The sequence below is a fragment of the Miscanthus floridulus genome, chromosome 2, assembly GCF_019320115.1.
Source record: "Miscanthus floridulus cultivar M001 chromosome 2, ASM1932011v1, whole genome shotgun sequence".
NCBI lineage: Eukaryota > Viridiplantae > Streptophyta > Magnoliopsida > Poales > Poaceae > Miscanthus > Miscanthus floridulus.
This window is the reverse complement of record NC_089581.1, coordinates 31,944,387-32,014,848: the sequence shown is the minus strand read 5'-3', so window position 1 is coordinate 32,014,848 and position 70,462 is coordinate 31,944,387. Positions and strand designations below refer to the sequence as shown.

General features: G+C 46.0%; 6 protein-coding genes and 1 pseudogene across 6 annotated transcripts; 1 reads left to right on the top strand and 6 right to left on the bottom strand.

The window, feature by feature from the left end:
* The first annotated feature begins 25,480 nt into the window (after window positions 1–25,480).
* LOC136538361 (zinc finger protein VAR3, chloroplastic-like) lies at window positions 25,481–29,365 on the top strand. Its single transcript, XM_066530335.1, has 6 exons — window positions 25,481–26,044; window positions 26,625–26,742; window positions 26,844–27,172; window positions 28,470–28,586; window positions 28,665–28,763; window positions 28,840–29,365. Exons 1-6 carry the CDS (start codon window positions 25,557–25,559, stop codon window positions 29,249–29,251), a joined length of 1,563 nt encoding a protein of 520 aa, XP_066386432.1. The 5' UTR covers window positions 25,481–25,556; the 3' UTR covers window positions 29,252–29,365.
* Window positions 29,366–29,648: 283 nt separating this feature from the next.
* On the bottom strand, window positions 29,649–30,686 carry LOC136538360 (uncharacterized). The gene is made up of 3 exons (XM_066530334.1): window positions 30,382–30,686; window positions 30,121–30,293; window positions 29,649–30,028 (listed from the first exon to the last, which is right to left on the bottom strand). The coding sequence occupies exons 1-3, from the start codon at window positions 30,568–30,570 to the stop codon at window positions 29,944–29,946; spliced, it is 447 nt and encodes a 148-aa protein (XP_066386431.1). The 5' UTR covers window positions 30,571–30,686; the 3' UTR covers window positions 29,649–29,943.
* Window positions 30,687–32,188: 1,502 nt separating this feature from the next.
* LOC136521103 (uncharacterized) lies at window positions 32,189–35,878 on the bottom strand. The gene is made up of 4 exons (XM_066514821.1): window positions 35,614–35,878; window positions 35,432–35,507; window positions 35,123–35,295; window positions 32,189–32,487 (listed from the first exon to the last, which is right to left on the bottom strand). The coding sequence occupies exons 1-4, from the start codon at window positions 35,724–35,726 to the stop codon at window positions 32,403–32,405; spliced, it is 447 nt and encodes a 148-aa protein (XP_066370918.1). The 5' UTR covers window positions 35,727–35,878; the 3' UTR covers window positions 32,189–32,402.
* Window positions 35,879–36,010: 132 nt separating this feature from the next.
* On the bottom strand, window positions 36,011–40,126 carry LOC136521097 (mRNA cap guanine-N7 methyltransferase 1-like; annotated as a pseudogene).
* A 2,106-nt stretch (window positions 40,127–42,232) lies between these two features.
* On the bottom strand, window positions 42,233–43,069 carry LOC136538359 (basic blue protein-like). Its single transcript, XM_066530333.1, has 2 exons — window positions 42,769–43,069; window positions 42,233–42,635 (listed from the first exon to the last, which is right to left on the bottom strand). Exons 1-2 carry the CDS (start codon window positions 42,956–42,958, stop codon window positions 42,436–42,438), a joined length of 390 nt encoding a protein of 129 aa, XP_066386430.1. The 5' UTR covers window positions 42,959–43,069; the 3' UTR covers window positions 42,233–42,435.
* Window positions 43,070–45,210: 2,141 nt separating this feature from the next.
* Window positions 45,211–46,011, bottom strand: LOC136538358 (basic blue protein-like). Its single transcript, XM_066530332.1, has 2 exons — window positions 45,763–46,011; window positions 45,211–45,662 (listed from the first exon to the last, which is right to left on the bottom strand). The coding sequence occupies exons 1-2, from the start codon at window positions 45,950–45,952 to the stop codon at window positions 45,463–45,465; spliced, it is 390 nt and encodes a 129-aa protein (XP_066386429.1). The 5' UTR covers window positions 45,953–46,011; the 3' UTR covers window positions 45,211–45,462.
* A 3,543-nt stretch (window positions 46,012–49,554) lies between these two features.
* Window positions 49,555–50,422, bottom strand: LOC136538357 (basic blue protein-like). The gene is made up of 2 exons (XM_066530330.1): window positions 50,153–50,422; window positions 49,555–50,062 (listed from the first exon to the last, which is right to left on the bottom strand). The coding sequence occupies exons 1-2, from the start codon at window positions 50,337–50,339 to the stop codon at window positions 49,863–49,865; spliced, it is 387 nt and encodes a 128-aa protein (XP_066386427.1). The 5' UTR covers window positions 50,340–50,422; the 3' UTR covers window positions 49,555–49,862.
* Window positions 50,423–70,462: the final 20,040 nt, after the last annotated feature.

Here is a 70,462-nt window from a genome sequence, read left to right as displayed (position 1 = left end):
TTGATGGTGCCCATAACACTGTAGGGCAAAATGTCGGCGCCCACAACACTGCTTGGGTTCTAACATGCCCTATCGGTACTGTCCAATAGGTGTATAGGGTATGGTCCTTGTTTTGCGGTCAACTTGAGCGCCCTGCCTTACTTGCTCCGTCCATTTCTTGGGTCCTCACCGAGCGGGCATCCTCAGTCGGTTGGTCCTAGACGGCTTCGACTATGCCAGTCGGAGAAGAGCGATAAGCAGAGGTTCGGTGCATCCCTGGTCGGAGACATGGGTCAATCAAAAGTGGCGTTGGTCAGGCCTTCCGGTCAGAGAGGCAGACCAGAGTCGGAAGCGAGCGTTGTTCCTCCTCGGCCAGGCCTTCTGGTCGGAGAGGCGGGTCAGAGTCAGAAGCGGGCGTCGTTCCTCCTTGTCTAGGCCTTTCGGTCGGAGATTGGATCACCCTTCTAGCCTATCGTTAGGTATTTGGGCTGGCCTAGGAGTTGCACATCATTCGCAACGTCGTCTGCTGGGCCGAGCTTTTGCTAGGAAGCCGGTCCATGAGGGTCCTCGGGTTTATGAACCCGACACTCACAAAATGAAGCCAATCTTGATCTAGTTTATACACATCTTGAAATATCACCAATGATTGTGTCCAATGGATGATCCCTTGTAATATTGGTTGGTTGGAGTATTGGAACTTGATTGCTTGCACTTGCTTGATCATTAGATTGAGATGATGCACTAGCCACTTGATCTTGTTCATTATCATGAGAGCCACTTGTACTAGCTTGATTTGTATCATCTTGCACATTTGAGTTAGAGAGTACTTGCTCTTGATCATCTTCATCATCATTCACTTGCCTAGGCCTCAATTTACCAACATCCATGTTCTTCATGGCATTTGAAAGTTGAATGCCTCTAACATCTTCCAAGTTCTCATTCTCTTCATGTGAATCATTGGTTTCATCAAATTCAACATCATGAATGTGGTAGAACCACCTAATCTAACGCCTCCCAGGAGTACTTGTCTTCCATTAGACACTAAGTACTCAAGGGAGGACACCAAATTACGCACTTCCATCGAGCACACCCCAAGGAAGAACCCAAAAATCCACATCTTTCCATTAGGATCACAAATGAGAATAAAGCTTACATGATTATTAACCATTTCTTACATCACTTTTAATACAACATCAGAGTTATGAACAATTTAATTTAACAGTAGAAAATAAACATGTGATCAGAGTTACAACAGAAATAAATATCTATTCATGACATGATGAAGCATTGATATATAAACTATGACAACAAATTATAAAACTTCTATTTATAAAACATTTAGTGAGAGTTATAAATAAAAACTATGATCGTAGCGTAAAGGAATATATCCCCTCTAAGCTCACCAGGAGGAAATCCACACACAAGAGTCAACTCTAGCATCCACCTGTCACCTGCAGTATGGGGAAATAAAACCCTGAGTACTCAATTGTACTCAGCAAGACTTATCCGACAGTAGAAAAGAAAAGACTCCAAGGATATGCAAGGCTATCTGGTTTGTGGGTTTATTGCATCTGCAGGAAGCATTACTAAGCGTGCGTCCTTATATTAAATTTTATTAGCAGTCATCATTAATTCATTAACTGACCATTCTATGTAAGCACATGTGCTACTTTCAAGCAGGGGGTAAGCAATTAGATTCATTTTACATATTTCATATTCCAGTTCTTACTACGATGCTAGACTGTAGACAAGCCGTACTGGATCACCGATGATTCGCAAATCAATGTGCCTAGCTGGGTATCCCGATACACATGCCCCGCTTGTACCCTAGGTACAAGCAGGACCAACCCACCACTCTCCTATCAAGGGGTCCAGGTCACGAAAAATGGCATCCTAACTATTACTCAACTTCTTGCCGATTCATGAAAAATCTAGTTTAAATTTTTGGATTCAATTTCTGAGCTATCAAATATACTATTGAACAACCTTTACTCACCAAAACAAAAATTGCATTCTCAACTACTAACTTGCACTTCAAATTTTATTTAAGTTCTAAATACAAGTTATATTTTATTTTGTTTATAAAAACTATTTTCATGCTCAATCCAATAGAACAAGCAATTCATCATTTACTTGCTAGAATCGTTATCGGACATTTTTAAATACTTTTACGCACTAAGTGAATTAACTCAGATATTTAGTTTAGTCCATCAAAGTGAACCACCTAAGACTCACTTGTCATTCCATGTGTGTTTTAAACCCCAAAAATTTATTGGTTGATTTCTCTTAGGTCTAACCTAGGTGCTAAGTGAGCTCGTAACACCAGAGGTGTTACAATGAACTTCCTCATGAGTACCACTATCCAAATTTCAAACTCTATATGCCTTGCTAGTAGTCGAGTATCCAAGTAGGAATCCTTCATCACATTTCTTGTCAAACTTGCCCAATCTAGTGCATTTCTTCAAGATATAGCATTTGCAACCAAAGACCCAAAAATATACAATGTTGGGCTTTCTACTATTCAAGAGCTCATATGGTGTCTTCTATTTCAATGGGTGATAATAGAGGCGGTTGCTACAATAGCAAGCCATGTTGATAGCTTTGGCCCAAAAAGATTGACTCACATTGTACTCACTAAGCATAGACCTTGCCATATCAATGAGTATTCTATTCTTCCTCTCAACAAGGCCATTTGATTGTGGAGTGTACTTGGCCGAGAATTGATGTCTAATTCCAAATTCATCACACAACTCATCAATTCTAGTGTTCTTGAACTCACTACTATTGTCACTTCTAACTCTCTTGATGGTTGTTTCAAACTCATTGTGAATGCCATTGACAAATGATTTGAATGTTGCAAACACATCACTTTTATCCAATAGAAAGAATACCCAAATGTATCTAGTATAATCATCCACTATCACAAAGCCATATTTGTTACCACCAATGCTAGTGTGTTGAGTTGGCCCAAACAAATCCATGTGCAATAACTGAAATGCTTTACTAGTGTTCATCATGCCTTTCTTAGGATAGGTGTTTCCAACTTGTTTGCCGGCTTGACAAGAGCTACAAAGCTTATCCTTCTCAAACACAACATCTTTCAAGCCTCTAACCAAGTCATGCTTAGCCAATCTATTCAATTGTTTCATTCCAATATGACCAAGCCTTCTATGCCATAACCAACCCATGCTAGACTTAGTGAACAAACATATAGATAATTTAGGTTCACTAGCATTGAAATCAACCAAGTATAGATTCTCGTATCTAAAGCCTTTGAAGATCAAGTTAGAGCCATCTACACTTATGATCTCTACATCATCTACCCTAAATATGCATTTGAATTCAAGATCACACAATTGAGCCATGGATAGCAAATTGAAGTTCAAGCTCTCTACTAGCAACACATTAGATATGCTCATGTTATTGGATATTGCAATCTTACCAAGCCCTTTGACCTTGCCTTTGCCATTGTCACCAAATGTGATACTTTTATAATCATCATTGCCATTGGTGTTGATTGAGTTGAACATTCTTGCATCACCGGTCATGTGTTGAGTGCACCCACTATCAAGAACCCAATGCCTTTCTCCGGCTTTATAATTGACCTACATAAGAAGATCAATTCTTTTTAGGTACCCAAACTTGCTTGGGCCCTTTAAGGTTAGTGACCAAGCCCTTTGGCACCCAAATGGCTTTCTTCTTTGAGCCTATCCATGGTTTACCAATGAACTTAGCCTTTACACCATTTGCACCCTTGGTAAGCATATAGAAAGAATCAAGATTAATGGAGGATACATTAGCATTTTTGCTCTTGTTCTTGCACTCATGCTCTTTATGACCAACTTGTTTGCAACTAGTGCAAAACCGACCATTGTTCTTCACAAAACTAGTCTTGTGAGGAGCAAAGGCCGCCTTGCCTTTCTTGAGGATATAGCCCAATCCCTCTTTGTAGAGAGACGCTCTTTGGCTACCCAAGCATATAAGCAAGCGGTCCTCACCACCATAGGCCTTAGCCAAGGTGTGAGTGAGCTCATTGACCTCCTTCTTGAGAGTCTCATTCTCAACCATTAGTGAGGCATCACAAGTGAAACCATCACTACTAGATGAGGTAGAAGTAGAAGTACTACAAGAAGGGTTAGCAGGAGCAACAATGATAGGCATAGATAATGATTCATCAATTATATCACAAGTTAAGCCTACATCACAAGTCTCAACATGCTTCTTTTTATTTTGATCAACAAGCAAAGAGGAATGAGCTTTTTCAAGCTTCTTGTGAGCCTTGCCAAGCTTCTCATGGGCTTCCTCTAGCCTCTTATGAGTTGCTTTGAGCTCATTAAGGGCTTGCTTAAGGGCTTTTACTTTCTTATTCAAGCTCTTACATTCCCTTCTCTTAATGTCAAAGTGTTCTTTAGCATTTTCTAGCATGTCAAATAATTCATCTTTAGTGGGTTCGTCATCATCACTATCACTATCATTTTCATTATCATGTTCCTCATCACTTCCATCATCATAATTTGTACCTTAGTGGCCTTAGACATGAAGCATGGAGTGTCGAAGAGAGAAGGCTTCTCATTGATAGTAATGCTTGCAAGTGCCTTCTTCTTGGTTGTATTGTCATTGTCACTATCATCATCATCACTTAAGGAAGCATCACTATCCCAAGTGACCACATATGAACCATCCTTCTTCTTCTTGAAGGTCATCTTGTAATTCTTCTTGTTCTTCTTATTGTCATCACTATTGTCACTATTGTATGGGCATTGAGCAACACGATGATCCTTGCTACCACACTTGAAGCACCTCATTGTTTCATCCTTGTTCTTTGATAATGACTTCTTCCTTCTTGCACGATAGCCCTTCTTCACCATGAATTTGTCAAATATCTTCACAAAGAGACCCATCTTCTCATCATCAAACTCATCAAAGCTTGAGTCTCCATCTTCACTTGATTATTCTTGCTTTGCCTTGCCCTTGGATGATGTGGCCTTGAATGCCACACTCTTCTTCTTCTCATCCTTCTTCTCATCTTTTTTCTCCTTCTTTTCTTCCTTCTCATCATCATCTCTATAAGCATCATCGGTCATAATATCTCTCAAGATTTGGTCACTAGCAAGGTGACCAACATGCCAAATCTTGAGGGTAAGCATCTCAAGAACTTATGAGAGAAGTCCTTGTCCTCCACCTTCTCACCAACTGCTTTGAGATCATTGACAAGCACTTTCATCTGATGGAACATGTCCGGCACACTCTCATTTTCCTTCATCTTGAAGCTAGCAAATTTCTCCTAGAGAATGTATGCCTTTGCACCCTTTATTGCCTTGGTGCCCTCGAATGATTCTTCCAACTTCTTCCAAGCCTTATGAGTCATCTCAATATTCTTGATTTGCTCAGATATTCTCTCATCAATTACATCATGAATGGCACTTAGAGCAATGTCATTGTTTTGGAGAAGCACTTCTTCGACTATGGTGGGATTCTCCAGATCATCAATCTCAATTTTGGTTTCTACCACCTTCCACACTCTTCTATTAATTGACTTGATATGTGTGGTCATCTTTGATTTCCAATATGGATAATTTGTGCCATCAAATTGGGGTGGCTTCTTGTTGTTGTTGATTTGAGCCAATTTTACACCAAAGGTTGTTAAGCCTCAAATCATGGTGACCTCGGCTCCGACACTACTTGAAAGGTCCTAATGGCTAGAGGGGGTGAATAACCTATTAAAAATTTCTACAACAACACTTAGCAAACCGGTTAGACAAATATAAGGCGAAGCGAGTGTTGCGCTAGCCTACTAAAAATGCAAGCCACCTACCACAATTCTAGTTTATATAGTCTCTATCCACACAATGGCTATGTCCCTACACTAAGTTAGTGTGCTCTCAAATGCTAACTAAAGAGCCACACTAACCAAACTACAAGCTCTCACGACAAGCTACACTAAAGAGCTTGACAACTAGTTTGCGGTAATGTAAAGAGAAAGTGAGCAAGAAGGTTATACCACCAAGTCGAGGAATGAACCAATCAATCACAAGAATGAATACCAATGAAGACCAATCACCTTGGAATCAAATGATGACACAATGATTTTTTACCAAGGTTCACTTGCTTGCCGGCAAGCTAGTCCTCATTGTGGCGATTCACTCAGAGGTTCATGAGCTGATTAGCATCACCCGCCAAACCCTCAATAGGGTGCCACACAACCAACACAAGATGAGGATCACACAAGCCATGAGCAATTTACTAGAGTACCTTTTGGCTCTCTGTCGGGGAAAGGCCAAGAACCCCTCACAATCACCACAATCGGAGCCGGAGACAATCACCAACCTCCGCTCGATGATCCTCGCTGCTCCAAGCCATCTAGGTGGTGGCAACCACCAAGAGTAACAAGCAAATCCCGCAGCGAAACACGAACACCAAGTGCCTCTAGATGCAAACACTCAAGCAATGCACTTGGATTCTCTCTCAATCTCACAAAGATGATGAATCAATGATGGAGATGAGTTAGAGGGCTTTGGCTAAGCTCATAAAATTGCTATGTCAATGCAAATGGCCAAGAGTGTGAGCTTGAACCATCCATGGGGCTTAAATAGAGAGCCCCCATGAATAGAGCCATTGGCTCAATTATTGGGCTGACTGTGGGATGACCGGCCGCACCGGTCGTGTGCACCGGACACATGTGGCCGGTGACCGAACGCGTCCGGTCACTGCCTGACTGCCACATGTCCCATTCAAACAAAGTAGCCATTGCTACCACGAGTACCACACTCAACTGCAACCGGACGCGTCCGGTGTGGACGACGGGACGTAGGAAACCCAGCATCTGGTCGAGTTTAGAGAGCTCCTAGAACTGCTCTGGGACGACCAGACGTGTCCGGTCACATCGGACCGAACAAAGGAGACTCAGCGTTCGGTCAAGTCCAGAGAGCTCCTAGAGCCACTCTGGGCTGATCGGACGTGTCTGGTCACATCGGACCGGACGCTCCTAGAGTCCGATCAATTATAGCACTAAAACCTGAGAGTTGCTAGTTCACACTAGACACGTCCGGTGTGGTAACTGGACGCGTCCGATCGCATCTCTACAAACCTGAATCGAGCTAACTCACATTGACCGAACGCTAAATAGTAACTCCTTAGCGTCCGGTCACTCCACTAAGCTAGAGTCTGGTCATTAATACCAGACGCGTTCGGTCACCATACCGGACGCGTCCGGTCACTCTATGACCAGCGCGACTAACTCCTTTTCAACTCTATCTTCTTTACCCTTGCTCAAATGTGCCAACCACCAAGTGTATCACCTTGTGCACACGTGTTAGCATATTTTCACAAACATTTTCAAGGGTGTTTGCAGTCCACTAGATCCTAAATGCAAATGCAATGAGTTAGAGCATTTAGTGGCACTTTGATAACTGCATTTTGATACGAGTTTCACCCCTCTTAATAGTATGGCTATCAAACCTAAATGTGATCACACTCGCTAAGTCTCTTGATCACCGAAACGAAAAGGCTCCTACCACTTATACATTTGCCTTGAGCCTTTTGTTTTTTTTTACTTCTTTTCCAAGTCTAAGCACTTGATCATCACCATGGCAACACCATCATCATGTCATGATCTTCATTTGCTTCACCACTTAGAGTAGTGCTAGTTATCTCATAATCACTTTGATAAACTAGGTTAGCACTTAGGGTTTCATCAATTCACCAAAACCAAACTAGAGCTTTCAATCTCCCCCTTTTTTGTAATTGATGACAACCCTTACACAAAGATATGAATTGAAATTTAATTGAATCCATGTTGCTTGCCCAAGCATATTTACCATGTGTAAAAGGATATGGACAAGTTTCATGAACCCCGTATGATAGCAATTTCTCCCCCTACATATGTGCTAAGAGTTTGGATTGTAGCTTGCACATATGTTTAGATAGGAAATATAGGAGACAATGTCTACCAAATGATGCTAAGGTATAAAAGATGGACCTTTAAAGCGTGATACCAATCGGAGTGCACCAATATACTATCCTTAGCACCATTAGTAACTAGACATACACAAAAACTAGAATACCCCATGAGATCAACATTAAAAGTAAGGGTCTAGTTTTCATAATATGAGCATGAGTCTAGTTACTTAACCTATGCATGCTAGTTTTTCATTTCATCATTTAAACCTACAACTAGCATACACCACACAGGCATGGATATTTAAAAACATGTGCCATGCAAGCAAATATATGAAATGCACATTCAAATGCATCATACAAGTTTATAAGCTTGCTCCCCCTACTTGTGTGCTCAAAATTTTAATTGATCCCTTTCCTTTGCTAATATCTCTCCCCCTATGCTAAATTTTCCCCCTTGTTGTCTTTTTACTATCTTAGTACACTATTTCTCCCCTTAACACTTATATCTTTGTTTTCCCCCTTTGTCATCAATGACCACAAAGGTTAAAAATGTAGATATGTTGAGATTATCAATGTCATTCAATGAGGTGAGGATCATTTTCCCAAATTTGATCTAATCTAGATTATTTACCAAAGATATTTAACTCGGTTTGATCCAAGGACAAGCTTCTTCACACCTCCAAATAAGGGTTATCTTGTACCATATTGAGTTAAACACTTAGAGCTCATTTTCTAGATCAAACACTAGGTTTACTGGGATTGTTGGGTTTCCTTTTTGTTTGCAAAAAGCATTACTAGTAGTGAATCCTTATGTATGTGTTTTATTAGCGGTCATGATTAGTTCATTAGCTAACCATTCTATGTAAGCACATGTTCTACTTTTAAGCAAGAGTTTAGCAATCAGATCCATTCACTCCATTTTATCTTCTAGTTTTTACTATGGCACTAGATAATAGCCAAGCCGTACCGTATCACACAACAATTCGCGAACCAATGTATCCCAGCTGGGTACCCCAAAACACACGCCTCGCTTGTACCCCAAGCACAAGCAAGACCAACCCACCACTCTCCTGTCAAGGGGTCTAGGTCCCCGTCCAAACTTGGACTCCAAGCCCCCACTCCTGAGTCTCAGACTCAGTGTGGTGCTTAGACCTCCACCATCCCCACCTCCAATCAGTTGGTCCAGAAAGAGCCAGAACCCACGACAAGAGAGCAATGAGCCTTCACACTCCCATAAGCAAGTATGTGCTTAGGATATTAAGTTTGTGACCTGACTAGAATCCACAGCAATGGGCGGTCCTTAACCATCTCGGACAGGGAAAACAGTGTAACTAAGCTATGCCCCGTTGGACACAGGACACAACCTATTACATCCACCAATACCCGTACCATATTCCTATCCAGTCTCCATTTCCTTTCACCATTTTATCATGATAGTAGTAATAATAATTACCTATTGTGAGTAATGACAGGTTACTCCCGCTACCAATAGCCAAGCATAGCACTATTTGACCTATGCTAGTAGGACTCATAGGTAGGTTATCTATGCATGTAGTTTCAATATAAATCCTATAACATAAATACACATCACATATATATATCCAGTGATTATTCAAAATAAGGGTTATGCACTGTGGGGGTATTAACCCCTATACCCTTACGGCTAAGCTTGGGCCGGCCCGGATCAGTGGGTCTGGTCTACCAAAAGACGACGCGCAGCCCGACCAACCTGTTCGGAGTCCCACGCAAGGAGTCAAGATAGATTTGGCGATCAAGCAAGATCTTGGTCGGTTAGAATAGGAATCCTTATCCGGCCACCTATGGCAATTGTAACTGACTAGGATTAGTTTCCAGATCTATAATCCTGCCCTCCGAACTATATAAGGTGGGCAGGGGACCCCTCTAAAAAACATCTCTCATTGACATACAATAATACAATCAGACGCAGGACATAGGTATTACGCCTTCTTGGCGGCCGAACCTGGATAAAACCTCATGTCTGTCTTGCGTCACCGTCTTGTTTGTGGCTTGCGCATCTATCTGCCGACAATCTACTACCTTGGGCATACCCCTAGGTAGACTACCGACCATATTTCATCGACAGTGGCACGCCAGGTAGGGGGTGTGCGTACTGCTCTCCAAGTGAACAAGATGGTCATCACCTCCGGCTCCATGGCTACGCCGAACGGCCTCACGTTCACTATCGGCCAGATCACCTAGACCACCGGCTCTGATGACTTCATCGCCATGACCACAGAGGAGGCGCGGATTCAATCTACGTCGACCACCACTTCACTTGCATCGGCTATGGCTCCGACCACGGTGCGTCTGGCTCTGACCACGGTACATCTAGCTCCGACCATGGTACATCTGGCTCTGACCACGGTACATCTGGCTTCGACCATGCCCGCATCATCTTCAGCCATGCCAACAACCCATCGTCCGCTTCCTCACTACAAAGGGAAGCAGATCGACAACACCGACCTGCTCAACTCCATCGATCGGGTCAGCACCAAACTTGCTGAAACCCTAGCTCTGGTAAGTTCAATTCAAAGTCAACCTAATGAGCAGGTAACCGCTACCCACAATAGATCTACCTGACCAGCTCGGGCCAGTCATCCTGCATGACTTGGTATAGATCTCGTGGTCACATCTACTCCTGAAGGGCGTTCCGCTCGTCGCCGGCCAGCCCCCGCGATAGGCCTCCGGCTTTCCAAGTACAAAGCCTTGACAGAGAACTACCAGGCCCAGCCCTACGGCCTGTGAAACGCTGCCTCCAACTACGCGTATAATGTACAACACTGCTCGGATCTATGTTTTATACATCAACCTCGGCCAAATCCACGCAACTTCGTCAACATGGTCCGGATTGAAGACTATCAAGAAGGATCCGTCCACACAGTCCAAGAGGGCGACTCCACCTCCTCATCTGACATCGCATCTAATGCCTCTGTCCACACCGAGCTCTAGCATCACAAGGATGAAGGCATCAAATACGATCTGGATATCCCAGACCACGCCCCGGGGTTCCCACAATTCCCGCCTTTCCCACCAACGCAAGGGGATTTGATCAATGTTGTCAGCAATGACGAACCGCCAGCAGTTGGCGAAACAGAACAAGAAAGGATTGCACGTGAGGCACGCAATATTGACCGGTTTAATCGTCGGCAAATCGAAGCTGAAGCAGAAGAGGAGGCACGACGCATAAGGGTCCAGCCACGCGACCTCAACAATGCTTTCGACAGGGTGGGGGACAAACAGGTCTTTCGGACTCCAAGCGCCAACGTAGCCGTCGCCATGGCGACAATGCAATGGCTACCCAACACCCCGGAAACCCAGGCAGTTCGCGATGATATACAAGCTTATCTAATGGCCGCTATGGCTTAAACTGTAGAGATGGTGAATTAAGCCCGGGCTCCATCCGTTTCAGTCGAATCAAGCCACAGCCGCCAATACTCAAGTCGCTCACAGCCACCCAACCAATGTGGCTCGTGCAACAACAACCCATCAGACAACCGTCACGGCAGAGACAGTGGTCATGATGGTGGTCGGGATGACAACCGCCGTCGGGAGGACAATCGCCGCGACGTTCGGGATGACAACCGCCGAGATAACCGCGATAATCGCCGCAGTAACCACGGTCGCAGGGCCAATCAAGACGGCAACCAGGATTGCCATGATGGCAATAACGATCTCCGCCGCTACCTTGGGGAACGCGATCTGCGCGATCGCATCAACCAGAGAGCCAACGATCGAGCATCCCATGAAAGTTATCGCCGTATGGAATATGACACAGCCCATGGCCCGCCAGGTTTGAAGCAGTTTACTCCGCACCTTCGCCAAGTCATATGGCCCAAGAACTTCAAGCTTGAGAAACTTCAGAAGTACGACAGCAAGGAGAACCCTGAATTATGGGTCATGCTCTATGAAACTGCGTGCAGATCAGCCATGGCTGACAAGCACGTCATGTCTAACTACTTCCCAGTCGCTGTTGGCCATGCAGGTCACCAATGGCTGGTCAGCTTGCCGGTGAACTACTTTGATTCTTAGCAAGAGCTCAAGCAGGCTTTCATTGACAACTTCATTGCAACTTGCGAGCAACCGGGAAACAAATACAATCTACAACAGATTCGAGATCGAAAAGATGAGCCACTGCGCGAGTACGTCCGGCGTTTCTCGGAGATGCACATCAAGGTCCCGTCAATCTCCAACAATGAGGCAATCGAGGCTTTCATCACTGGCCTCCGCTTCCACGACGCCCTGAGGGACAAGCTCCTCTGTAAGAGACCTGAATCGGTCACAGCGCTCCTGGCCACTGCTAAGAAATAGGCGGACGCCGACGACACTAAAAAGATAATTATCGAAGAAGCAGCAAGGGTTCCATGCTCCGACCACCCCCCACACCACGACGACTACCACGGCAACCGTGGTCGGAACAACAATTTTGACCGCCGCAACCAACGCAACGATTCCCGCGACCACCGCGACTAACGTAATCAGCGGCGTAACCACCGCAACGATTACAGGGGCAAGCGTGCTCGGGAAGATGATGGCGAGGTCAACACCATTAAAAAAGGTGGTGGACATCGTAACTACGAAGACGACTACGCCAAAGCATTGAAAGGGCCCTGCCAGCTCCATCCTTAGTCAAACTATACCATGGAGAATTGTCGCGTTCTCAAGTCTATCTACACACGTCAACAGGCTCCGGATACGTCTGACAAGCCTAACGACGTAGGGGAACAGTGCAACGAGGACAACGACGACGAAGATGTAGATCCTCATCACAAGTACGTCAAGCCAACCGATCGCGTGCACACCATCATCGGAGGCAAAGTGTCCATCGAGACCAAACAAGAACGCAAGTTGCTCACCTGCGCTTGCTTGAACGTGGCCAACACCGACAACCTCCTCACCGATCCGCGGCTCCCTCCGTGGTCTCACCGCGAAATCTCCTTCAACAGAAAGGACCAATAGGCCGCAATACCTGAGCCAAGACGTTTTCCCCTGGTCCTCGATCCTTATATCAATAAGGTTCAGTTCGACAGAGTACTGATCGACGGCGGTAGCTCCATCGATATACTGTTCAAGAACAGTCTGCCCGCCCTGAAAATAGCCCAGGCGGACCTCAAGCCATATGAGGCACAGTTCTGGGGTGTTCTCCTCGGACAGAGCTCTACACCTCTCAGGTAGATCACGTTACCTATGCAATTTGGGACTCCGGACCACTTCCGCACTGACTACGTCAACTTTGTGGTCGCTGACTTCGACGGCACCTACCATGCTATTCTTGGTTGATCGTCGCTCACCAAGTTCATGGCTATACCTCATTACAGGTATCTGGTGCTCAAGATGCCTACCGAGAAAGGAGTTCTAACCCTCTAAGGCAACGTGTACACAGCTTATACCTGCGAGGACGATAGTTTCAAAATAGCAGAGGCTCACGACCTCTCTATTCGCATGGCCGAGACCATGCTCGATGCCAAGAAGACCTCGGCCGACCACCTGGAGATCCTAGAGCTCGAGGCTCCACGCAAGAACATCAAGTCCAAGGAGCACAAGGTGATCCAACTGGTCGACGGTGATCCCAGCAAAACGGCCCTTATCGAGGCCAACCTGGATCCCAAATAGGAAGACGCGCTCGTCAGGTTCCTGAGGAGCAACGTGGATGTGTTCGCATGGAAACCTGCTGACATGCCCGGTGTACCTCAGAACTTGATCGAGCACTCCTTGAATGTCAACGTCAAGGCCAAACCTATCAAGCAGAAGCTACGATGGTTCGCTTGTGATAAAAAGGAGGCGATTAGGGTAGAAGTTATGTAGCTTTTGGCAGCCGGATTTATCAAAGAAGTGTATCATCCGGAGTGGTTAGCTAACCCAGTTCTTATACGCAAAAAGAATAATGAATGGAGAATGTGCGTTGATTACACTGATCTCAACAAACACTGCCCTAAGGACCCCTTCGGCTTACCTCGCATAGACGAGGTCATAGATTCAACTGCCAGTTGCGAGCTGCTTTCCTTTCTCGATTGCTACTCTGGTTATCACTAGATCGCTCTCAAAAAGGATGACCAGATCAAGACATCTTTTATCATGCCTTTTGGCGCCTACTGCTACACTACCATGTTGTTCGGGCTTAAGAACGCCGGGGCTACCTACCAACGTGCTATATAGGCCTGCCTCAACGACGAGATAAAAGACGGCCTCGTCGAGGCTTATGTTGATGATATAGTTGTCAAAACCAAGGAAGCACATACCCTTGTTGACAACCTAGAACGCACCTTTGCAGCCCTTAACACATTCCAGTGGAAATTAAACCCAAAAAAGTGCATCTTTGGTGTTCCTTCTGGCATACTACTTGGCAACGTCGTTAGTCACGACGGCATACGCCCTAACTCGGAGAAAGTCAAAGTTGTCTTAGACATGAAGCCGCCCAAAAAGGTGAAGGATGTTCAGAAGCTTACCGGATGCATGGCCGCCCTCAGCCGTTTCATATCAAGATTAGGCAAAAAAGGATTATCGTTCTTTAAACTGCTCAAAGCATCCGAAAAGTTTGAGTGGTTGGAGGAAGTAGACGCTGCCTTCACATAGCTAAAATAATACCTTATGTCACCTCCGGTCCTCACTGCTCCCAGAGAAGACGAAACACTCCTGCTTTACATTGCGGCTACTAACCGAGTGGTCTCTATGGCCATGGTGGTCGAGCGCGATGAGCCCGGCCATGTCTACAAGGTACAGCGACCAATCTATTTCATCAGTGAGGTACTCAATGAGTCCAAGACCAGGTACCCATAGATTCAGAAGTTGATCTACGCCATACTAATAACATCCCGAAAGTTGAAACACTACTTTGACGGATATCGTGTGGTGGTCATGACTGAGTACCCTCTGCGAGACATCATTAGCAACAAGGATGCGAACGGGCGCATCGTCAAATGGGCAATGGAGCTATGCCCCTTCTCCTTGGAATTTGCAAGCCGTACTACAATCAAGTCTCAGGCACTCGTCAATTTCATCGTCGAGTGGATAGACTTAAGCACGCCTGCCTCTCCGGGATCCGATGAGTATTGGACAATGTACTTCAACAGCTCTCTCAACATTGATAGTGTGGGAGTAGGAGTCCTTTTCGTGTCACCATCCAAGGAGCAGCTCCGGTACGTCCTCAGGATTTATTTCCCAGTATCTAATAATGCCGCCGAGTACGAAGCATGCCTACATGATTTGCACATTGCGGTTGAGCTTGGCGTTAAACGTCTCTATGTCTACGGAGACTCGGCTCTGCTCATCAACCAACTCAACAAGGACTGGGACACGACCAGCGAAAAGATGGATGCATACTGCAAATCGATCAGAAAGCTGGAACGCAGGTTCTATGGCATCGAGTACATACACATGGTCCGGGACAAGAATCAAGCAGCAGATGCACTATCAAAGTTAGGATCATCCCGAGCCAAAGTCCCACATGGCGTATTTGTCCAAGACCTGCTCACGCCTTCCATCGAAGAGGAAGATTCCACGGTCGGCAAGCCTCCAGACCAGCAATTGGTGGCTACGGTTCCGGCGTCGAGCACCACCAAGCCGCCTCCGACCACTCGTGAGCCTGACTGGAGAATACCTTTCATCAAGTACCTAACAGATGGCAGTGGTTACACTGATCGGACAGAAAACGAGCGCCTGATGCGTCGCAGTAAGTAGTATCTGCTCGTCGATGGCAAGTTATGGCGCAAAAACACAAAGGAGGAAATCTTGATGAAGTGTATAACCCAGGAGGATGGCGAACATCTCCTGGACCAAATCCACTCTGGCTCCTACGGCAACCATGCAGCCTCAAGAACGCTGGTCGGTAAGGCTTTCCGAGCAGGGTTCTATTGGCCGTCAGCAGTAGCCGATGCAGAGAAGCTAGTCCGTCACTATGAGGGTTGTCAGTTCTTCGCCAAGAGAATCCACGTACCAGCGCATGAGATCTAGACAATACCAGCCTCTTGGCCCTTCGCATGCTGGGGACTAGATATGATCGGGCCCTTCAAACCGGCTCCTGGGAAATTTACATGCGTCTTCGTGCTGATCGACAAATTTTCTAAGTGGATAGAATACATGCCTCTGGTACAGGCATCCTCAAAAAAGGCTGTCACATTCCTTGACCAGGTCATCCACCATTTCAGCATACCCAACAGCATCATCACTGATCTGGGTACTCAGTTCACCGGGAATGCTTTTTGGGACTTCTGCAATGAAAGGAGCATAGTAGTAAAATACATCTCGGTGGCGCACCCTAGAGCTAATGGACAAGTCGAGCGGGCAAATGGCATGATCTTGGACGCATTGAAAAAGAGGATGTATAGAGAAAATGACAAAACTCCTGAAAGATGGCTCAAAGAGTTACCAGCCATAGTCTGGGGCCTCAGAACTTAGCCCAGTCGTAACACCAGTGTCTCACCATACTTTATGGTTTATGGTGCTGAGGCAGTCCTCCCAGCAGATATAGCTTTCAGATCAGCATGGGTAGAGAACTTCGATGAAGGCAAGGTCAATGAAGTACGGGAGCTAGAAGTGAATAGTGTAGAAGAGAAGTGGCTCGATTCTTATGTACGTATAGCCAAATACCTTGCTGTTTTGCGCAAGTACTACAACAAGAACGTTAAAGAGCAGTTCTTCGTGGTCGGGGACCTGGTCCTGAAGTGGAAGACGAACTAGGCTGGTGTCCATAAACTCGCAACCCCATGGGAGGGGCCCTTCATGATCAAGGAAGTCACATGACCAACATCTTACAGGTTAGCTCACCTGGACGGTACGGACATACCAAATTCATGGCATATCGACAAGCTTAGATGTTTCTATGCTTAACTACTGAGATATGTACTCCTCTTGTACTTTCGATTTACTTCAATAAAGCTATTATGATTTGTTCGACCACTCTGATGTGTCACTTCGAATTTTATGGTTATTTTAACTTAGCCAGACAAAGCCGACCACCATTCCTTCTCGGGTTTTCGGAGCAGGCCCTGTCTCCGGTTCCTCCCAACGCGTGCACAAGATCTGCTCTCTACACTACGAGTGATCGGTAGGTCCCCCCTGGTTTGACTTGTCTACGTCTACGTGTGCACAGGTCACGCACCTCACACTCCGACCACATGGCAAATCGGGGCCGTACAAACTTTTCAGGATGATGTGTCAAGTAAACTGGTACAACTAAACAGAATGCTAACATGTTCTCACTTAGTTACACAAAAAAGAGTCTCAAGCTTAAATACGTTTTATACAAAACAAACAAGCTTATGATGATATACAGTTACATTATTACAAGCTTGCCTGAAGAGGCCCAAGTTTACAATAACACAACTACGTCCTTCTTCTACCGCTCTAGCCTATTCTATTGGCTGGTCAGGACACGCGGCACTCACTGCTCGCTGCTTCCAATATCCTGCTCGAGTCTTGGGGACTCTTGTACTAGTTGAGCTAAAGGGGATGGCCCCACCGATGCCTGGTTGGTCGAGACCATAGGTTTCGTCGGTTGGCTCGCAACTGATGGCGTTTCCAGCTAACTTGTCGATGGCGTACCCTGTATAGGTGTTGTCCCACCTCCACACAGGTTAATGTCGCCAATTATCTTTGACGATAGGTCCAGCTGGGTCATCCGAAGCTCCTTAGCCTTGTCTGGGTCTACCTCCTTCGGGTACCTAGCCTCCAAGCGCTTGAGGTCGATCAGGGGGTAGTGGGCATGCACCATGCTTAGCACATGTGCACCCGTGTACTCACCCGCCTCCTTCACGAACTCTTGGAACCAACCCCATGCCTTTCAGCATCTCTCGACCAGTCCGAGCTGCAGCGTCCTTGGCGCTTCCTCTGTAAGCGCTGGGTTGATAAGGTCGAGGATGGGCAGAATGCCAGTTGCCACCTCCTAGCACCGGTTCTTCCATGTGTCTCGGTCCTCGGTGGTCTCTAGGCATCGCGCCTTCCAGCCATCACGATCTTTCATCATGGCCTCCAGATGTTTCTTGGCATTTACTTTTAAAACTGCAAACCGTACAAGACATCAAAATGTAACGGCACGACAAGATAAGGCAAGCAACAGAATGAGCAAGGTGGTCTGGAACACTTACTTTTCAGTTCCTCCTTCATCTTGGTTGTGCGGTCTCGGAGTTGAGACTGGTTGCGCGCTAGTTTCTTGTTGTCCTCCTTCAGGCGACCACACTCTGTGGTCACACGGCTATTCTCCTCTTGGAGGCGGGTTACTTCGGCTTCTAAGCCTACACTACAACTGTCACTACCAACAATGCAACAACACGTGTCATGCACTTGCTGTGATAAAATGACAACTTACTTGTTTTTTCCTGCTCTTTGTTACTGAGCTGGACAACCAGGTTCTGGTTTTGTGCCTCTTGCTCCATCCTCTCCTGGTCAGCGGCTTCAAGTTGGCGGCGAAAGCGTTCCACCTCGGTTGCCAGTTCTCTATTGTTTGCCGTGATTCCCTCAATCTGGTCGAAGCACCTTTTTCGGTACTTTGCGGTCTTCATCAAGTCCTGCATATAAACAAGCTAAGTCAGACAGTTCGACTAAATAGCAGGATCAAGTGGTCAAGCCAAACATACCTGGACTTCTATCACCAGACGTTTTACCGCTCGTTCAACTTTTAGGGTCTCTTCGACCTCTAGGATTTCCTCATGCATAACCCACTCGTTGTTCCGCCAGCGCGACACATATACATGTTGTCGTTTGTCTTGGGGATGGCCCAGGACCTCTTCTACTTTGTCCTCTTCGGCCTCTTGTTTAGGAGGCGGCGCTGGTCTGGAGTTTGTAGTCTCTGCGACCACTATGGCTTTCCCACGAGCCATGGCAACGGCAGGCGTGCTCTGTGCCACCTCCGGCTGCTGCTCCTTGGCTTGGTCTGGTCCCCTTGGCGCCATAGTATCCCCCTCAGTAGGGTTAGTGCTCGGAGCACTTGTACTTGGCTCGGCTCTCTTCTCGACTAGCTGCTCGGGGACTATTGTCTGGCCGCTCGTCTGCTAAGGTTCTGGTGGAATTTCTTCTACATGTTCCTCCATAGCCGGCTGTTGGGTAGTTCTTTCTGCCATTGCTGGCGAAGCCATGCCACACCCGGCTAGCTAGTTGGGATTTTCGGTGGACGCCGACCTAATATATTAGAGATAAGTTCAGAAGACAATAGTATTCAATACAAATTATAAGCTTACATCAAGGTTACAAATACTTATAGCTTGGAAGCACGGAATGACGTGGTGAAGGAGCGTCTCTTCGACCGTGCTTGCTCCACATGCTCGGCGGGTTCCACCGGGTCTTTTTCCACAACTAGTACCGGCGCCGGGGCTTGGTGCTTGACCCCTTTACCGCTTGTCCTCTGTGTTGTAGTGGTCGGTGATGCGATCCCTACTGGCACAGAGGAGCCACCCTGCTCCGCTGACTCCAGTTGTCTCCTCTTTCAAGGGATGAGTCAGAAGATGTCTGCATCCTCTGTTTCATCATTTGACAGTGGAAAGATGGCCTAACGATGTTTGTTGGCCGCCGGCCGCTTGCCAGCAGCCCTAGCCGTTGCCTCCTCCCCAACCCCGAGTACCGCCCAGTCGACGTCTTCGGCCCTGGCACTGGTCTGGGCGGTTGGGACGGCAACTTGAGGCTAATCCACACTAGGGGGTGGAGACACGAACACTGCTGCCCTATCATGACCATTACTCTAGGAAATATAAAGGTGACAACACAATCAATTTTTGTTACAACATAACTCTACAGGTACAAGGAAGCATAATTTACCTTTGGGGGAGGTCGGGCTAGCTTGAAGGCGTGCTTGATGTCGCTTAACCTAACATAATTGGGATCAGCTAGGTTGAATAGCTCCCCAATCCTGGCCTTGACTTTGATCTTGTCAAGCGCCTCTTTTTTGGTCCTCATTGGATCTACGCTCCTCTGGTATTCGTAGCCAGGATGTACCCTCCTCTGGCAGGGCTAGATCCTTCGGCTGATGAAGTTTCCAACCATGCTTGGACCGTCTAGCTTCCCCCATAGGATCACCTCAAGCAGTTCTGTGATCTATTCCAAGTGCTCGAGCTTCTCCGACCAGTTGTTCTTCTTCTCTGGAATCAACCCCACATCGCACAGGGTGATCGTGTTCGGCTCTTCGCGGATGTAGAACCACTTCTTGTACCATTCGTCCAACGATGTATTCCAAGGGCAGTGCAAGTACTAGGCCTTCATCCCGTCACGCAGGTTGAGGTATACGCCTCCGGCTATCTTTGAGCCGCCACTTCCTTTCTTCCATAGACAGAACAGATGGCGAAAGAGGTCAAAATGGGGCTAGAAGCCACCATATGCTTCGCAAAGATGGATGAAGGTGGAGACAAGAAGAATCGAGTTGGGATGCAGATTGCAAATCCCAATCTCGTAATATAAACAGAGCCCCTGAAGGAAAGGGTGCACTGGAACCCCAAAACCCCACTTGAAGAAATCCTTGAAAACCACAATCTCACCTGGTTGTGGATCAGGGTAGCTTTCTCCTTCTGGCGCGCGCCATCCCGCGAGTGCCTTATTGTGGAGCACTCCCATGGTGATGAGGTCTTCGATGGTCTGCTCGTTGCTCCTTGACTTCCACCACTCCTTCGCCATGACTCCAGTTTTCTTCTTGGCGTCTCTCTTCGCCATTAATCCGTCCTTGCTAAAGGGGTGGATGCGGTGGAGGGGGGATTGGTGATGATTTCGGAGGTATAGGGTTCGGCAAGAGGAAGAAGAAGGCTGCGGCGGCGAATGATAATGGGGATCGGTAAAAAGTAACTTACCAGTTCTATATTATAAATAACCAAGAGCTCCATCGTTTCGTCCGCCTAAGATTCTTGGGAGACGTGTGCACGCACCGCAGATGGTTGTTTTCACAACCTCGAGATCTACGCCAATAAACGCGCCCCTTCGTTACCAGTGTACGCGCCTCTTCGTTGCTAGTGTGAGAGGGCCCACACTGACGCACCTCCTTACAGGTGTCAAGCGACTATTTGCCAGAAAGGGCAAGAAGACAGTGTGACGTGCTATACCCATCTGCTTTTTTGACCAGACGTGTTAGATTGGACTTGACAGAGTAAGGAGATAAATAAATATACCAAATAATAGTACAAGTGGCGTTCGTTTCTTCGCTGCATGTCTTGTGCTCAAGGATGGACCAGACCATTGCTGTGCTCGGGGACTGCTCCGACCACTACAATGCTTGGGGATTGCCCAGACCACTGTCGTGCTCGGGGACTGCCCAGACCACTGCCGTGCTCGGAGACTGCTCCGACCACTGCCATGCTCGGGGGCTGCTCCGACCACTGCCGTGCTTAGAGACTACTTCGACCACTACCATGCTCGGGGACTGTTACGACCACTACTGTGCTCGGGGACTGTCCTGACCACTGCTCGGAGATCGTTCTCCTCGGCTACATGTGATTTGTACTCACATATAGTTGAGAGACATTTATTTAGACCTTGCTACAAGGCTCATACTTTGCCTTCCAGCAAGCTCGGGGACTATATCGGTATGATGCACCTACCCGTGCATCTCGTATCGCCTGTACGACGATTGGATTCTCAATTTAACTCGGATTTCTTTTTAGACCCTAGCACCACGTGCCTACGTCACCTACTACCAGGCTCGGGGACTAAGTGGGCATACTTCACCTTACGGTGAATGTGTTTGTTTTTTGACCCCTACGCCTCTGACGATCAAGGACGCTACGTTTTAAGATTCACTTACATTTCTTTTCAGAAATACAAGTGGGCACACTTCACAGGACGGAAATCTTTTCTTTTTTCTTAAGAGCACCATACATTATTCGAACAACCTACTTCTCTGGCGACAACGGTGGTCAGAGATGTCAAGACTCAAGCCTCACTATTCGGAGAAGGTTAAAATAGCGTGTTCCAGCATAATACATAGTGCTAGGGGACTAGCTGTGGGGGTATTAACCCCTATACCCTTACGGCTAAGCTTGGGCTAGCCCGGATTAGTGGGTCCGGTCCACCAAAAGACGACGCGCGGCTCGACCAACCTGTTCGGAGTCCCGCGCAAAGAATCAAGACAGATTTGGCGATCAAGCAAGATCTTGGTCGGTTAGAATAGGAATCCTTATCCGGCCACCTATGGCAATTATAACTGACTAGGATTAGTTTTCAGATCTGTAACCCTGCCCCCTGGACTATATAAGGCAGGCAGAGGACCCCTCTAAAAAACATCTCTCATTGACATACAACAATACAATCAGACGCAGGACGTAGGTATTACGCCTTCTTGGCGGCCGAACCTGGATAAAACCTCGTGTCTATCTTACGTCACCGTCTTGTTTGTGGCTTGCGCATCTGTCTGCCGATAATCTACTACCTTGGGCATACTCCTAGGTAGACTGCCGACCATATTTCGTCGACATGCACCGAGACTTGCCTTAGGTAGGTGGGGTGTCAGCAAAGTCAGTCACTGATGGCTTCGGGGCTCCCTCCTGTATGAGAACCTCCTCCTCTTACTCCTCAATCACCCCCTTGTACTCCTGCTCGCCCGTGGTCATGAACTCCACCAACTCGTTCTCTACATGCATGCAATGATGATGCAACACTTAGTATTACGACAATAGCAACTCTTAAAATAATAATACATCTACCAAGCTACTAAGCTAACTCAAATGACTAACATGCAAAGCTACCCATCCTTTCCACTAAATAGGTATGAAACATTCAAGTATTATCTTAGCAACTAAAATGCATTTCTTCTTTTATTAACGATTTAATGTATATTAAAACAAGGAGCACCTAACTACTTTATTTCTCGGTCTATTCTAGGGCCACAAAAATTATAGTGAGCACATAATAATACAATGAACCTACTGTAAAAATTTCATGAACAAAACTATTACCAATTTGCCACAAAAATTACTACAAATATTAACCTAAATAATGTTAAACACTCTCAAACGATATAATAAGCCTTAGCATCAACTCAGACCTGCATAATCTAGTCATACCATCAGATAGACAATGTTTTTAGGAACTCAACAAAATTTATTTCACAATTTTTTGACACCTATGCGAATTGGTATTAATTTTCAAAGTTCAGCTCAGAAATTAAAACATAAAGCTATTTCTAATTCCTTAAGAAAAGGAAAAATGAATTCACCAGCGCGGCCCACAACCACACGGACTCGGCCCACTTGCGCACAGCGTGCGGCCCACGCAAATAGGCCGGTCCACGGCGGGAGACAGCCCGCGCGCTGGCGCTATTGCAGAGACGCCCTTGCGCTACCTAGTATTCGCATGGTGTTGTTTGCACTATTCCTATAGACATCAACTTTGCAAGAACACCCTCGTAATCTCACTCCTTTACAACGATATGGTCCTCGACCATCCCCGCGTGCGCCAGCCACATGGGACCCATGCTGACCTATCTACGAGGCCGACGCTCACCTAGGGTTTGACGTGAAGCGATGGGTGGCGGCTGCACGAACTGAGACGCAGTAGAAGGGCCTCTCCACGACGGCGGGCACCCTACGCCAATAGTGACGGCGTTTTGGTGAGCCACAATATTAACAAGGCAGTAGGGATAGCGGGTGAGCAACAGGGACTCACCACTGACCTAGCAGAGGTGATGGTTCAGCCAGAGATGCCCCGAGCGAGCCTGACCGCGTGCACGCGGCGAGCTCGACGGTGAACCGCAGTGACAAGGCCGTGCCAACGGCAAGGAGGCAATGATAGAGGTACGACTTAGGTGCGCACGACAAGGAGGGGTTCTAGGCGAGGCTAGTGGTGCAACTAATTTGGCTCGAGATGTTGAGGAGGGGGCTGGCCACGGTGAGGGCGGTGACGGGTCTTAACAGCGCGGTGGTAGGGCAAAGCTCCAAATTGGAGCTTGGCCTTGCACGGTTCAAGTCTAGGTGGGGGCGGGCAGCGAGAGGACATGAGAGTGCAGGCGCAGGCACATGGAATTGATAGGGGATGGCTTCTCGCATGTAGGTGGGCTGGCATGGCTCGGCGACGGTAGCAAAGAAGAGGACAGGGGTGGGGCGGGCAATGGTGGGGACGTAGTCAAGGCTCGGCCTGTGCTTGCTTGGCGGGACGCGGTTGACGCGACCGGAGCGACCATGGCCGGCACTAGCCGACGACATGCGCTCGAGGTCGACGTGGCCCACGCGCCGTAGTGCCATAAATGGCATAGCGACGGCGGTTTGGCCTCATGCGTGCAGCGTCCAGGCGGGCCAGTGGCGCAGCGTAGCGATGCGACGGCGGCGGCGTTGTCGTGGCACGGCACGGAGGGCAGCAGCAACGCGCGGCAACGGCAGCGTGACGTGGCGAGTCGGGCAGCCATGGCTCCGCGCGGCGGCCGCCCGAGGCGGCCAGTGATGCGGCCAGAGCGCGGCCACACGCGCGCTTGCGCGCACCGAGCGCCGCGGCGTCGAGGCCGCTCGGCATGGTGATCGCGTCCAGCCGAGAAAAATAGCCCGAGAACACGCTATGCACGGATTTTAAAGTGTTCGAAACAACTACATAGTTGATCCAATCCCCAGACCACCTTCGCTACTCGAAAGAGTGCACCTTAGGCTATCAACAAGAGCTAAAGAACGACACCACTCCTAAACTCATTTTTATAGAATAAATTACCAAACATAGTTTTGTAAATCTGTTTTCAGACTTAAGAAATTGACTAAGTCTTGAGTTGGATTTGCTTCAAATTCGATTTCTAAGCTATTAGAAATGTTAGCTAGCGTTATTATCTTTTTAAAACAAAAGTTGCACTATCTTCTACAAAATGTGTACTTCAAACTTTATTAAGGTGCCATATATATGTTTTATAGCGTTTTTGTTCAATAAAAATTAGTTAGCATCTGTACTTGCTAACTTTATAAATCGTGAATTACTTTTTGGTTTTACGTTTTTACGACTCATTTAAGTTACAATGCTTTACCTATCCATCGCACCATATGCAATATCACTTAAGTATGATACTCATGACATGTTTTAGCAAGTGATTCACTGTGTAACACCGAGGGTGTTACAATTATAATATTATGGTCCCGTTCGCTGGTCTGAAACTTGACTGAAACTGGCTGAAAAACACTGTTCTGGCTGAATTGTTGTGAGAGAAAAACACTGTTTCAGATAAAAAAACAAACCGAACAAGCTGAATATAGGGTAAGCCGAACATGGCGATAGTGTTTTGATTATATTGATATACTTATAATCTAATCTATTTGGATAATAATTAGATTATTTTAGTTGATTATTATAATCAACTAGATAGGTTCTTCATTTACCTTATAGATCCAATACTAGAATTGTACTCCCTCCGTTTTTATATTATAAGATGTTTTGATTTTTATGCATACATTATATTTAATATATGTACCGTGATATACACTATATAGACATACACTATATCTAATATATAATAAAAATATACCTAAAAATCAAAATATTTTTATAACATAGAATGAAGGGATTTCATCGAAAAAAATATAGAATGCAGGGGGTATCTTTTTTTTTGGACGAGGCAGTATCTTTGACACTGTTTTTTCGTTGATTGACATTGACAAAAGGGTTAGTAACGACCAGTAAGCCATTTAGTCTCAAAACCTCTTAAACCCTAATCCTCTCCATCCATTCCCCAATCCCACATGTTCGCCTGATCAGCTGATCTTCACGGCCGCCGCTACTCGTCCGCCATGGCTGCCTCCTCCTCCAGCCTCCTAAAGCTCACTCTGAGCTCCTATTTCCTCCGCTCCTGCCGCCTCGCTTCCAGCTCCCTACTCCCCACCGCCTCCCGCTGCCACCCGGGTCCGCTCCACTCCCTCCGCTTCTGCTCCGCGGTCCCCGCGGTTGTCGATCTCGCCGCCGACCCTGCCGAGGCGGCTGTATCCGCCGGCCACCCGTGGCCGGAGTGGGCCGACTTCCTCGATAAGCTGCGGGCCAAGGGGTACTTCGAGCAAGGCCGGCCCTCCTCCGGCGTGAGTTCTGGCGAGGGAACCGCCGGAGATGGGGATGCTGCGGTTGCAGCTGCATCTGAGAACGCAGCAGCGGCTGCTTCCGGTAACACGGTGGCGGCCGCGGCGGATAGCGCGGTGGCCTCGGAAGACATTTATCCTTTCAGCGACGAGAACAGGGTGAAGAATGCTTGCCTCAAATTTGCGCGCGATCGCTACGATCTCCTCAGGTGCAAGAAACCTTGCGACTCTTTTGCTCTTTCCTTCTATGCAGGAATCAAATTTCTCGGTCTCGTACTTTATGTAATAACTAGGATACACGGATGTCGGAATTCAGTTTTATGCTGCACAAATCATCATGCCACTGATTTAGTGGAGATGCAGCCGCAAATTGCTAATTGGGCCTTTTGTGTGCTCATGAAACAGGATCCAAAGAGTGATAGCCAATAATTCTCCACTTGCATGCCTTCCATTATATCAACACTTCCTGCATTTTTTACTTAGTCGACTGAAGAATATCTACTAAATTTCTGCTGTGCATATGAGGATATTTGGTAGAACGCTCACTGACTATGTTAGTCTTGAATTATGCCCCCACCCCACCCCTCTTCATAACTGCCAACTTCTGATTGACATGGAACTAAATATTGTGCATATAAACTGTAACATTATTTGAAATGTCAACATTTGGGTCATGGTTGTCTTCACTGCTTATGTCATGAACTGGGTTTTCACACCCATGACCTGGCAGCAAGCATTGTATATCTTCTGGCTAAACTGGATTTTTATTTGAGTGCTTCAACGCTGCAGCTCGCTTCCCAAGCAGGATATTCAAGCTATTGTCACATCTGGCTGTCCTAATAAAAATCGGAAGCCCGTCAATTCTGCAAAAAGGTTGAGACAGTTTGTGGAGGTCAAAGAAGAAGATGTAAGCTTACCTGTCATTTCTAAATATATAATAGATTTCCCACTTTAGTTTTAAATTTAACTACACAATAACAATATCATTGTATTGTGCCCTAATACCAGGCATGTGGCATTTGCAAATTTAAGGCATCTTGTGATAAAGCTTTTGTCGCTCCAAAGGACGAGGCTGAAGTTAAGACTGTTGATGTTGTTCGCATACTGCTAAGTTATGCAATGGATAAAAACCTGTCAGGAGAAAACTCAGTTATCGAAAGTGTGCAAGAATCTGCAAAAAGGCTTCTCTCACGGCTTATTGAACTTAGCGACACAAAAATCGATACATCTCTTCCGAAACCTGCATTACAAGCTTCTAGGAAGGCTCAGGGCTCAGATGGGAAGGGGAGAGAAACAACTGCAGTTGAAATGAAGAAGGGTGACTGGTTGTGCACTAAGTAAGTTCTTTATGTTATGCAAGTGAATCTTATGAGACATTCATGGGAGGGGAGGAATGTGGGTTTATTTTTATAATGTTGTTTATGATTTCTCTCTACCTATAGAAAGTAAAAGCTAGCGACCATGGGCACGAGTTATTTCTGCATGGATTTAAATACGCTGTTGAGCTGTTATTGTACACTATGTGTTTGCAACAGTTAGAAGATCATGGCATTTTACTTCACCACAACATTCTTCAGAAGGCCATCTTTATAGCCATCATTTCTTACATTGGTCATTGACTACTAATTTCCATTGGGATTCCTCCAAGATGCATTAAAAGTATTAGTTTCATCTTCCATGGAAGTGGTTTGACTGGTTTATATGCTTATTCATTACTTCATCACTCGCAATGCTTTGGATTGTTGATACCCATAACTCCATAAGGAAGTGTTGACCTTTTTAATGGCTGTGGCCAATTCAATTAAGATTGATTCTAAAGCGGTGCAGGACACCCAGGTTTTTTAGCATTCTCATCGAACTTTTCTGTTGGTTCCTATATGCATTCCTCTTGGTTTCGAAAAAAAAGGAGAGCATACCTTTTGTGTCGGATTTTGCACAGCTGAAATGCACACTAACATATTGACGCATTGGACTTTTTCATTAACGACATAAGCTGTTTCTATGTCATCTTATATAATTTCAATCCTGAAGCATTCTGGCATAGCATTCTTAGATATTTTGCTGAACAGCACTTTCACCAATTTATATTTTCTTGTAAGGTAACAGTATATGTTTAGAGGTTTGAACCAAGTTTTGGAAATTTCATCCATGTTGGAAGTATGTTTGCTAACCATGTCTAGTATTGAGAGAATTTTCGACCTCCTATTGTCCATAGATGATGCAAATATTTTAGAAGGTGAAGTACATAACCAAAACTGTTTCAAGTCAACTTAAAATCCGTGTGCGATATCTTGATGTGTAAATCCTCATTGTACATGATGACAGGTATCTTCAAAACCAATCTTTATGATACTTTTTTGTATGATCATTCTACATAGTTTTTCTTAATACTATCATACCATCAGTTCACATTTAAAAATTATGACTGCAGGAATACTGTGATGTGATGATCCATATTTGAAGGAAAAAAAAGTTTTATTAACTGTTAATCAAAGATACAGTACAAATGGTTGTGCCATTTTGTGGGCTATTGTCATGTTCACTTCATTGTTTCTCTTTTCATTTGTTCATTATATATTCTTTGGAACAACTGTTGATAGCATTATGTTCTTAAACTCCCTTCATCTTTGGCAGCTGTAACTTCTTAAATTTTGCTCGCAATGATCGCTGTCGTGAATGCAAAGCAGATGGACCAAAGAAGATAGAAGCAGCCATGCCTGAAATGAAAATGGGCGATTGGATCTGCATGCAGTAACTTTCACATTACATTATACCTTTTTTCCTTTTCCAGCACCATTTGATTTGCATCACCCTGTCTGTGCCTCCTAGGTGTAAGTTTATGAACTTCTCTCGCAACAAGATTTGTTTTAAATGTGAAGAACCTCGCCCAAAGAGGCAACTCAATCCTGGAGAGTGGGAGTGCCCCTCGTATGTGGCAGTTTAATCTTCTCTCGTCACTTTCTCAACTTTTTGCATGCTAATCAGACATTGCCTCCCTTTACAGATGTGACTTTGTTAACTTCCGACGCAACATTTTCTGCAAGAAGTGCAATCGGGACTGCCCTGAGGATGATACCCAGGATAGTCAGCTGGGATTGAGAAAAACGAGAGGGGCTGGCAAGAGTAGAAGATTTGACTATATTGATCAGAAGAGTGATGATGATGACAATGTCTCTCCCTATGAAGGATTCCACAAGCGTGGGGCAAGCATGAGGTTGAAACCGGACCAGAGAAGAACCACTGCCAAGAGCAGAAGCTTCGACGATCTGGAGGATGGTCTCGTTACTGCCAAGCGTAGAAGCACCAAGGAAGATGAGGATGACGAAGTCTTGCCGTACGAAGGTGTGCGCAAGCATGTTGTGAGCAGAAGGGCAACACCTTCTCAGAGGAGGTTCACGGCTGCCCGTAACCAGTAATAATACCCGAACTTGGAGCTTTGATGACTCCGTTCTGTAACATATTTCACGGTTGCATACTACTTGGTTGAGCAACCATAGTTTCATTATTCAGGCCATTACCGTAATTGGATATATCTTTCTCAGAACGATGACAATTGTAATCTAGAAAGAATTTTGACAGCGTTGCTCACTCTGCCGTGGTGCAGACGAGGGACACAAGCATGTTCGATCTGTAGTGTAACTATACAGATTATTAGGGAAACCACATTGATACAACTGGTTTTTTACAAGGATTTCTTTGTTGTCACTTCTGTATGTCTGAGTTATATGATCATGTTGAACTTGTTTTGCTCTACATAGTTGAAATATTCACGGATTCTATAGCATCAGCTATGCACAAAAAATGTTACACTCTTTTACCAGTTATTAGAGAAAAAATAGAACTGTTGCAGATGGTTAGAGCAACTAGGAATTAGGATCAAGTGTTTTCTGTCAGACCAGATGAAGACAGGCATCACTTTCTTTTAACACTGGTACTGAAGAAAAGAACATTAGTGGTACAATCCTTCACAGCGAAAGCAAGAAAGAACTTTATTCTATAAGAGAAGAAAACTAGGAACAGGAACTGTATAATCCACATGCTTCAATCCCCCTTGTACTACTCCAGATTCCAGCCTACAAAGATCACGAGTCACTTGAAGCTTGAGAATTCAGAGCATCTCCCTGACGACCAGGTTGATGCCGAACGATGCCGTGCAGATGATCAGCCCAAGCCCCGCCAGAATGCTCAGCCTCCTGCAGTGTGCACCACCAACGTTATGGCTTTATGGAAAACCATAGCAATGCTATCTCACGGATTACGGCGAGCTTTTACTAAGAATACGCACCCAATCTTCATCCGGTTAGCCGGGACGCCAGTAGAGTATCCCGTGAAGTAGAAGAACCTCGCGACCGTGTAGAGGGCCCCGAGCCCGGCGGCGACGACCGGGTGCTGCAGGCCGCCCAGCAGCAGCATGACGAAGAAGAGCGGCATCACCTCCAGCGAGTTCTGGTGCCCTCTCTGCTCTCACAAGCAGTCAAGCACACAGGAAAATAGATTGGAAATTCGATGAGGACTGGACAGCGGAATTTTGGGCGCACGAACTAACCTGAACGCAGTTGAAGAGCTTGGCGTCCTTGTTCTCCGACTCGACGGCGTACATGGTTGGGTAGAACACCTTGTACTTCCTGCGGGCTTTGCCCACCTGGAAGCTCATCCAGAAGTTGAGCACGGCGTACGCCACGAGCACCAGCACCACGTAGCCGTACTCCTTGGTCAGCTCGATCGACGCCGCCATGGTACTTCCTGCGTCTGTTCTGCTTCTCCTGCTATCTTTCTATCTTTCTTTCTTTCTTTCCCTGCAAATGGAGATCGTTTTCCCCCCTTGAACAAGAGATTTTGACTCCGAGAAGTTGCTGGGTAGAGGTGAAATTTGGTAGAGTCAAAGTCAACGACAGGAATTACAGTAATAAACTTCGTGGTTTCTACATCGTAATGCGTTATGTTTGTCAACCACTCTACCTAGACTATTCAGAGCGCCATACGAAGTTAGTTCAGAGACCATTTCGTCATTGAACGTATTGGCGTGGTACACTAAATTTTGTTCTGTTCTAAGAGACCATGGGCATAGAGAAGTCGATGTCGTTTGTTTGGAAATCGTTGGTAATGTTCTCATGGGTTCCTCCTCAAGTCGCGTTTAGGAATACATCGTGAACATAGGAATTCACAAAACAAGTATGCACCAGGGCACCAGGCTGATATCAGAGCTCAGAATTTAGGTGTATATAATATAAGGGCGCCTTCCACGGTACTACAAGATAATTAATTACTAAAACAAAAATTTTAATTATTTTAATTTTTAGCACATAGCTCGTAATATAAATAGCCTCAGGTGACAACTATATATGAGATTAGCTTTTAATCAAGGGATATCAATGTTTATGACACCGAATACAATAAATATAAAATGTTGATATATTTTATAGAATTTTTAATGATATTTATTTAGTATCTTAAATATTAATATTTTTCATATAAATTTAATCAAACCTAAGATTGTTTAAATAAAATTAGAATGACTCCTCTATAGGACCGAGTTAATATAAAAAATGTTAGTGGGCCTGTTCAACTCTACTTTAATGCAGTGTTGCTACTTCTTTCATCTAAAAAGAAGTGTCATTTTCGCTTATCGAGAAGTCAAACACTTTTAACTTTGACCAAATATGTATAAGAAAATATTAATATTTATAGTACATGATATCATTAGATGGATCGTTGAAGCTATTTTTAGTAAATTTATTTAGAGATACAAATGTTGTTAATATTTTCTATAAACTTAGTTAAATTTATGAAAGTTTAACTGACATGAATACCATAGCGACATTTACTTGGAAGTATTGTGATAGCGACATTTATTTTGGAAGTACATCTGTTGTGAGAATAATATTGTAAGGATAGCCTACGAGTAAAATAATGTAGGATAGCTGACGCGCTGCAATCAACAGCCTAGGTCCAATATTTTTTTATAGATTTAATCTTGAATTTTAGAAAGCGATAAGTGCTTTTTTGGACCGAGGCGCGACCGGGCTGGGGCCTTGGCTCCTGAGGGCGTTTTCTCCAAAATTCTTCTTCGCATATCCGGTGGTTCCTCCCCTAGTCTTTTTATCTAAAGAAGTCCAAGAACTGTTACCAGCCGATTAGGGTTGCTGTGCAGTCAATGCAGAACTGTTACCAGCCAATACCTCGCATACAGTGGATAAACATAGGCTGTTTTCGCTGGCTCGAAAAACGGCTGATGCTGATGCACGCGGGTTTTAGATTGGTAAAAGTTAAGGATCATGCCTCAAACACAAACCATCAACAACCATCTCATCTACAACGAAACCAGAGAGTGACAAGCAGCCAGAACTGCAAGATTCATGCTTCAAGCCATCTGTCTCCTCTTATTCAGGCACAGTCAAAAGTGAAACTACTTTGCTAATCAACACACACACACACACACACACACACAGAGAAAGAAACGAGCATACAACTATGCAAACCCAACTGGCTCATGTCACACAAAGTTGCTCAGGCCTCAAGTAACTTGTCCCATTAATCCAGTCTGCAGCTCACACGTAAACCTGAAGTTTAGAGTGTCTCCCTGACGACCAAGTTGATGCCGAAAGATGCCGTGCAGATGATCAGCCCAAACACCGCCAAGAAGTTGAGCCTCCTGCAGCACGCACAGCAAGCAGCTCAATCAAGTAAGAACTTGTAACCACTACTAATAATAGATGGCATGAATTACTAGCAACAATGTGAGCTTTGATCTAACAGATGTCATTTGCTATAACTTCAGATAATCTCGTTCAAGTGATCCTTCATGCTGTCCATATCAGAGGGCGTCGTGATAGTCGCTAATAAAGGCAGCCAGGTGGAATTAGAATTTGCAATGCCTAACCATGGCGACTCCACAGAAAATTGTGAGCAAAACTTAACAATCAAGGTCTTTGACACTGGGCAGAAAGTAAGCGGTGTGTTAGCTACAAATGATGAAATTAATACTCCAGATCAAGGGACTACCATAACATAGACCTGTGTGAACAAACCAGACATGCCAACCAAGGTCTATGCTAATGGTAGTTAATTATTTTTGCAATGCCTAACCACGGCTGACCCCACAGAAAATTGTGAGCAAAACTTAACAATCAAGGTCTTTGACACTAGGCAGAAAGTAAGCGGTATGTTAGCTACAAATGATGAAATTAATACTCCAGTGCAAGGGACTACCATAACATAGACCAGTGTGAACAAACCAGACCTGCTAACCAAGGTCTATGCTAATGGTAGTTAATTATTTGGAAAAAGTCTACTTAACCCCCCACCTTTCATACATGGTCTACTTCACCCCCCAACTATGAAACCGTCTGTTTTACCCCCCTGAATTTTCCAAAACCATCTATTTTACCCCACGGGCGGTTTTTTGACAGCGGTTTTGCTACAGTAACAGCGGGTTTGCTGCAGTAACATCGGGTTTGAATTTTTTTATTTTATTTTCGGTGAATCTTTGAAAAAACACAGTAAATCATAAAATAAAAAATCTAATTTTATTGGACTCCACATGAGTAGATCTACATAGTGAATATATAATACGGAATGCTTTAGTACAAATTTTTACTGTAGCATTAGATTAATTGGAAAATCTAATTTTGTCTGTAATTAATTGGAATAATTCATAGCTGCAGCTTTTATGGTCCAATTGTGGTGAAATTTTTATGGTACGCTAATTATTGTATGCTTGAACTATAGTAAAAATTTCGTATTCATTGGACTATGTATAACTTAGTTATAGATAAATTCTAATTAATTACAAACAAAATTGGATTTTCCAATTAATCTAAAGCTACAAAAAAAATGTACTAAAGCATACCGTATTATATATTCACTGTGTAGATCTACTCATGTGGAGTCCAATAAAATTAGATTTTTTATTTTATGATTTTTCTATGATTTACTATGATTTTTCAAAAATTCACCGAAAATAAATAAAAAAAAGAAAATTCAAAAACACCGTCACTGTAGCAAATCCATCGCTGCTGTAGCAGACCCGCTGTTACTGTAGCAACCCGCAGCTGAAAACCGCCCAGGGGGTAAAATAGACGGTTTTAGAAAGTTCAGGAGTAAAACAGACGGTTTCATAGTTGAGGTGGTGAAGTAGACCAAGTATGAAAGGTGGGGGGTTAAGTAGACTTTTTCCTTAATTATTTGAACACTAAAAAATTTGGACAAAGTTGTGCGGAAGGTAGCTGATGGCGTAGCTACAAAGAATCAAATGATCCTAAGAATACTGATACGAGCACAAAAGCAAAGTGAACAACTTGGAAGTGCAAGTGCGCAATAAATTCAACAAACACTTAAGGCTATTCTAAATCAAAAGTGCAAGTGTGCAATAATTATTCTAAATCAAAAGTGGTTAGGATCAGAACAAACCCCTACTAGTATTAATCTCTGTAAACTTTTTTATGCACTATTTCAATAAATTTCTGTAGGGGTGCAAACCCCTCCAGTTTCCTAAAAAAAATTTAAAAAAAATTTGCCATTCCTACCAACCATACTGAACAGCAGTTGACTGAAACCATAGCAAATCAGCTGTGATCCAAACATGTGAATTGCAATTCACCTACCGGTGTAACCGGCCAAAGTCTCAGTCCACAGCAATGACTTGTGTGAACATTGAGAAGCTGGACAGTTTGACCAGACAAGCAGCTAGGGCCTCAGGAAAAAAAAAGGTCGCCATGGTGCAGAAATTCAGCACAAACGCTCATTTCAAATTTCTAAAAAGCATGCACCATTTCAACAGTCACTTGACACCTACATTTTTTTTTAGATAAAGTAAAATAATCGGCTTCATCCCTTAGAAATGCACCACAGCACCAACAAATGCACTACATAAACCTTAATGGGGTTACGCTATCCTTGACTACTGTTGCCGAACCGAGCACTGGCTACCTACGGCCTACCCACTACCAGCACTCAGGAAACCATAGAATATAGCAGAAGCTTCGAACCACATAAATAAAGCAGATTAAAAAAATCTGTGATAACGTGGCTCGCTTTTAAAGATGTGGAGAATTTATTACAAATTGGTGGGGATCACTTGTACGAGTGTACGACTACCACTCTCTACATTTTCATGGAGAGTTGGAGAGTGATAAATATTTCATAACAAACGGAAACATAGAAATCAAGTTAAACTCTGTTAATTCTCCCTTATATGATTTATGTTTTGCTGCAAGTGCGTGGAGATTTCATCATTTTATCAGCATCTTCTGCATCTGACGCAAGCCACACTACGGAAGCAAACTTACCCAATCTTGAGACGGTTGTCCGGAATGCCGGTGGCGTATCCCTTGAAGTAGAAGAACCTCGCGACGACGTAGAGGACGCCCAGCCCGGCGGCGATGATCGGGTGCTGCAGGCCGCCCAGCAGCAGCATGACGAAGAACGTGGGCATCATCTCCAGAGAGTTCTGGTGCCCCCTCTGCACTCAAAACAACACAAGAACCAGCAGGAATTTAGATGACACTCGTCCTCTCCCTCCCTCCCAATAAATCATCCCCTCACAAGTCACGAGCAATTAATCACACGGGGAGAGGATGGCAGAATCTTGGGCGCACCTGCACGCAGTTGAAGAGCTTGGCGTCCTTGTTCTCCGACTCGATGGCGTACATGGTGGGGTAGAACACCTTGTACCTAGAGAAGAAACACCGCGGAAACCATCAAATATCCATTGACGAAATGGGCGGAGGCGAACAAAAGCAGCAATGGCGACAAGCGATTCAGATTTCGGAGGGCTTACTTCTTGCGGGCCTTGCCGACCTGGAAGCTCATCCAGAAGTTGAGGAAGGCATAGGCCACCAGCACGAGCACGACGTAGCCGTACTCCTTGGTGAGCTCGATCGACACCGCCATGTCTGCCGCCTCGGTTTCTCCCTCTTCTATTGGAAATGGAGATCGGGAACGAGGATGGAGGGCGGCTGCAGGCTATGGTCTGAAGACTTGCTCATAGTGGATAGACACATTTTATAGGGGCGGTTCTAGAATCTAAACTTGCCCTCCGGCCCAAGAAAGCTTTGACCCAGCAGGGCCGCTTTACTCTATTCCGCTGCCAGGAACTAGAGACTCGCAGAAAAGAATCGTTTTTCTTGAAGAAAAAGATAGAAGACTTGACGAATTGCTAGTCAACGTTAGAGATTAGCTACATACGTCATGCGTGATGCCAGTCTACTGATCCTTAAATATTGACATTGTCAATACAAAAAGAAGTTCAGAAAGTACATGTGAAGCTATACAGAAGATACAGATTGGAGAAACAAATGACAGGTGAGCCACTAATGTTACAACTTTCTTTCATGCTATGCGGACTGTGGTCTTGTGGAGCATATAATCGGGAAGCTGTTAGCAAGCTCTGCTAGGGCGAAATCTCCTAGGGTACACTCATGCTTATATCCCGAGAACTTCGATGTCACCCTCAGTGAGGAACATCTTCCCTCTGCGTTGTTGGCTCTTCGTTGGGTAGGCGGTTGCCCTCGCTGTGAATGTAGAACGTGTTAGCAAAAAAAAACTGGCATGCAGTTCTGATGCTAACAGAATAAAAAACACGTGAGTTGCGCTGCTTGCGCAATACCTTCCGCAGGACAAATGCGAGATAGAGGTAGGAAACCTCCCACTCATCTTGCGACAGTGTACCTGCATTTTACGTGTTATAGATTTGAGGTGGGGGTAAGCTGCATTCAGGGGTAGAAAATCTATCTATAAGGTTGGCAGGGACATTACTTTGGTCCTGCCTTCCATCACCAAGGGCACCCAGCTTCCGCATCAGCTCGGTAAACTCTGGTTTTTGCAAGTACTCGTGTACAAATTCATGGAAGTTCTTCATCAGAACCAGCTCGAGATCATACTGCAAAACATTGGACAATATGTAACAAGCGTTGTTGAGGTATAGGCTGCACAGAAGACTGTTGAAGCAAGAGAACCCCCAATACCTCCTCTGCCAATAATTTGAAGAGATGGAATGGAACAACCCATTCTGGGCAATCAACAGCATCCTGCATGTCACAGAAAAATTCCATTCTGCACTTTTTTTTTCTTTCAGAATTTATAAATACAAAAGAAACTCCAAGAAGGGCGGGCCTGGTGCAAGCGGTAGAGTCTTACCGCATGTGACCGGAAGGTCCCGGGTTCGAGTCACGGTCTCCTCGCATTGCACAGGCGAGAGTAAGGCTTGCCACTGACACCCTTCCCCAGACCCCGCACAGAGCGGGAGCTCTCTGCACTGGGTACGCCCTTTAAAAGAAACTCCAAGGGAAGCCAATCTGGGGAACTACTAATTTGAGACAACAGAAACTACTTGAGTACATACCCGAACTAGGCTATAGATATTTAAGTCCAAAAGACTATTCAGAAATTAGTACCAAGATCAATGATCATTAGAAGCATGTTGAACTAAAAGAAATATGAGGCCTATATTAACGAAAAACTATTCCCACTGTTACCTCTAAGTGAAACTTGTACTTGATACCAAAGGGTCTGGATGCAGGGAATTTCTACACCATCATCAAAACAAACAAATGGATCAGTTACTATACTAGAAAAAAGAGAAAATATTATAAATATTTTACCAAAATTTACCTTTTCAGCGTACTCCTCGCCAAAGCTAATCCAGTAAACACTGTTTCCAAATTCCAACCCTTCAGCTGACCATAGCAGAAGAGTTTATATACTTGTCACACAGCTTCCAGCAAATACAGTGACAAAGTTAACCAATGTAAGATGACAATGGTTGTTTACAGCAACATACATTCTCGAAGCCTTTTGATAATGACATTGGCATCAGGCATTGTCCCAATAAAAATGCCTCCAGGACGAAGTAATGCAGACACATTTGCCATGGCTTGTCTAGCGCGTGCTTCAGTTGACCATGAATAATGTAAAGCAAACTGAAATATACAGAGAGTGATTGAAAATGGAGCACGTATGAACAAATAGAATCCCTTGTTCTGACATCCGGAAAGATTTTTACAACTTTACTCTTTAGTAACTACTACTTAAAAGTTTAGAAGACTTGATGATGCATTAGGGCATTTTCGACATCCTAGTCACATTTTGTTTTAGGAACATCAGAGTTGCATTTCTTTTCTTGTGCAAAGCAATGATACTAAATGTTTAACCACCTTGTTACGGAAGATTTTTACAACTTTACATGATAACTGTCTACCATGACTGCGTTCATGACCATTCAGATTTAGAGAAGGTTCAACAAATACAAAGCTGCACTAACAAGAAGGATACAGTTGGACCCACACAACAATAGCAGTGGACCAGTGAAAGCTCGAGGGCTAGAAGTACAAGGCAAGACGACTCACCTGACAGCTACATATATCAAACGGAGCATCCTCATATAAATATTCATCCAAACGAGCCTAAGGAAGAAAGAAAAGAAATTGATCAGTCTTGCAATTCATTCCTCATTTTCATCTGAACAAGTAATGTGTGGTGGGTTGTTTTTCTTTCATTTGGGCACTTAGGCTTCATATTTGACATGTTATGTCTACATGCACTTTACTATGAGATACACTTGGTATTTTTTGTGGTAAGGGGTATGTCTACATGCACTGTACTCCCATGCACCTACAGTAGATCCGCCCCTGATAAGCATGTGATATTTTCACATGCAATGAACTATGAGGTGCACTATATTCTGCTTAGTGATATGAAGGATAAAACAATATACTATCATCTTTTCAATAGAGCATGAATAAATCCAGGAGTGCTCTATGCAAGGTGCCATGCTAGCATATGATCTGACATTCTGACATAATTACAGAAAATAACAATGGTTCGAAACAGCCTGACATGTTCATTCTATTAGTGGGTTTGCGAACCATCAAGTTAGTCATGGCTAATCAAGTAGCTTCCATCTCTTTACCTCATAGCAATCAGTACAAATAAGCCATGCAGGGAAACTGAACTTTTTCCTTCTTTGTTGATCTGTGTCACCATTGTAGCGAGTCATGCAATCTTTTATCTGAAAGTCAGAAAGTGTAAGGCCATTATATGTCCATGCTCAAAAGTGATGCAGAAACAGAAAATATATTGCACATCAGATGATATTACAACATAAAGTGTTCAATTGATTAGTTCATACTGAGAATTCATAAGGCATCAATGATAACAATTCAAAATGCCGAAGCTAAATATACAGCTAATACATAACAACTTCTGGTGTACTTGTACAAATGTACACATAGAATAAATGTTTCATGTGACAGGAAACTAACCGAGCCTTGAGCAATATCAACCCCTACATAGTAGCCAACCTTGGCTTTATCCCACTTTATCAAATCACCTCCCTATTACAAACAAATAAGCATAGCTTAATGGTTAACGCTACCTTCAAGCCCAGGAACCGTTGCTCTTTCTACTATACAAAGCAACCGCAACATGCCACTAACCTTCCCGCAAGCAAGATCAAGAACGCAGTCGCCCGGGTGTGCATACAGCTGGATTAAAACACTCTTGATCTGCCCAAACACACAGATTGAACAGTTACTCGGTCAGCGTGGTCACTGGCGGGATGTATCAAACATCACGGGTTCCCCATTTTATCAAGAATCCAGGGATGGCCGGGTAGGCGTGGTAAACTGAATTGAGACCCACTCAGTTGTTGAGCTTCTTGAGGTAGATGATGGGGCTGTTCTCGCGTTCCTCGAGGGTCTGGTTGGACCGTGCGCTGTAGTGGTCGGACACCCGCCGCGCGCTGCTCCGCTCCTCCGAGTACCCCTGCTGCGCGCCATACCCTCCGCCTGCCACCCAAGCCCCAAACCCTAGTTAGCCATCCAACCCGACCGCGGCAGCTAGCCTCGCCCCGACGCCGGCCGGGGCGGCTGGTGAGCAAGAGGGGAAGGGGGACGAGGCGGCGAGGGAGTACCTGCGCCGTACTGGCGCTTGGGCGCGGAGGCGAAGGAGGAGGAGTGGTCGTCGCGGGGCCGCTTATTCATGCCGCCGCCAACGGATGTTTTTCCGGCGATTCACAATTATACTGCACGTCCTAGTGCTTTCCTCACCACGGATCTTTGTGCGGCCTGGAGGAAAAACCGAATCTGGGGTTAGGAGAGAAAACTGTTTTGTGTATTGGGCTAGAGAGGAGTCAGAGAGACCTCCCCGGCGATGAGGCGGCTTACGGTCGTCGGCGAAGACAATCGCGCGCGGGGGAGGGGGCCGGGCGAGCAGACCAGGTGCTCGAGTCTTCGAGCGGAGGCGGCGGTATGTATCCGGGGGATCAGCGATGAATCGGCTGTTCCTCGTCTTACCGGCCCGTCGTATTTCAGGCGACCAACAATATTTTTTTCAGCTTTATTTTCAGCCATGCCTTTTCAACAAAAGGACCAGAGCTATACACGTAAAAAAAAAACACGTTCCCTCTCGCCTCTCTTTCGATAAAAGTAATTCACAGCTGTATTGAGCACATACATCTACCCAAATGTTCATAAGCCAGATCACTTAAGGGTACATTTGGTAGGAACATTGATTCTTCTTTAAAACATTTTACATCTAGTTTTTTTCTAATTGTTTCTCTGTGAATCAAAATCACTTCATAACACCATTTGACTAGTCTGGTAGTTCTTGAAATTAGAACTAGAATAAAGAGAAACAAGCTCATAGCTAAAAAGAACGAGATATAAGTGGTTTTTCCTAAAATATTTCTCTCTTTAAGATGAACGGCTTCTGCATAGACGTGTAGCCATGAGCCTATGATGGCCGTCACCGAGGTCATTTTTATGTCAATCGTAGTTGTTATGAAACCAACACTGCCAAGGGTGCTCGAATGTTGGCGAAGCCATATGAAGGTTTTTGAAAGGAGGCTCTCATTTTGAAGCTTTTAAGCCAAATGCCTACCCCGCACCTTTGTCCTCACTGGTGCAAACCACTTGCTAGGCCACCTTTCATTGTCGTCCCTTGCAGGTATCTTTGCTGTCTAGAGAAAAGCATGACACCTACAATGCAATGCATCAATAGTACCTCGGGGCACTGAGATGGAGGGCATGGCATAGGAGGTAGTGCTTGCCAAGACGGATTTAACGTGCTGCTTCTAGCCGGTTGAGGAGCCTCTGCCGCCATCCCGTGATAGAGTGATTTACACCATGGGCTAAAAGTCACGGGGTGCAGCTCGTGGAAACCTAGGATACGGAGATAACAACAAGAGAAAACATCTTTTGAATGACACATGCTCATAGGGACGAACGTGTGATGTAGAGCCCTATTTGTCATGTTCGCTTGGCTGATAAGCCATGACTGAAAGTATTGACGGCTGATTTGTTGTGAGAGAAAAATATTATTCGTTGACTGAAAAAGTACGTCTTATAAGCCAAACGAACAGGGCGATTGTTGTTGAGAACATGTCCAACATTTGCTCGCGCTCTTTGAGATGGCCTTAGTAACTATTAGTGTGCCATCGTGCCATCCGCATACTGTAAAACTTTACAGGAACGGGCTCGTTGATGATGAGCGGGTCTTGGAGGTCGTCTTCGAAAGCCACCTTCGAGATAAGCTGTTGGAGCCTGCTCGCCACAATAAAGAAAAGGTATGTCCAATTTTATTTTTGCATTGTATCCACTTGCTCGGGACGCCATTCAATTTGATCATAGTTTGACTAGAGTATAGAGTTGTGCAATCCCAATCCACTACCTCGATTTATCCACTTTTGACTCTAAGATTTTGTCTAGACCTGCCACCCAACCGAGTTGAAAGGCCTTCCTGAAATCCAATTTCAAAATGGCAGCCGACACTAGCATCTTGTGAGTGTGACGGACAAGTTCATCCAGCCACATAGATGAAGTTTTCAAAGATACATCGAAGCCAGTTTGGTCAAGTTGAACCAGACTCGACGCGAGGATCTTCGTACAGAGATTTGTTTAGCAAATAGAAATGGACCTAAAGTCCCTTGGATGGGTGGTCCGGGTTCGTCTTATGCCATATTTCCATGTTCAGACTTGGAGACTTTGAACAAGTGTATCGAAATAGAGGTCATAAGACCGTAACGGCAGCTGGCATTTCTATACGTCCTGTTGATTACATGGATGAACTAATTACCCGATACTCCTAATCCCTAAAAAAACTAATGATCCAATAGTGTACCTACTAATAGGGATGCAAGCGAGTTTGTCCGTGCACCCGCAATTGGTTTTAATTTTTGTGGTAGCAGCCGATTTTATCACGCACAAAAAAGTATGGATCTGCATAAGCCGAAACCTCGCTATCCACCACAAATGCCCTTTCAGATAAACAAGCTGCAAGAAAGCAGAGAAATCAAACGTAGTGGCTCGCCCTCGACCGCTACATATCTCAAACGATTTGTCATGGAAAGCAAATGTTCAAACACGCGCCCATTAACAACGGCTACATGAATATAGCAGAAATCAAACAAATCAGTTCACTCAAGAGCAAGCAGCCGAGCACTGAGCAAGCACACCCAGTGTCCCAGTCCGTCAACAATACACATTACACAGACAGAGTCACACCAAACCACCCGAGTGGCTCCCCAATTTTAATGGAAGGCAGGCAAACGGCAAACGAAATACTACTAGTCGCTAGCTTTAACAGATCATGGCCGCCACGGCGCTCACGCGGCATAGACGACGAGCTTCATGCCGAGGTTGCAGTGGCCGAACCGGGTGCAGATGAAGAAGTTGTCCCCCCTGGTGAGCGTGATGCTGTCGGCGCCGGACGTGTAGGTCCGCGACCCTGGCGGCGTCGTGCAGCCGTTGTACCCGTCCTCGTCCACGGCCACCACGTTGTGGATCCAGGGGATGTACCTGAACACTGCAGCCACACACACACACACACACAAAGCATGGACTGGCCATTTTCAGCGCCCAGCAGCCGGCCAAATGCAGCACTGCGCACGGGAGCTGAGCATGCATTGCAGAATGTGCTGGTTTTACTGGAGACGTACCGAGAGTGTCTCCGGCGCGGAAGTGCTTGCCGTTGGGCCAGCTGGGGCTGCTGAAGGACCAGCCGTTGCTGTCCCCGACGTAGTAGGTGGTGGCTGCGTCGGCGATGACGACGCAGCAGCAGCAGGCAACGGCGAACGCCGTGGCGCCGATGGCTCGCCCCGCGCTTGCACTGCTTCTTCCCTGAGCCATCTCGGTATCTCACCTCACGGACGCACTCGTCGGCTCGCTGCACTCACCACACTAACCGGGAGGGGAACTAGTGAAATGCCCGCGCCTGCTGGTGGCTCAATGGGCCGGCCAATGGCAGTGTGGAACTAGTGAAATGTCGATCGACTGGCAAGGAGAGTGTAGTGCTGCTGGATGGTTGCTCGGGGTCGGGGAGCACGATGTCCGAGGAAATCAATACTGCGCTGAGCGGCGGCAGAGGTGACGAGCAGAGCGAGAGGGACCACCGTGAGACTGTGCTGCTTCAATGCTGCATAAGACGCCAGTCCGTGATCACATGACGGGCCAGACGAGGGTCTCACAGTGCAGGCCAGTCAACAGATTTTCTACTTGGACAACGTTAATCAACATTGACAGAACTAATTAACTAAACATTTATCGAAGAAAAGTACAGAACTACAAGAAGAAGGTTGAAGGCTCGGCCTTCTTCAATGCTCACCCCGCATTCATACGTACATGATCTTGTTGGCGTGTGGCTCGCCTCTCTCTATGGTGAGGTGAGGCGAACTCCCTCTCTCACATAAGCAAGGAGAACCCTTTTTTTTACAGCAATAAGCAAGGAGAACCTTACCAGCGTAAACACCGAGATAAGCTCGTTTGCGATCCAACCGCTGACTTCGCTTTGATTTCTAGCCTAGCAAGGTTGAGGCGAGCGTGCTCGGCTAGGAACGAAATCAGTCTGCAGTGTAATTTATGCTTATTAGCAACTGCTTTATGTGTTGGAACATAGACCAAGGAAGACACCGATTTCATGACGGTGAAATCAGTACGACCTTGTCTTTGAGTGCTACACGTTTGATAAGGTTTCTAGTACTCCTTCCGGTTCTCTAAAGCAAGTCGTTTTGAGGTTGTCTTAAATCAAACATTTTAAACTTTGACTACAAATAACTTTTTTTGGTTTGAGTTTGAAAATATAAAAGTGATGTAAGTAGATTCATTTCGAAATGTAGTTTCATAAAAGTATATATTGACTATATTTTATAAATATTTTATAGCAAAAAGTTATAGTCAAAGTCGTTTCTTAAAGACCATGTCGATGTTCAAAACGACTTATTTTAAAGAACCGGAGGAAGTAAATAATATTCATATTTATAGCTCTAAATTAATTTATTATAAAAATATATTTCTTAATTAATCTAATGATATTTATTTTATATTATAAATATTTATATATTTTTTATTTATAATTGATCAAAGATAATATACTAAAATATAATACTATTTCAGAATTGCATTCTTTCATGCGACCGAGGAGTACAGTGGTAGCGAAGGCCCAAAATTCAGCTGTGGCAACTGGCAGGCAAAGTTTTTACTACGCCGGCTGCTATGAGTAGCAGAGTAGGACATCAAGGAATTCAATCCTCTGCCAGTGCTGCCATCCCACGCATCACTTGGCAGACCATCGCTGTAGCCTGTACAGTAGCAGGTTAGCAGTGGGCAGTGGCCCATCCCATGGTATGGTACCCTGCTGTAGAGCTGGTGCTGTATCTTCCTCTTCTCGCTGGAAAAAAAGGTCGTAGGAATTTGGATTTTGGGGTTATTGTAGCACGTTTGTTTTTATTTAGTAAATAGTGTTCAAACATGGACTAATTAGGTTCAAAATGTTCGTCTCGCAATTTCCCACCAAACTGTGCAATTAGTTTTTCTTTTCATCTACATTCAATGCTCCATGCACGGGCCGCAAACATTCGATGTGATAGGTACTGTAGCAACTTTTTGGAAGTTAAGGTGAAACTAAACAAGGGCTAAATAGATTGTCCATGGACACACATCTGCGTTCAGAATTAATGTTTCCTGGTCCTCTGATTCTCTTCTCGTACTCGCTCAGATCAACGCGCTGGCAAAGGAACAAAGATTCAGCTCTTGCCTCTTGTATGTCATGATGAAACGAGGGAAGATGCAGCCATGCAGGGGCAGAGCCGCAGAGGTGGTGTTTCACGTGTTTGGGCATGCTTCGCCTCGGCAGGGCCCCCCACTCCCAAGAGGCCAAGAGCCAAGAGGGTGGGCTGGGCTGCTCTGCTCCTCTTGCAGCTGAGGAAACCAGAAGCGGAACTGCGGGAGGTAACGACGGGCCGCCGGCCCGACCGAACCGCCTGCACTTACATTACAGCCGGATTCCTCAGCGCGAGAGAACGCGTGGGCCGAAATGGGCTCCCAAACAAACACCTACTGACTGATGCATACGCATCGACTGAATGCCAGGATGCAGCTGAAACCAACGCAGCTGTATATGCCTTCTTATTCGGTTGCATAGATCAACACACACGCCGGTACATTGCTCTGTCCCTTCTCCTTCTCTATATATAGTGCCAATCCGACAACACCTTACAACTAACGCGCACGTCGTACATGCGTACGTACGCGACGACACGATATTATTGAACAACAACGAGCTACGCGCTTTACTTTGGAGAAGAAAATAATAGAGCCAGCAGATAGCCGGCCGACCGGTACGGTCCGGTCCGGCCTCACACGGCGGTGACGGCGACCTTCATGCCGGCCTGGCAGTGGCCGGGGAAGCTGCAGATGAAGTAGTTGACGCCGCGCTTGAGCGTGACGCGGTCGTTGCCGGTGGTGAGCGCCCTGACGCCCCTCGGCGCGCTGCACGAGTTGTACCCCGCCGCGCTCACGGGCACCACGTTGTGCGCCTTGGGGTTGTACTTGAACACTGCATGCATGAAGTATACGCGTGCATATATTTCAGCGGTTACCCAGCCGTTCATAGTACGTAGACGTGTAAAGAGCTAGCTAGTACGTAGCACACTGACCGAGAACGTCGCCGGCGCGGAAGCGCTTGCCCTTGGGCCAGTTGGCGGTGTTGAAGCTCCACCCGCCGCGGTCGCCGACCGTGTACACTGCCGACTCGGCGAACTCGCCGTGGAGGAGCACGCAGAGGAGGACCAGCGGCAGCACGGCGGCGCCGCTGCTGCCACGAGCACTGCCCATTCCCTGAGCCATGTATATGCCGCTCTCAACAAATACGATGAGCTCAGGAAAGGGAAGTGCTCGAGCGAAGGCGCGTGATGAGTGTGAGTTGAGATGCAGTTATCGGTGCACCGGGGGCCTCGTTTTATAGGCAAACCCCAACCCAGCACGAGTTATCAGTCGAACTTGTGGCTACCGTACGTTGCTATTACACGGTCAGATGGTCTACGCTGCCATGCATGTGATTTCAGTGCGTGGCGAGCTTTCTTCAGGACCAGCGGCGGTGGCAATGGGAGAGAAGTGGCGCACCAGGGCCCCCATGCATGGCGAGCTGCCAGTGCTAGCCTAGGTGTGGAAGCTCGCACTAGCAGTCGCAGACGAGTTATTTCGTGGCGGTACCCTTTCTAGAAAGAAATTTAGTTCGTGGATTCCAGAATTTAGCACTATGCAAAAAGAAGATTTCCTGTCACATCAAACTTGCGGTATATGCATGGAGTACTAAATGTTGACGAAATCAAAAACTAATTACACGATTTAGTTGTACTTTGCGAGACGAACGTTTTGAGCCTAATTAGTCAACGATTGGACAATTATTATCAAATAAAAACAAAACGCTACAGTAGCTACAGTGTACGCCGAAATTTGGCGGCGCCGATTCAGCGGGTGAACTAAACGACGAGTGGGCACCGCCGAGACCCGAGATGGGAACACCGAACACCAGCTGTGGATGCGGGGGCAAGAGCCAAGAGGCCGCGCCGCGGGGCTGCTTCGATGTCTGCCGGAGACCGGAGGCCGGCGTTTGGTGTGTGCCGGTGCCCATTTCGGAGTCGGTTTATCGGCCACTGAGGGTCTGAGGGACCGGTTCAAAGTGCGTGCAGCGCCAACCCGCCAACTGGGTCAAAGACGGACGTTTCTTGATGACTGATGGGCCAAGTTGGTTACTGAGCCGGCACATCACATCATCCTTCCATCCCTTGTTTGTTCGGGGATCGACCAAGTGCTGTAGCCACCATTGGGCAAAGCTTGGCGAAGCAGCACCACCGCATATGAATTGTTCGTTGATACTAAGTTCCTCTTGATTAGCTACAAGCTAGAGCTAAAAGAAAAGGTTGAAACATAAAAAAAAACTCTAGTTGGTTCAAACATTCTGGTTTATAGTCAATTTTAACTCTCTAACCACCTAGTTAATAAAAAGCTACTCACAATGCCCACGAATGTAAGCATTTTTAGGATTCTTATGACATACAGTAAGGACAAAGGGAAATTATTGTGATGCCCGTCAATCATCACCGAGATCAATAGATACAATTAATAACTGTCTTTTCTATTTAGACCGGTCTTAGTGAGAGTTTCGTGGTTCGTTGCCCATGCAGCTTGCCTCACTAGCATCAATCTAGGCCCTCAATTTTGTGTGCCTAGTGGTCTAGATTGGTTGCCAACAACCAAACAACCCCCAAGACTGTCATGTGTTGGAACCATTAAATCCATTCCATTCCATAAAACTTTTATCATTTCTTTTTTATTTATAATATTTTGCTGTGTCAGCTTGTTTAATACCAAAAAAACTCACAAAAAACACACTGAGACCGGCCTTAAGCAAATGACCAGTGCTAATTAAATTTTAAACAATGATATTACATTGGGAGGCGCTAATCAAAATGGTAAGCGGTAATGGCATTAGATTAATGATGAGGAAGCAGTCACGACCTCTCAACCGTCCCGACCCCTGGGAGAAACGGGGAGAGTTCGAGCACAGCTAGGCATGCCTGCTCTGAGAAGGGTAGGCACGCCGCACTGACCCCGCAAGAACCGAGGGGACAACGGTCACCTCGGTCCGGTCAAACGCCACCCCTACGCCACGCAGCACAGATAAGACAACACCTCCCAAAACGGTGACTGTCAGTACGGCGACTCACCGTCCAAATACAGATCAACAAGACACATGTACGATCCTACCCACCACGGGATGGGATCCACGACGGAAGCCTTGACTTGGAGGCCACCCAGACCGGCAGGAGCCACGACCCCAACACTCGGGATCGTGGCCATTAGTTCCACAAGCCAACAGGGTGATCGACGACCTGGGAGCGACTACCAACTCCTGTACGACGCCCCAGGAAACCAGAAGGCGATGACGAAGACCACGTCGCATAGGACGGCTGGCGAACCACCACCGTGCCGACAGTGCCGCCACGGCCGGCATAGTAGCACCACGCCACACCATGCCACGACGTGGCCACAGGACCATGACGACAACCAAGCCCAGACGTGCAACTCAAGACGACGTAGCTTGCAAGCCAAGTTAGCTAGGTCCTCCCTCAGGCTCACGCCCCTTCGGTTGGGAGAACCTTCTTCTTTGTACATGCATTGGCCTGAACTCTATATAAGGGCAGCCAGGGCACCCATCTTGGGATCTGACTCTCTCTCTCTCATTCACTCATTCTTACACCGTTGGCTGCCCATCTCCTAGCTCTAGCTCTCCTACCTCTTCCATCATTCTTGCACCCCCATTGTAAGAACTTCAGAGGATTCAAGCGAGGAACACGCACTCGATCATCTCTAAGACTGGACGTAGGGCTCCGACCTGAACCAGTATAAATTCTCGTGTCTTTTGGATGCTACCATCGTCTTTTTAGAGCAGCATGACAATCATATAAATTCACTAGTCTGGTTTACAAAACAATGACAGAGGGAGTATTAGCCGGCTCCCGCTATTTTAGCTAACAGAAAGTTTAGTTGGTCCAAGCTCTACACGATCCAAATAAGTTGGTTTTGGGCTTGCTTGGATCCCTCGAAGCTTTTTAAGCTCCAATGGTAACCATAGGAGTTTTATAAAGTGCATGTTTGGATAATTATAAGTGTACAATTAGCTAAGTTGTTTAGATCAACTATAACTTTTATTTGCTAGCTCAAAAGCCGTGACAATTCGAAACTCCCTTGGACCACTATCTTAGCCCATTTTATTTAGCTTCCACTTGGAATTGGTTTAGTTTATGTACTAGTGCATCATTTGAATTTTATCTTACCGTCACTCTATTTTTCTTCCACCTGTATACACGATTAGAATATAGTAGAGGGATATCCCGTACGTTGTTACGTGACTTTCTTAGAAATAAAACCGTTGCATGTATGAGTTAAACCTACGTATTCTTACATCCATTGTTATCAAAATTGGACAAGAGAATAAAAGAATCTAATAAAAAACTAGTGAAATTAAATTGAATTATAAGATGATAGAATGGCAAAAAACAAATAGCAATATATATGGATGTATTCTGCATTTCTTATATATTGAATGTAGTAATTGCGTTAGGTGGATATGGCATGGATAGATTGCAATAAGAGGTTGAAAGTTAGTGAGATGACATGGCTATTAATGAAAAATGATGCTAATAGAGATATAGGTCTATCTTGATAGATTTTACATGGCTATATCTCTGCCATTCTCTTCGGTCATTTTATTTGTCTGACTGAGGTTGTTTCTCATGATTCAGCATCACTGCCCTTTGTGACATCTTTAGCGTCATCCTCGCTCCCATCTCTGGAGTCCTATATTTTTCTTATTCTTTTCTAGCTCAAACAAGCGTGACTAGCTTATAGCACGCATCAATTGAATACAGGATATACGGAGCACACAAACAAACGCCGTATGCCTTTATTGTTCTTCACATCAACACACAAATACACACATCAGTAGTACCTCACTCGATCTGACCCTTCTCTATAGTGCCAGTCTCCAAACACCTAACAACTCCTAGCACGCAGGTTAAGTACGCGACGACACGACACGGTATTGTTGAACAACAGAGCGGCACCGTCTAATTAGCTACTTGCTTTACTTTGAAGAGAGGAAATTAATAGTAAGCTAGCCACCGATCGATCGAGCCCGTGTCCGTGGGCGCGGCGGTCGCCGGCTTATCGGCCGGCCGTGCCTCATCACGCCTCACGCGGCGGTGACGGCGATCTTCATGCCGGCCTGGCAGTGGCCTGGGAAGCTGCAGATGAAGTAGTTGGCGCCGCGCTTCAGCGTGACGCGGTCGTTACCGGTGGTGAGCGCCCTCACGCCCTTGGGCGCGCTGCACGACCTGTACCCCGCCGCGCTCACGGGCACCACGTTGTGCGCCTTGGCGTTGTACCTGAACACTGCATGAACGCGTGAACACCATTAAACTTGAACCACTGACCGAGAACGTCGCCGATGACATGAATAGAGAGCCAGCTAGTAGCACTGACCGAGCACGTCGCCGGCGCGGAAGCGCTTGCCCTTGGGCCAGTTGGCGGTGTTGAAGCTCCACCCGCCGCGGTCGCCGACGGTGTACACCGCCGACTCGGCGAACTCGCCGTGGAGGAGAACGCAGAGGAGGACCAGCGCCAGCACGGCGGCGCTGCTGCCACGAGCACTGCCCCTTCCCTGAGCCATGGCACTCTAGTACTGTCTCTCTCACACACAAGGGGAAAGGAGGCTAACTAGCAGCACTGGCTTGGAGCGAAGTGATGAGAGCGAGTGGGTTGAGCTGTAGTGCTCAGTGCAACAAGAACCCCTTTTTTATAGGCAACCCCGACTACCTGAGTACCAGGCACACGCCAATAATCGAACTCGTGGGCTCGTGGCAAGTGTATAGTGACCACGACACGGTCAAATGGCCCCGGGGCAAACGCTTACGCCAAGTGAACTACGCTGAACGCAACCGAATACTGATGTTCTGCTAGCTAGTCCGTGCGTAAGGCTCCGGAGCCACCGGCGGTGTCCAGGGGAAGTGGCGCCCCACGTCGAGCTGCGAGGAAGCAAGCCATAGCCAGTCACCCACCCACTGACCCACAAGGACGAGAGGACGGGAGTGGGGGAGCCACTGCCTTGGAACCGTCAGAGATGGGAAAAGGAGAAACCCTTGCCCGGCGGAGGGTCAGGGCGCTCACCACCGGGAACAATAAAGTGGTGAAATTACTGAAGAACGTGGACTGCAATAAACGCAACAAGAACAAGTTTTTCCACGTTCACCAACTGTCTGTCTTTGAAGACATGCCCATTCCAGAAAATTTATTACATGTTCTTTATACTTGTAGCCAGCCGGGGGAGTGCACATAGCGTAGGACTTGTGGTATGTATCTCCTCTGAGGGCAAATACTACCTTCGTCTAAAAAGAATGGCACTCTAATTTAGAAGTTAAACTATTTTAAACTACTTAAGTTCGGTCAATGTCGTAGAGAACACCATAAACATTTACGACGCCAAATACGTATCTCATGATAAATCTGATGATGATTATTTAGTGTCTCTATGACATGGCTGCTCCAACGACTTTTGCACCTGTTTATCCATAAGCCATGTCAAACGCATGATCCTCCACCGGCTTCTAAAGGAATAATGCATGAAAGCAAAAGTTGTTTTGCAGAGGGGAAGCTAAGATGAAGCCCCTAATTTTCAAAAAAAAAAAAAAGATGAAGCCCTCGTCCCCTGACTTTTCTAGGCTCTTCCATAATCTCACATTTATAAAAATGAAAGTACTCATCAACTTTATAAGAACGGTAATGCTATAGACCGGGCGTCCGGGCTTCGGGACGCACCGCTCGCACTTCACCCACTCCACCCGTTGGCCCGCAGTCGCATTCCGCCCGTTCCTCCGCCCTCGCTCTCTCCTACACTCGCTCTCCGCGTCGCTTTCTTGCCCGCTCTTCGCGCCGTCGCCGCGCGAGATCCCTCCGTCCCTCCGTCCCTCGCCCCTCCGCGACCTTCCTCCCTCCGCACGCGAGCTCGCTGCGCGCCAGCCCGCCCGTGCTCCCTTCCTCCCTCCGTCCCTCGCCCTCCGCGACCTCCATGCACCCCCACTCTCCCTGCGACCCGGCTCCCGCACCCCACCGGAGACGAGGACGACGGCGGCGGCTCCGACGAGGTAGGTCGTGGGGGGATCTGGATCTGAGGCCTTGCTCCTCCTCCTCTGGGATCTGGATCTGAGCCCTCCACCTTCCTCCTCTGGATCTGAGCCCTCCTCCTCCTCCTCCTCCTCTCCTCCTCCTCCTCCTCCTCCTCCTCCTCTGGATCTAATGGATACGGCGGTGGCTAGGGTTTCGGCGAGCTCTCGGGGTCAGATCTCGCCGTGTTGTAATGGTTTTTTGGATGTTGCAACAGATGATTTCGAATGTTGCAATGGGATTTTTGTTGTTGTTGCAACATATGTTTTTGGGATGTTGCAGTAGCATTGCTTGAGATGTTGCAGTATATTTCAGTTGCTTCAATCTCATGTTGTAGTAGTTGTTCCATGTTGTTGGAAGTGTTTTTATTTCGAGCGTTGTTTCATATGCTTCACACCAGTGTTGCAATAATATGTTCCAAATGTTTCAGCTCCTTCACCCTATTGTTGCAGCAATTTATTCGGTGTTGTTGCAATAATATGTTCATGTTGTTTCAGCTGCTTCATCCTAATGTTGCAGCTGTTGTTCCTTGTTGTTGCAATAATATATTCATGGTGTTTCAGCTGCTTCAGCCTAATGTTGAAGTAGTTATTTCCGTGTTGTTGCACGTGTTTTCTTCCAGCTTTCTATGTTGTTCGGCCAGGGGTGAGCCAGGCGGCCGGGGGCACGTGGCTCGTCGGAGGGATAGTGGACGGAAGCATTGGGGGCGAGCGAATGGGGGTGCTGCGGTCAGGGGGCGATGGGGCATGCTCGTACGTGGGGCGGTGCGAAGGCATACGTGGCGGGTGTGGGGATGGGCTGCGGGGGCAAGCTGGGGGCGAGCGCGGCGCGAGCGACAAGCGCAGGGGAAACGAGCAGAGAAGAGAAACAAGAGGAGCAGCGTGCGGGGCTTGCGTCCATGGTACCGTCCGACGGATCGGTATCGTCCGGGCGCCAGCACTCCCATTATAAGAATTACATGCAAATTGCCACTGGAGCCCTCTCTCACACCCCAAATACCCAATGCCGTAAAGTACCCCTTCGGCTCGAACACATGCACTCTCTTTCCTCCCTCCCCCCTCCTCTCTCTCGGCGAACAGGGTCAATGAATTCGCGGCATGTTCGCTTGCTCGTATACGATCGTGAATTATAAGCTGGAACAATATTTTTCTCTCACACCAAACTAGCCAGAAGTAAATAATCCACGATCGTTTACGACGAAACGACCAGCCATACGGTTGTTGTGACTGACAGGAGAAAGGACATTGGGCAACCTATGATGGACGGGCCAGGACACTAGCTAACGCAAGGTAGAAAGGAACATATATAGCATACTTTATAGTTATTGAATTTTTCTCTCGATCATGCAAAATGTTTGCGCGTCTTTATATTAAGGTAGAGAAAAAGTTTAATACAACACGTCTTAACGGCGCCCTAGAGGGTTAAAAGAGTTTTGCATGGACGCTCCGATCCAACAGTGTACTGAAATCTATGGTGTCACATTGGACACCAATCAGACCCAACATAGTTATTGAATTATGTAGGAGTTATTTTGAATTATCTTTTTTTAATGGGAGATGTGGACAATTTAGATACAAATTTAGAGGGTATTTAAAATTATCTTTTGTAATGACATAAAGGGTAGTTTATATACAACTTTAGGGATTATTTCATGTATTTTACATAATGGTGGTGGTGCTAATTTTTTTAGAAAACAGAATAGATCTATTGGCTATTATTGGTGATTTCAAATACGTTTTTAGTTATTGCAAGAATTTTTAGAGGTTTTTTTTTTGGTGCTACGTCTAGTAAGAATTAACAAAGAGGCCGTTAGAAACACCTCTAAGTAGTAAGATTAAGATTAAAATTAAAATGGTTGGAGCATTGTACAATGCGAAGATGACCGAAGAAAGCAGGTCAACTCGAGCCCCGAAGTCTAATCTTCGGAGGTGCTGCAATAATCTTCCGAATCGCATTGAAGACAAACGGTTGCCGGTTGGGCGCGCTTCCATTGTACTGCTTGGGCAGCTGATTGGTCCAACCTTGACAAAAGTTTGGCTACCTGAAAAAAAAACAGATAGAAAACTCCGCCATGTCCGAACTTTGAGAGTCCTATCTCCTGCTATTATGCGCAAGAACCGAACCACTACATTTTCAAAAGGAACCGAACTTTGCTTTATTTCCGTATAGAGAGCTGATGGTGAGAACAAGACAAGACGTGGGGTCGTCGTCGGTCATCGCGGTGAGATGTACACGGTCGGCTCGGGTGGCAACGAAAACCATACAAGTTTGTCTGGAGCCGGCCTACCCCCGGCTACCAATTTCAAAGACAGGTGTGTTATGAGTGTGTTTGAATCTCTCTACTTTCTGCTATTAGTGCTAAATTTAGGTCGACTAGTGTGTGAGAGAGGCATCCTCTTGTACCGTTGTACGTGCGGCTCAAGCTGATGAATCCAAAAATTTCACCAGCGAGATGTGTTTTGGAATTCAAACTCGTCGACACTGAAGAAATAATGCACTGCACATCAGAATGCCGTCTGCCTAATGAATCATCAGTACATCAAATCAGGTACGCAGGCAGGACGTGCTCCCGTCTACATGCCCACTATGCAAAATGTATTCCAGGTGTATGGCTACAATGCTAGACATTTTGAACTCATTATTAAAGCTCCAATCTGTTAGACATGAGAATACTTCTAGTCGTAGATCTAGCGGGTAATATCTTAACTTAGATAGAGAAACTTGTTTGGTGTACCTCGCCCTAGATCTCACCTCATACTTGAACTCAACTTTCTTTATCTCTTTCCCATTCCATCACAGATCGATGCATAGAGCATGCTTTATCGTCACGGTCAGTTGTCATTAGATTTAACAGCTACAATGCACCTCTCTGTTTTGAAACAGATACTCAACTAGGTCCTTAATATCCAGAAATCATAGGCTTTTCTATAAACCCATGCTGACTGTGTGTTCTCTGAACGTACTACGTGGTTAGCCTTTGGTAAGCGGATGCACAAGTACTTTCTCGGTACTTATGTGCTCAATGCTTTCAAAATGATTCTGGATTTTCTCCTTTACGATATATAACTTAGTGTCAATATGTTTGGCAGCACACTTTATATGTTGTCTTAGGAGTTAACTTACTTTAAATGGTTATTGTTGTTGTCTATCATTGTTAGATCCGGGTACAAATTTTCTTGACATCCTTTTGCCTGTTCCTTAAGCCTCATGACAAGCTATACTATGGTATGCATCACTGATGCCACCACAGCTGTTTCTTTGGAGCTTTTCCATAATAATACTCCAACTGCGAGGGTTAGCAACTACTGTGGATTTCACTACACATCTTGCTAAGACTTAACCTTTTGTACCCTCAACTATTTGAGAGTTCTTATTCTTTCTTACTCAGCATGAGGCCTATAATACTTTGCAAAATTGCAAGACATTCTCTACTCAATTCCAGTGATCTATATCTGAACTAGACTTCTGCTAAAATATCCCGGATACATAAACTATGTCAGGGTAAGTTCTTACTTGTACTTGTACACACATCAAGCTTCCAATAGCTGAAGCATATGAAACCATATTCTTTTGATCGATCTCATATCAGTTCCTGGAACACTTAAAGTTCCCAAAACTATTACCCTTGACTATAGGAGCAGACGTAGGTTTACTCGCATGTATACTTTATTTCTTTAGGATCTTTTCTAAGTATGCATTTGCGATAGTCCTAATATCCTATTTTCTTCTATCTCGGTGAATTTTGATTCCTAGAACCAATGACGCTTCACCAAGATCATTCACATTGAAACTTGAGGACAAAACTTCTTCTCCAACGACAGATCAACATCACTACTAGTGAGTAGAATGTTATTTTCACAGGATGTGGAAAATGATTTTTCTATTCTTGAGCTTTGCATAAATGCTATTGTCCTTCTTATTTTCTTTAAAACCCAAACTTTCTCATTGTTTTCATCAACTTCAATACTAATGTCTAGAGACTTACTTTTAACCCATAAATGGATTTTTACAGGCGGCATCCCATATGTTCTTTTCTTTCATGACAAAACCTTTTGGGTTGTGCCATGTAATCATTTTCACATAAATCCCCGTTGCGAAATGTCGTCTTTACATCCATCTGATGTAACTCTAAATCGTAATGTGCCATTAACACCATTATGATTCTAAAAGAATCCTTACATAAGACTGGAGAGAAAACTCTCATTATAATCTATTCTTTCTCGTTGCTTAAAGCATATTGCCACAAGTCGTGCTTTATATCTTTCTATATTTCTTTTGGAGTCATATTTTATCTTGTAGACCCATTAACAGCCTACTATTTTGGCTCCATTAGGAATTACTTCTAAGTCTCAAACATCGTTGATACTCATCGAATTCATTTCAACTTTATATCTTTCTACATTCTCTTTGGAGTCACATTTTGTCTTGTAGACTCATTAACAGCCTACTATTTTTGCTCCATTGGGAATTACTTCTAAGTGAAAGCTCTAGTTTGGTTTTGGTGAATTGATAAAACTCTAAGTGCTAACCTAGTTTATCAAGTGATCATGAGATAGGTAGTACATTCCAAGTGGTAAAGCAAATAAAGATCATGACATAATGATGGTGGTGCTATGGTGATGATCAAGTGCTTGGACTTGAAAAGAAGAAAGAGAAAAACAAAAGGCTCAAGGCAAAGATATTAATGGTAGGAGCTATTTTGTTTTGGTGATCAAGACACTTAAAGAGTGTGATCACATTTAGGTTTGATAACCATACTATTAAGAGGGGTGAAACTCGTATTGAAATACGGTTATCAAAGTGCCACTAGATGCTCTAACTCATTGCATATGCATTTAGGATATAGTGGAGTGCTAACACCCTTGAAAATATTTGTGAAAATATGCTAACACATGTGCACAAGGTGATACACTTGGTGGTTGGCATATTTGAGCAAGGGTTAGGAACTTCATCGACGGAGTGTCCGCCCGTAAAGTGCGGACAGTCCGACTATGCCACCGGCACCCTAGACAAAAAAGACGAAGGTCACTGTAAGTGACTGGGCGCTGGTCTTTGAAGGACCGGCGCATGCGGTCAGTAGCAGCAGAAGAAGCGCAACGTCGGTTGTCGACCGGATGCTGGTGCTAAAACGACCAGACGCTGGCTGGCTGCGTCCGGTCACACTGACATGGTCATGCACAGGGGAAACGCCAAGTGACCAGACGCTGGGTGAGTCCGGTCGAAGAAATTTGTTTTTGGAACCTTACTGGAAATGACCGGACGCTGGAGGCTCTGCGTCCGGTCACTTATGCTGCAGCGTCCGGTCGACTATTGACTGTTGAGATCGGATGAACAGTATTCAAAGAGAGGGGACACGTGGCGTGTATCACGTGACCAGACGCTGAGGGCCAGCATCCGGTCGATATGACCGGAGCGTCCGGTCACCCCGTGTTGTGCCCAGTGAAGGGGTACAATGGCTCTATTTCGTGGGGGCTTCTATTTAAGCCCCATGACCGGCTCAAGCTCAGTCTCTTGGCCATTTGCATTGACATAGCAACCTTGTGAGCTTAGCCAAAGCCCTCCCACTCATCTCTATCATTGATTCATCATCTTTGTGAGATTGGGAGAGAATACAAGTGCATTGCTTGTTACTCTTGGTGGTTGCCGCCACCTAGACGGCTTGGAGCAGCGAGGATCATCGAGCGGAGAGTGGTGATTGTCTCCGGCTCCGATCGTGGTGATTGTGAGGGGTTCTTGACCTTTCCCCGGCGGAGAGCCAAATGGTACTCTAGTGGATTGCTCATGGCTTATTGTGATCCTCATCTTGTGTTGGTTGTGCGGCACCCTATTGAGGGTTTGGCGTGTGATGCCAATTAGCGCGTGAACCTCCAAGTGAGTGAATAGCCACAACGAGGACTAGCTTGTCGGCAAGCAAATGAACCTCGGTAAAAAATCATTGTGTTATTATTTGATTCCGAGGTGATTGGTCTTCATTATTATTCATTCTTGTGATTGATTGGCTCCTTTCTCGACACGGCGGTATAACCTTCTTGCTCACTCTCTTTATATTATTGCAAACTAGTTGTCAAGCTCTTTAGTGTAGCTAGTTGTGAGAGCTTATTAGTTTGGTTAGTGTGGCTCTTTAGTTAGCCTTTGAGAGCACACTAACTTAGTGTAGTGACATAGCTATTATGTGGATAGAAACTATATCAACTAGAATTGTGGTAGGTGGCTTGCATTTTTAGTAGGCTAGCGCAACACTTGCTTCGCCTCATAATTGTCTAACCGGTTTGCTAAGTGTTGTTGTAGAAATTTTTATTAGGCTATTCACCCCCCTCTAGCCATTAGGACCTTTCACTAAGTCCCAAACATCGTTGGTATTGACCTAATTCATTTCAACTTACATAGCTTCTTGCCATTTAAACGAGTAAATGGTTCTCATGGCTTCTTTAAATGAGGTGGAATCACCCTCTATTTGAATTTCTTTATTAACATGGACTTTATAGTCATCAGAAAAACTGGTTTACTAATTCTTTGAGACCTTTTGGGGCCTCAGCTACTGGCACTTTCATATGTGGGGCTGATGTTGCTCTTCATTGCCAAGAGGCAATTGATTCTACATGCTCCTGTATCACAAGATCCTTGTTTATATTATTCATCTTCTTCGAAAAACCAACAATAGGTGTTGTATAAGTAATACAACATCAACAGGTATTGAGAATTTCGTTGTTTTAAATCACTAAAGTGGGCACGCAGTCCCGTTTTTTTCAAGTCTTAGGCCTCTACATACCTCTACATACCATGCTCTCCAAGATCTTCTCATCTTTTCTAAAGATGGTGTATCTTCAAATTTCTTATTTTGGGTTTAATTTGTTAAAACCTCATATGGCGCTTTAAGCACCACCTAAACATCTTTGAGGCTGACTACGCTATTTTTCTGTCAGAACTTTAAAAGGTCCAGGAATTTAACTATTTCTCTGCTTAGAGGTATTGTTGTTGTGACCGTTCTACTCCTCCAACGGTTTCATCTTAATTAATCTTTATCTCACTCTTAATGAAGAGCGTCTTTCTTAATTAATCTTTATCTCACTCTTAATGAAGAGTATTTTTCTTAATTGATCTTAATATTTCTTAATTGATCTTAATATTCTCCCCCTCGAAATATGGCATGAACTTTACTGCCATAATTTCGATAACTATTTAGAAAACCTGTAAACGAGGAGACACTTTTAACTTACTTCATTCACATGATTGTGTCATGTAAACAAAGTTATTTCTTGATCCGTTTAGGAGTACACTTTTCTTATTTCACTTCAACAACTCAACGAGGTCTTTCCTTAGCTATACTTTGCAAGTCACGTTTGCATCTTTTCTTATCCTTTAGTTAGTATTGACCATGACATTGCATTTTGAAACATCCTCAATTTTCCGCGAAAGGAAAATCCATAGAATGAATTATAATATGATGAAATCAATAGTTGATTCCATCATATTATCATATACCAGCCGATATCACAGTCATACATCGTAAGATTACAAGAATACAAGATATTACATCACTGGGGAACACACCTATTACAGAGTTAATCTAGCGGAGGACTATCGAGTGAAGGCTCCTCCTTCACGGGTCATCATCAGAGCTGGCGTAGTGCAACGTAGATTCCATCTCCGAACCAAACTTGAGCGTAGGCATGAGACCTCCTAATCCTTCTAAAGTCAGCATCTCTGAGAAGCAGGAAATCTGCACACCGCCAGATGTGTGCAGGCCATGGTCAGCACCGATGAGCTTTAGTGGAAAAGATAATCAAGGGATCTGACGATCCTAATATTTGGCTGTGGTTTGCATCCTTAGCGCATGAGAAGTAAATAACATTTGTGTTATAATAATAATATCCAGTTTTTAACACATTCACCACCACACCATCCATATCCATCCACCAACCATCCATCCCAAACCATCTCCACACCACCACACCACATCTCATCTCACACACTCAGGTCGACAGGCCAACTCCCTCTCGGCCTTGTCTCAATGGCCCGTAGCCCCCAAGGCTCATGACCGGAAGATACCCCAACCCTAGAGGGAGGAAAGGACTCATCTCCTATCTAGTTTAAGAGAAACCCAGGAAAGGTCCATAGCTGACAAGTCAGCATATGTATCGATCGATCAACCATACACTCTGCAGAGGTTTTACATACCCACAAGATTAGCCATCCTCAGAGCCATGTATCTCCTAGGCAGAATTCCGGTCACTTGCTAGCCTAGAACGATGCCACCCTACCTCTCAGCCCTGGAACATCCCAAGTCGAGTCTGGGATGGCTGATACTGTGAGTCGTAGATAGAGCTAGGGCCCTTTGGATGTCAGGAGCCGGGTCCACAAGGCCTCCTAAAGTCTCGGAAGGGTGTGGGGGGGGGACCACGCACCCCATACCTCCTTGCACACGTTCGCCTAGCAGTAGTGGCACCGCTCTACCAAGTAGTCCGACCGTCCCGCACCATATAGGGCGAGTGGGATGTAAGGCTTCCCGATGAATCTGAGTACTAGTAAGTCCTTAGGGATGACCAAGCCAGAATGTCTTCATCAGGGTTTCCAATTACCATGCCACCATAGCACCTCTACCCCGGGCTCCACCTCTCTGAGGTTCACACCCAAGGCCACCTCCAATTACCATTTACCCGCCACAAGTATTCCATATCTAAGTGCCCAGGTAGCACCACATGGCAAGACTCGCCCCAGGCTCGTCATTATTCTAGCTCGGTCGACACAACCCTCACTCTCCACGCACCCAAGACACACGCAGCACGCTCACACACCACCAAGTCCGGCACCTATAGCCAATCCATTCCCAGGGGGTTCACCACCAGCATCACATCCCTGATATAATGCGAAGTGGAGTTAATAATAAGTATAGTGGTGTAATATGCAAGCAAGCAGGCAAGTCAGCATGTAAAAGTGAGCGAATGCGCAAAGCAGGGTGTCGTGGTAGAGTGGGTTGCATCAGGGTAATAATGGCTCAGGTAGTAGCATGCATCAAAGTACTTTCAAAGGAAATAATTATAAAGCGCTAGCAGTTCTAGATATTATGCAATGTCTAATAGGATTCTCTAAAAGAGGGTGCTACCATGACACCTGCGATGTCGAGGTAGTAGTGGTACAAATCTTCGTTAGTTGATGTAGTCGATCAGCAAGGTCTCCTCTTCCCAGGGTTCTGTTATCGATCACGTTCTCCTCCTCCATCGGGTTCCGATCCAACGTTGTCCTCGTGGCAATTACCTCCAAAACACACTCAAGGCATGAGAACAAACAATATTCCAAAAAGGTGACAAGACCCAGAAGGAACACAAAGAGGAAATGACTTGGCCCTCTTGGCTGATGTCCGATCCATGGGCCAAAGAAATAGGAGTGGTTGTTCACTAAGCACGGGCTTAAGTCAAGGCCTAGCCTGTACTTCCTGGGCCAACTGTGGTCGACCTGTACAGCTTCAAGATAAATGGCCAAGACCTCAGTTCATCCTAGGCAAACACCACGGCTCACGATCTTTCGATCTGGTGTCATTGAATTGACGGGGATTGGAAGTCGGGCCCCAAGAAAGAAGAACGATGGGGTTTGGCTCTTATAACCTTATCCCGCAAGTCACAATTGGGCACGAGTAGCATACAAGAGCGATTAACACTATTGTGACTTGGCTCCAACGTACTTCGGCTCGCCCGCTATGGTAGAAAGCGGTAGCGCAAAGAGATTGGACATCAACGGTCCCCCCCTCGATCCACACGACACAATAACGTCGGGAGCCAAGAAGAGAGTCGCTCAACACGGCAAAAGATGCGGGGGTTAGCTAGGCACATCCATGTCATGTTCCCAGACACATCTTCGGGAAGATGGTTTTAGACGGTCGATCGGATCGACACGCACGGGTCCGAGGTACGACATAGACCATAGCTTCGCTAACCCATAGGGGATAGTCCGGTCTTTGATCCAATCGTCATGGGCATGACAGAATCGAACAGAGTGGTTAACGGTGCATCTAGAGCAAGAACCACAAGGGACAAGGTCTACTTCTTCCAACACTTACGCCACGACGAAAGACGGGGCATTGGAAGGAAGCGACAAACACCCAGTGCGCAAACCACTCGTAGGGTACCCGACTTAGGTGCACTGGCACTAAGTCATCTCTTAGATTCACAGTGGTGCGGTTGTCACCGTGAGAATCAAAGAAACGCGATGGTCAAACGGGGTACAAGCATACGAGGGCTTGTGCACGAAGGAGCAAACAAAAGCAAAAGAGAGGCGTAGCTCCATGGTCATGGCGGGGCGAACTCATGGCCACAAGCTACACCAACGAGTTGGCATCCATCATTCCATGATTGTTATCTCCTAGGTCATCTCCCATAGGACTTGGTCAGGGAGGCTCAAGGTGTGCGGGTGATATCCGCATCGATGTTAGTATCGACATCGAATCCATCACGACCATGTTCTAGGGCCGAAGGCAGGAGATAACGCTCATGTTACTATGAAGTCAACTAAAAAGTGATGGGTCGAGTTACACTCGGCATCACGGTCATGGCGAGATGGATCCTGCGATCGTAACGTCCGAACGAGGTACGATCCCTCAGCCGGCTCGAAGGCTCGGCACACAGGCAACAACACCAACAATCAGCGATAAGAACCAAACATGACCGAAGATGCAACATCTCAACACGACTGCGGAGTAGCACATTCCATAGCAAGGGGGATGGGTAGACCTACACAAGGGCATGGTGCAGACAGATATAGATAGATCAAGATCACGTATTGTAAGTGTACGAACGAGTATAAGAATGAGCAGGAAGGGGCTTTCGTCGGTGACGGGAATGGCGTTCGACTAGGATTCGATTTCGTGGCAAAGATGTGGAGGCCTTAGGGCTATTGTAACTCATCCCGGAGGGCTATGGCTGCCTCTGGCCAGCTGCTGTAGGACACAGCAAGGGTTGGCGACGAGGGTATTTGGCCAAGGCGTCGAGGCCTATTTGCAAGTCTAAAGAAAGAGGCAGATCTCGGTCTCGAGTTTTGCGGCACGATCAGCAAGTGGGGACAAGTCCACCGTGTAGAGCTTGATTTTAGAAAAATGTGGGAACTGGTTTCACATTTTTCCGATGTCGTATGGATTAGTTATGAATTTCTAAAGATTAAATCCATTTCTAAGAATAATTAAGGCTGATTTATTCGGGGCTGACACGTGTCACACTGTGACTGGTTCACGTGGCATGAAGGGACTTGGAGTGGTGAAACAGCTAGTGAGGTGGTCGGAGAGGTCACCGAAGTGGTCGGAGGGATCGCCGAAGTGGTCGGAGAGATCACCGAGGTCCCCAACACTGGCGTGGTCTCATCGTCGGTATGACGTCAGCATGGCATTATCAGGGCTCAACCTTGGCTAACGGGTGGGTCCTGCTAACGGTGTCACTGACACATGGGTCCAGTCTAAGTGAACGTCAGGTCAATTGGTGAGTAAACGGTCAACGAATCACAGTCACTGACATGTGGCCCCGGTCAATGGTCAATCGTTGACCGGTCAATGGTCAATATAGGCCGGGTCCAACTGGGCCAGTTGAGCCTGGATACGGGCTAGACCTTGGTCCGCCATGTGGCGCGTGCTGGTGTGGCCACGTCATCTTGCTGGGCCACTAAAGGGCCGTGGTCCACGGGCGCAGGTGAGGCATGGTTCATGGTGAACCCACCAGCGTTGGTCCATAGACCGCTGAGCCGGTCTATGAAGGACTTGGTCCACTTACTCCTTCCTAGGGTTCGGTTCTCGAGCACGACGTGGTCATGGTCGGAGCTACTCGGTGGAGCTGCTCGGGATGTGGTCGACGTGGTCGTGGTCGGAGCTGCTCGGCGAAGCTGCTCGGGAAGTGGTCGATGTGGTCGTGGTCGACATGGTTGGGGTCGACGTGGTCAGGGTCAACGTGGTCGGAGTCGACGTGGTCGGAGTCGACGTGGTCGTGGTCGGAGTGGTCGGCGTGGTCGACGTGGCTTCAACTAGTGGTGAGGTCACCGGCGAGCCTTAACCGTGGTGCTGGTGTCCGACTAGGGTAGGCAATAGCTTCCCTATGCCTTGGTGGGTGCAGTGGTGGGGTCAAGGTGGCGGCTGGGGCTTCCTAGGGTCCCGGCTATGGTAAACGGTGGCATGGGTCCATCGGTGTGCATGGACAGGGCTGTGGTGGTAACAAGAGTCTAGTTGGAGGAGCGTGTGAGCTCCATGGTGCTTCTACGGCCATGGTGGGCGTGTTGAAGGAGCTCCTGGTGCTCCTAGTGGCTCTGGCCACGGTGGTGAGGGCAGAACAGAGGCAGTGGCGCTCTGACGAGGTGCGGTGCGGCAACGTAGGGCTCCGGTGGGCTTCTTCCTCGGCTAAGGTGGCGCGGTGAGTTTCTCGTCATGGCAAAGCCAGTTAGGGTGTCAACGTCGCCTTTACCGTGATGTAGAAGACACGGTGGTCTCGCCATGGTTGTGCTCTCGGCCATGGTGAGCGTGCTCGTGCATGTGCGCTCCTGCTCCGATGTACTACGTCATGGCTGGGATCCTCCTTTTGGCTGATGGCAGCGCACACGGCGCGTCCTGGGTCTCGGCAAGCATGGCCATGGCGGTCATCCTAGCTAACCAGTTGGGCTAGGCTAGAGCTCGAAGCTTTAGCAAGGTTCAATCATGGCGGTGCATGTTCTAGTTGGCTAGGGAGGTGGTCTCAGCAAGATGGCTCACCGTAGGGTTCGTGACGGTAGGATGGCGGTGCAGTGGCGAGGCGAGGCCATGATGAGGCGATGCAGTGCCGTGCCGAGCAGCTACATCGCTGTAGCTGTTCGGGGTGGCGCTCCTGGCTCCGGTGAGCTCCTCCCCGCAGCGGCTCCCCTTTCCCCCTTGCTTCTCCCTCCTCCCTCTCTCTTGGCTTGACGCTGTGTGGTGCTGTGCCACCAGCGGCGACGGTGAACAGGCTGAGGGTTAGGGCTCATGGATGTTGGCTTTTTATAGCCGAGATCCAAGGGCTCCAATGGCGGACGGTGATCGGGTGGTGGTGATGCGTGCGGCGCATCCAATGGCTCGCGTGCGGTAGCGTAGGCGCGGCGCAAGGGGAAACAGGGTCATGCGATGTGCATGACCCCAGGCCCGCACCTGCTCCGTGGTTGGCTCCCGATCGCTTGGGGAGAACGCGTGGGCGAGGGGAAGAAGACGCTACTGTGCCGACAAGCAGGGTCGGGTCGTCAGGCGCTTGGCGCGTTGTGGCTGCGTGCGGCGTGTGATGGCTGACGAGTGGGTCTGGCTCGTCAGCGGCTGTGCGCGTGCGGGCGGCGACGCTAGGCCGGCTTCGTGGGGTAGGCGAGGCTCGGCTGGGCTAGCTAAGAGAGTAGGATGAGCTGGGCTAACTTGGCACCTTGGGCCGAATGGCTTTCCTGTTTTCCTCCCCTTTTCTAATTTTCTTTCTATTTCTTGCTCTATTATATTTACTTCCGAGAGCTCTAGGTTGGTATACATGTGTCGCCTATCACGTGATCACCCAGGTGGGGTCCACTATGGGTCTCAGAATCCAATGCCAAGGGTTGGCATCGATGGGCATTGATTTACGAGGAAGGTCGATTGCCTTTATGAGTTAGATCAAGGGATTCGAATGAGGTTCAAAAGCAAAAAAGATGAATTGAGCGAGGAAAAGATATTCTAGAAGGAATCAAAAGGATTTGCTATGGACTTGTGCTCTCCACACAAAACACTAAACCAACAAAAGAACTCCGGCAAACTCCTACAAGTAATTCTATATGCATGCAACAATTTATTTATAAATTGTTCATTGTTTGACCTAGCATCTACATGCTTCACATATTGCAGGAAAAATTTTAAAAAGTTCGTATTTTTGGCTTCTCCAAAAACCTGGGTTGTTACACATTTCTTTTATGCCAAGGTCAGTACTAGGACAACATAAGAGCTACCGAAGCTTCTCTCGCTATGCGGGATACAGAATATGTGAGTCATCAGAAAACTTCTCCTGGCATGCAGGATTGACCAGCATAAGTACTATGCCAAAACTTCTCCTCATGCAGGATACATCTATATGAAAACTTAGTTATGACTACTAAAACATTCACTTATACGTTATTTTCCAATTAAATCTTCCCGTTGGTTCCAATTTAATCAGAAAATTAGTAAACTAACAAAAATATGTCCTGAACTGGCTTGACTCAAGCCTTTTCATTCACATACCTCAGCATTGTAGCCTGTTGGCATGCAGCCGAGTGATCTCGTCGGTTAAATAAACAAGGTGCTTCTGCATCAATTCTACATCACCGTTGGACAGAAAATAGAATTAATGCATGAAAGTCAGAAATTAACTTTAAATCCATATAACTACTCTTCAAAATTAAATTATCTCGTTGATTCAAATTTAATTGGAAGATAATCAACTTCATTATAGCTGAAACATGTTAATAAAATACATTCTATTAGTTCAGGATCTTTGTTCTTATCTACTCTCTGAAAATTTGACCATGTTGGTGTGAAATTTATCAGAGATTTAAACCTCTAACTTGAACTCATTACAATATTGTCATCATCAATGTTGGTCAGAAAATGACAATACCATAATATGACTTAAACAAAAAATAGACTACCTCTCTAATTAATTTTTTCTGTGGGTTTCAATTTAATTAGAGGATTAACATAATCATAATTTACTAAATATAACTGCTCTTCAAATTATATTCTCCCGTTGGTTCGAATTTAATTGGAAGATAATAAACATTAAACTTTGCAGCGGAAACTTAAACATAATTTGTGAATTTTTACCTACAGGAAAAATTCTTTTGCTAATTTTCTTGAGTCATTAATCATTTTCAAGGAAATAAACATTTACTGAAAAAGAAAAACAAAAAGTAATTCATTCTTTACTTTGCGCTCGGCCCAGCAGCAAAAAATTGGCCCGGCCTACTCTGCTGACGCGCGCGCTGTGCCTCCCAAGCCGCAACCTGGGCCTACGCCGGCAAAGCCGCCCGCCTGCGCGCTCCCGCCTGGGCCGGACCCCGGTCCGATCAGCGCTGGTCGTTCGTCTAAGTTTGACGGTCATCCACGCATCTTGGGTGAACAAAACCACCGGTCGACGCCGCTCCCCCAAACCCTAGCCTCACTCTCCTCCCTCCCCTTCTCTCACTTCAGCGCACAGTGACCGAGAGCGAGAGCGCACTAGAGCATGGCATCGTCGCCGGCCCCCTCATCGGTGCGCGCGCTCCCCAATGGGTGAGCGCATCGCCATCGAGGGGCCTAGCCGCGGTGCCCTTAGCCAGAGCCCGTGCAAGACCGATGAGTAGATGCCCCGCTCGACCTTCTTATCGCACGTCGGTGAGGCAGCAGCAAGGTGCACGGTGAGGTAGGCCTCTTCCCCCTTTCCCCTTCTTCTCCGCCTAGATCTTGCTTCGTTCTTCTTGGATTTTTTCGATTTGGGGATTAGGGTTTGGTTAGGGTTAGGGTTAGGGTTTCGCTCACTGTTCTTCTTCCTCGATGGATTAGGGTTTGGGTTAGTGCTTGGGGTTTGAGTTAGGGTTTAGACCTTCTGTCTCTTTGCTTCTTCCCCTTCCCTGGTCGTAGATTCAGCCAGTTAGGGTTTGGCTGAACCCACTATTCATCTTCCCCGCCTGCTTTTTGTGAGTTAGGGTTAGGGTTCATGTCTGGGTCGATCCGAATTAGGCCAAATCGAGCCCTCTTTCTATTGTTGTCCTTCCCCTTCTTTCTTTCTCTTACCCCACGCGCCCACGGCAGCTTGGGGTGGCTTCCTTCCCGCATGCTGTCGCGTGGTCTTCTTCCCTCATGACGGCGGTGGTTACTTGCGGCGGAGGAGCCCGGGTGAGCCCCCTATTGAAAGGTCCTAATATGGCTAGAGGGGGGTGAATAGCCTATTTAAAATTCTACAAAACAACTAGAGCAATTTGATTAGTAAGACAAATAGCGAAATACAAACTTGTTCTAGCTCTACGAGGGTTGCAAGCCACATATCCAACAATTCTAGTTGCAATGATTACTAGACACACAACTTGCTATGATACTACTCACTAAGAGCTCTCAAACTTGCTACACTAAAGAGCTCCACTAGATGAACTTAAATAACAAATCAAGCTCTCAATTCTAATTACACTAAAGAGCTTCCCACAACTAGTTTGCAAGAATATAAAAGAGTGAGTAGGGTGATTATACCGCCGTGTAGAGGAATAAACCAATCACAAGATGAAGATGAAATCAATCACCGAGAGAATACCAAGGGGCAAGAGACAACCCATTTTCTCCCGGGGTTCACGTGCTTGCCAACACGCTACGTCCCCGTTGTGTCGACCAACACTTGGTGGTTCAGCGGCTAAGAGATGTTGCACAAACCTCGTCCACATAATTGGACACCGTAAGAACCTATCCACAAGTAAGGTAACTCAATGACATGAGCAATTCACTAGAGTTACCTTTTGGCGCTCCGCCTAGGAAGGTACAAATCCCCTTACAATCACCGGAGATGGCCACGAACAATCACCAACTCATGCCAATCCTCCACCGCTGCACCAAGTTGTCTAGGTGGCGGCAACCACCAAGAGCAACAAGCGAAATTCACAGCAAAACACGAATACCAAGTGCCTCTAGATACAATCACTCAAGCAATGCACTTGGATTCTCTCACAATCTCACAAAGATGATGAATCAATGATGGAGATGAGTGGGAGGGCTTTGGCTAAGCTCACAAGGTTGCTATGACAATACAAATGGCCAAGAGAGTGAGCTTGAGCCGGCCATGGGGCTTAAATAGAAGCCCCCACAAAATAGAGCCGTTGGGCTCCTCACTGCACTAAACACGGGCCGACCGGACGCTCCGGTCAGATTGACCGAAAGCTGGACCTCAGCGTCCGGTCGTGCGATGTGCGCCACGTGTCATCGGCTTCAAACATCGATCGCCCGATTTCAACGGTCAAGTGATGACCTGACGCGTCAGTTAGAAAGTGATCGAACGCTGGACCTCAGCGTCCGATCATTTCCAGTAAGGTTCCAAACGTGAATTTTCACGACCGAACACGTCCGGTCATGCCCGACCGGACTCACCCAGCGTCCGGTCACTCAATGTCTTCTCTGTGCTCCTCACATCTGTGTACGTCAGCACTGACCGGACGCACCCTGCCAGCGTTCGGTCGTAGAGCGACCCAGCGTCCGGTCGTTTGACCGATGCCAGCGTCTTCGCTGTTACACCTGACCGGACGCACCGGTCCAACCGAGGCCAGCCTCCGGTCACTCCCAGTGACCTCCGTCTTTTCTGTCTAGGGCGCCGGTGGCACCGTCGGACTGTCCACACTCTACGGGCGAACACTCCGCCGGTGGAGTTTTCTACCCTTGCTCAAATGTGCTAACCACCAAGTGTATCACTTTGTGCACACGTGTTAGCTTATTTTCACAAACATTTTCAAGGGTGTTAGCACTCCACTAGATCCTAAATGCATATGCAATGAGTTAGAGCATCTAGTGGCACTTTGATAACCGCATTTCAATACGAGTTTCACCCCTCTTAATAGTATGGCTATCTAACCTAAATGTGGTCACACTCACTAAGTGTCTTGATCACCGAAACAAAATGACTCCTACTATTTTTACCTTTGCCTTGAGCCTTTTGTTTTTCTCTTTCTTCTTTTCCAAGTTTAAGCATTTGATCATCACCATGCCATCACCATCGTCATGATCTTTGCCATTGCTTCATCACTTGGAGTAGTGCTACCTATCTCATAATCACTTTGATAAACTAGGTTAGCACTTAGGGTTTCATCAATTAACTAAAATCAAACTAGAGCTTTCAATCTCCCTCTTTTTGGTAATTGATGACAACCCTTTCACAAAGATATGAGTTGGGATTTAATTGAATTCACGTTGCTTTTCCAAGCATATCTACCATGTGTAAAAGAATATGGACAAGTTTCATGAACTCCGAGTGGTAGTAATTGCTCCCCCTACATATGTGCTAAGAGTTTGGATTGTAGCATGCACATATGTTTAGATAGGAAATATAGGAGTCAATTTCTACCAAATGATGCTAAGGTATAAGAGATGGACCTTTGAAGCGTGATACCAATCGGAGTGCACCAATATACCATCCTTAGCACCATTAGTAACTAGACATACATAAAAAAGTAGAATACCCTATGAGATCAACACTACAAGCAAGGGTCTAGTTTCCATAGAATAAACATAAGTCTAGTTACTTTAGCCTATGCATGCTAGTTTTTTCATTTCATCATTCAAGCCTATAACTAGCATACACCACACAAGCATGGATATAGAAATTTAGAACTTGTGCTATGCAAGCAAATATATGAAATGCTCATCAAAATGCAACATACAAGTTTATGAGCTTGCTCCCCCTACTTGTGTGCATTTTTTATTATTGTTTGCTCCTCCTATCTTATTATCTTTGTGAATTTCTCTCCCCCTTTGTCAACAATTAGCACAAAATGTGAGCTCAAATTATAGATAGGTTGGGGTGCGACCATGTGAAATGAGGATCATTTTCCCAATTTGGTTCAATCTAGATTACTTTGCAAAAGATATTTAACTCGGTTTGTGTAACACCTCGAGTGTTAGCCTTGCATAACTTGACTTGCATAACATGAGCATGATCATCA

What these genes read in the sequence shown, in the direction of transcription:
- LOC136538361 (XM_066530335.1), top strand. Translation starts at nt 25,557, where the DNA reads ATGGCTGCCTCCTCCTCCAGCCTCCTAAAGCTCACTCTGAGCTCCTAT. An exon ending in GATCGCTACGATCTCCTCAG is followed by an intron (nt 26,045 to 26,624) that starts GTGCAAGAAACC and finishes TCAACGCTGCAG; the next exon opens with CTCGCTTCCCAAGCAGGATA. An exon ending in GGAGAGTGGGAGTGCCCCTC is followed by an intron (nt 28,764 to 28,839) that starts GTATGTGGCAGT and finishes CTCCCTTTACAG; the next exon opens with ATGTGACTTTGTTAACTTCC.
- LOC136538357 (XM_066530330.1), bottom strand. Translation starts at nt 50,339, where the DNA reads ATGGCTCAGGGAAGGGGCAGTGCTCGTGGCAGCAGCGCCGCCGTGCTG. An exon ending in CCGCGCCGGCGACGTGCTCG is followed by an intron (nt 50,063 to 50,152) that starts GTCAGTGCTACT and finishes GCGTTCATGCAG; the next exon opens with TGTTCAGGTACAACGCCAAG.
- LOC136538358 (XM_066530332.1), bottom strand. Translation starts at nt 45,952, where the DNA reads ATGGCTCAGGGAATGGGCAGTGCTCGTGGCAGCAGCGGCGCCGCCGTG. An exon ending in CCGCGCCGGCGACGTTCTCG is followed by an intron (nt 45,663 to 45,762) that starts GTCAGTGTGCTA and finishes TCATGCATGCAG; the next exon opens with TGTTCAAGTACAACCCCAAG.
- LOC136538359 (XM_066530333.1), bottom strand. Translation starts at nt 42,958, where the DNA reads ATGGCTCAGGGAAGAAGCAGTGCAAGCGCGGGGCGAGCCATCGGCGCC. An exon ending in CCGCGCCGGAGACACTCTCG is followed by an intron (nt 42,636 to 42,768) that starts GTACGTCTCCAG and finishes GTGTGGCTGCAG; the next exon opens with TGTTCAGGTACATCCCCTGG.
- LOC136521103 (XM_066514821.1), bottom strand. Translation starts at nt 35,726, where the DNA reads ATGGCGGTGTCGATCGAGCTCACCAAGGAGTACGGCTACGTCGTGCTC. An exon ending in GTCGGCAAGGCCCGCAAGAA is followed by an intron (nt 35,508 to 35,613) that starts GTAAGCCCTCCG and finishes TTTCTTCTCTAG; the next exon opens with GTACAAGGTGTTCTACCCCA. An exon ending in GACAACCGTCTCAAGATTGG is followed by an intron (nt 32,488 to 35,122) that starts GTAAGTTTGCTT and finishes TGCGTGCTGCAG; the next exon opens with GAGGCTCAACTTCTTGGCGG.
- LOC136538360 (XM_066530334.1), bottom strand. Translation starts at nt 30,570, where the DNA reads ATGGCGGCGTCGATCGAGCTGACCAAGGAGTACGGCTACGTGGTGCTG. An exon ending in AGCTCTTCAACTGCGTTCAG is followed by an intron (nt 30,294 to 30,381) that starts GTTAGTTCGTGC and finishes TTGTGAGAGCAG; the next exon opens with AGAGGGCACCAGAACTCGCT. An exon ending in GCTAACCGGATGAAGATTGG is followed by an intron (nt 30,029 to 30,120) that starts GTGCGTATTCTT and finishes TGCACACTGCAG; the next exon opens with GAGGCTGAGCATTCTGGCGG.